Genomic DNA, 69,509 nt, shown 5'->3' with positions numbered 1-69,509 from the left:
GGAAGTCCTAGTGTACATTTCTTTATGAGAATGATTTAAAGGTCCCTCTCATGTGTTTAAGACTCAGTTGATTTTATTTTCTGTAATGATTCCTCTTGCTTGAAAATTTCTTTCTACTGACTTGTGGGCCCTTCTCTTATTGATTTTTAGAAAGTCTTTATGTATTAGGAAAATTGTGACATGTCTTGCAAAAACTTTTCCCCGGTTCCTAGATTTTCTGTTAATTTTGCTGATGGAGCGATGTTGTCAGCTCTGAGTGCAGGGTGAGCCGTGAGACCTTTATGTTCACTTGGGGACAGGAGATCTGAGAACAGGACCTGCATGTGTGGAAGGCAGGATTCAGGGATGAGGAGCCTGGGGCAGAGGCGCTGGGGAGGGAGGGGAAGGAGGCAGCAGAGAGGGGCCCCAGGACCGCAGAGGAAGAGAGCAGGAGAGTGTGTGGTGGGGGTCCTGCAGCTCCATGAGAGGAGGGGAGGGTGGTGACAAATGGAGACGTGAGTGCATTAGAGGTGCAGCTGCACAGAGTGGGGGACCATTTGCTTAGATACTGTTTGCAAAAAGCAATTAGTGGCTCATTTATGTGCAGCGAAGTAGCAGTTTGCACTTTTTTTCCGGAACAGTTTCTTTGCCTCTGTGCACAAACTCAACGTGCTGCCATTGGCCTTAGACAGCAGGGCGTGGCAGTTTTTTATTTTCGGTTCTTCTCTTGGTTTCCTGTGCTACAAAAATTTTCTTTTAAAAAAGGAAGTGCCAAATTAAGGGTGGAAGTTCTCCAAACTTGCCCTCCCTGCATGGGTCCCTTTACCCCCTTTACCCCCACTGCCCCCCCACCCCAGCCAGATTTTCTCCAACTGGAGACTGTTTCCACATTCTGTCTGTGGCCACAGACTTGTAACAATAGTGAGTGGGGACGTCTGGCCCGTGGGTGGGAGACCCACCCCACCCCAGGGACCAAACAGGGTCTGCTCTGTGCATGGAAAGGCCCCTCTGTTCCCTGAAGGCTTCCCTCCACCCTGTACAAACCGTTTTCTGGACCTCTTAAAAAAATCGATGCCTGTATGTAAATGCAGCCTTCTCACCTGGGCAGTGATTGGCCACACTTGCACACCCGTCTCCCCACCTTGGGTCAGGCTCAGTGACCAAGGGTCTGCCTAAAGCAGGGTCAATGGCTGTGAGATCTTGGTTCAAAGAGACAGGGCCTGTCCTGTGGTCCAGTGACCCTGGGAGGGGTATGGAGCACCCGTGCCCAGTCTGTACCCAATAACCCCAGTCAGGCATGGCCCGCCCTCCCCACTCTTACTGGAGATTGAAGTTAAGTCTCAGCCAAAGCTTTAGCCTTCTCTTTGTAGAAGAGAAAAAATTGCACTGGACACTTTAAAAAATGGCAAGGGAGACTTTATTCAAGACTGTTGCAACAGGAGAGAGAAACTGGGCTCAACTCTGAATACACAGGGACAGGTGGGCAGGGTGAGGGAATGGATGGAAAATTACCAAGCGGGACGTGGGAGGTATCAAGGGTGGGGCAAGAGGAGATTGGCTGGGTATCAGAGGTGGGGGATTCTTTCTTTTTTTTAAAAAAATAAATTTATTTATTTATTTTTATTTTTGGCTGTGTTGGGTTTTTGTTGCTGCGTGCGCTTTCTCTAGTTGTGGCGAGTGGGGGCTACTCTTCATTGTGGTGCGCGGCCTTCTCATTGTGGCGGCTTCTCTTGTTGCGGAGCACGGGCTCTAGGCACACAGGCTTCAGTAGCTGTGGTGCGTGGGCTCAGTAGTTGTGGCCCACGGGCTCTACAGCGCAGGCTCAGTAGTTGTGGCCCATGGGCTTAGTTGCTCCGCGGCATGTGGGATTTTCCCAGACCAGAGATCCAACCTGTGTCCCTTGCATTGGCAGGTGGATTCTTAACCACCAGGGAAGTCCCAGTGATGAGGGGTTCTTGGTCAACTGGACTCAGCAGGCCAAGGACGAGGCTCATTTGCGAAGAGGGTTCAGAGGAGACTGAAGTTTGGTCACGAGGGGCCCTTGTCACCCCCAAGGGTTGTGGCAAACGGTGCAGCAGGTGCATCATGGGGAGGCACCACTGCTAAGGTGAACTCACCGTCGGGCATCACCCAGTTTCTGGGAGATGTGAACCTCCACGAGGCCAAATGGCAACAGAGTTAATGGAGCCGGCAGGGCAGACCTGAGTAGGATTGGGATCCTGAGAAATGAGACAGGCAGGTGTTTCAGAGAAACCATGAGAGGCCTGGGATTTAAAAGGTCATTAGGAGGACGTCCCTGGTGGCGCCGTGGTTAAGAATCCACTTGCCAATGCAGGAGACACAGGTTCGAGCTCTGGTCCAGGAAGATCCCACATGCCACGGAGCAACTAAGCTCGCAAGCCGCAACTACTGAGCCTGTGCTCTAGTGCCCGTGAGCCACAGCTACTGAGCCCATGTGCTACAACTACTGAAGCGTACGCAACTAGAGCCTGTGCTCCGCAAAAAGAGAAGCCATCACAATGAGAAGCCCACGCACCACAACAAAGAGTAGCCCCCGCTCACTGCAACTAGAGGAAGCCTTCGCGCAGCGACAAAGACCCAGGGCAGCCAATAAGTAAATAATTAAATAAAGTCATTAGGAACAAACCAAAGGTGTGTCTGTGGATGAGCTGAGTGGAGACTGGAGGTGCTGTGGCAGAGGCAGTGGGCTGGGAGAGGGGCCGAGGGTTCTACTAGAATGGGGGCAAAGGGACAGTCAGGACAGAATCGGGACGCACGGGATAAGCTGAGACGTGGAGGGCAGGTCTGGAAGCCCCTGTACCCATCTGCAAGGATTCCAGGAGACAATCAGGGGAAGGCGGGGGTGGGCACTTTTCCAGAGGTAAACTGACCTCACCAAAAGAGACCACCAGGTGCTAAGCAGGACAAATACAAACAGAAACCCCCAAACTGGCTTCTGGACACATCAAAGTGCAATGCGGATCGTTGATGAGACAGAGGAAAACTCCTGAAGGCTTCCAGGTTGTGGGGGGGATGTGGAGGAGGAGGTAGGGGACTTTACTGAAAAAGAACAGGGACCAGATTGACACCTGTCTTCTCAGTGTTGGAAACAACACGACAGCAAAATCTTCCCAGTTCTGAGGCAAACCCCTGGATAATTCGTTATTTATGTGTGAATAAAAAAGACATTTAGGGGGCTTTCCTGGTGACGCAGTGGTTGAGAGTCCGCCTGCCAATGCAGGGGACGCGGGTTTGTGCCCCGGTCTGGGAAGATCCCACATGCCGTGGAGCGGCTGGGCCCGTGGGCCATGGCTGCTGAGCCTGTGCGTCCTGAGCCTGTGCTCCGCCACGGGAGAGGCCACAACAGTGAGAGGCCCGTGTACCGCAAAAAAAAACACACAAAAAACCAAAAAACCATTTAGGGACTTCCCTGGCCGTCCAGTGCTTACAACGCCACGCTTCCAATGCAGGGGGTACGGGTTCGATCCCTGGTCGAGGAACCAAGATCCCGCATGCTGCGTGGTACGGCCAAAAAAAAAAAAAAAAAAAAAAGGCATCTAGCTCCCACAGTCCACCACTCTCTGAAAGAATTGCTAGAAGATGTGTTTTAGCAAGAAGAAAGGGGACCCAGGTGCTGCTGGCGATGGTTATTGTTATTGTTAGCTCTCTGCTAAGTGCTGCACGCGGATTACCTAAGTTAGTCCTCACAGCAATGCTATGGGTCAGGTGCTGCTATTCACATTTCACAGGTGAGGATGGAGGTGTGAAAATGCTAGCACACTGTGAACTTCAAATAGGTATTGACTATAAAAAACGTTAGCAATCTGAAACTAAAAGTCCATGTGGGATCAACAGGGAAGGTTCGGGGTGATGTGAGGCGTGGAGAGAAGTAAAATTATGCTATGGGCCTTGCCTTGGTTTGAGGTATTTAGGCTTGGACCACTGCCAGAAAAATGTAAGCTGAAATCTATAGGCAATCAAGAGAGGATTGGAAATAGAATGTAAATATTTCAAAGCCAGTTGAGGAAAAAATGGAATAAGAGAAAACTTTTCTCTAAAATAAGGTAAGACAGGGGAAAAACAAATAAAATACAAAATATAAAGTAAGATTTTATTTTACCACAAATCACAATAAATGTCAATGGGTTAAACAAACGTGTTAAAAGATAGAGACTCTCAGATGGAATAGAAACAAATAACAAAAAAGGCTGAAAAAAAACTATCAAAAGTGCCAACAAAAGGTAAGTAATCCTAGCAATACTTACATCATACAAAACAAAATTCAGGGCAAAATATTTAAAAGGTGCTGAGGAGGGTATTTCTAATTGGCAAATAGAAAAACTCATAAAGAATACATGAGAGCCATCAACTGCAATATGATGAAACATAGGCAAAGCAAAAAGGAATTTATAAATCCAGAATCCTGGTGGAAGATCTTGCCCTTCCAGCTCTGTGTCCTCCAGATGTGGTGGTGGTGTCTGATGGGGGTGTTCCTTCCAGAGTCTTCCATTTACAATTCTCCCACTTTAAAGATCTCTCAGGTGTGCCTTGACCCTGTATGAATTTCTTGACTCTCCCACCCAGGCCCCACCCAGCTCTCCTGGATATTTCTGGACCCCAGTCAGATCAACGGCTTCCTCTGGCCCAGCATGGCCTATGGCTTGGGCACCTACAGTACCTACGCCTCATTTAGTTAGAAGTCTGTCCCCCCGTCCTCTGGTCTGGGAGCCCTGGAGGGGGGACCAGTGCTTGGCTCAGGGCCTTAATGGAGCAGGTGCCCAGGAATGGTCCATGTAGGGGAGGGAGGGACCCCTAAGTCAATGTCATCCTGAGAACAGCTCTGGGTAGTGGCCCTGCCCCTGCGCACACCTGGCCTGGGGTGGGGAGGTATTGCCCCAGTTTGCAGATGAAGATGCAAAGTCTGCAGGCCTGGGATGAGGCTGGAGGGAGGCTGGGCTTGCCTTCTCCACGCCACTCTCCTGACCAGAGGCAGTGCACAGGCTCTGCCTTGAGGACGCTGGTGGGAGCTGGCGCCCGTTGTCAGGCCCTGAATGAAGCCACTGCATTTAACTCCGGGGCGACTGCCTTGAACTCCCGCGGTGTTCCTTCAGTCGCCAGTAGCATGAGATACCTGTGGGCCAAAGCGGGACAGACGGATGTGAACATGGGCAGCCGGCGGTCTGTGTACTCCCTGGGGGACAGTGGGCTGGTCTGCAGCCTCTCCCTCTGGGTGCACACAGCTCACACGTGTACCCAACACATAGCCAGACATCTTAGGTACAAAAATGCATAACACTGTACACATTACTTTGCAACTGGCTTTTAAAAAAAAATTTATTATTTAAAAAATATTTATTTTTGAATGTGTTGGGTCTTTGTTGCTGCATGCAGGCTTTCTCTAGCTGCGGCGAGTGGGGGCTACTCTTCGTCGCGGTGCACGGGCTTCTCATTGCAGTGGCTTCTCTTGTTGTGGAGCACAGGCTCTAGGCGTGCAGGCTTTGGGAGTTGTGGCACATGGGCTTCGGCAGTTGTGGCTCACGGGCTCTAGAGCGCAGGCTCAGTAGTTGTGGTGCACGGGTTTTGTTGCTCCGTGGCATGTGAGATCTTCCCAGACCAGGGCTTGAGCCCGTGTCCCCTGCATTGGCAGGCAGACTCTTAAACACTGTGCCACCAGGGAAGGCCCCTACAATTGGCTTTTTTTTTTTGCAATTAAAAAAAAATTTAACTCTGTGACAGTTAATCCTTCAAGCCGAAGCCCACAGCCCTGACTCCTTCTGTCTCATGGTGTGTAGTTTCCCATCACAAGGGGGCACTGGAATGTGTTCTGCCTCTCCCTGGTTTGCAAACATTCTGCTTGTTTCCGTGTTTGGCCGACACAGAGCGTTGTAATAAACATTCATGTACGTATGTCCTCATAAGAGGAAGAGCCGGGGGCTGGGGCAGGGTGGTGAGAAGACGGCTCAGATGGTGGCTTCTCAGCTTTGCCCCCCGAGACCAGCAGCTCCCTGTCCCCATCCGCTTCCAGGCTTGGACACGCCAGCATCCCACAGCACGCACCCCGCCACCCAAACCAACACGATTGATCTTTTACTGTTTTGGTATTTGATTTTTTTTTCACTTTAAGCAAAGTCTTTATTTTTAAGGAAAAGCTACATTTTCTCATTTTCTGTCCTTGGCATAAATTTTAATTATTTCCAGTGGAACCAAAACTTTTCGGTGTCATCTAAAACTTGAACTTCCTCTATTTCTGGGTAAAAAATCCATTCACAAATGAGCTGTGTAATCGGTCCCCCTTTTGACTTCAGACTTCTCCTTGCCAGAATTATGTTGGTGTGCAACACCAACATTTCCTCTATCATCTTCATCTACGACAGCAGCTCCTACGTCGGTGAAGTGTTTTGAGGCCAAGCCAGAACACGGAGCTACCCTCGCACAGCACCCAGAAGCAAGAGCTATCTGGATGTCTGTTTTCACAGGGGCTTTCTCCATAAGTGGTACTGGGTAATCACAGGCACTGTACAGGTCTTATAGCCCGTGGCGCGCGGACCCCGTGGTCGGCAAGGTCGCGCGCTCCGAGTGCCGGGCAAAGCAGGGTCGCACCGCCGCCCTCCTCCGCAGGCCGGGCCGCTTGCAGGAGGAGATTGAGAGCAGGGCATGGCAGGGCAGAGCGGGAGCACAGGAGGGGGCAGGGGGAAAAGAGGGTGGTGTTTGATTTTTGTTTTGATTTGCATCTCCTCACTATTAGAGAGCGCGGGCGTCTTTTTGTATCCACGCTTACGTTTCCACTTCTGTGAGCCCTCGGCTCATCCCTCGTGTCTTTGGTTTGTGGGAGCTCTTGGTACAGGTGAGGAATCAAACCGCCTGTTTACGTGGGCTGCACGTGTTTTCTGCTGCAATCGGAAAGACAGCTCTGAAAGCTACAGGTCCTGGCGTTTGTCTTTTGACTCAATACTATATATTTAAAATATACGAATGTAATATTTTTCTATTTAATATGTATAGAAAATAGAAAAATATTAAAAAATATTAAATAGAAATATTAAATATTAAGTAGAAAAATATTTTAAAAATACTAATATGTTTTATTTTGCCATAGAAGATTTAAAATTTTTATATGGTTGAATCTTTCTGGCTTCGCTTTTCTTGTTGTTGGACTTACCTGTCTTGCTTGGAAGTGTCACCCTCACCTGAAATTATGCAAATAGAGTCTTACATTTTTTTTCCTTTCTGTCTTTCTTTTTTTTTTGGCCATGCCCTATGGCATGTGGAATCTTAGTGTCCCCACCAGGGATTGAGCTCACGCCCCCTGCATTGGAAGCAGGGAGTCTTAACCACCGGACCACCAGGGAAGTCCCCCGTTTGTTTTCCTACTAGATGTTTCTTCTTTGTTTTGCATTTTGGTCCTTTAAAGCATTCTGCGTTGGTTTTCGTATTGGTGTGAGGGAGGGGTTAAGTGCGTCCTCCTTCCTGTGTCTGGTCGGCTGTGACAACATTGCTGTGAAGTGAGCCCTCCCCTCTCCCAACCCCATTTCCTCTACCAGCTTCCCATGTACTTGAATTGGTTTCTGGTCCCTCTTGTCCGTTTCCCTGGTTATGTCCTACACAGCACCTGTTTGTCTGTAGGTTAGCACAGCTTCATGCAAACCTGAACATTCTGCAGAAAGTTCTGGCAATCACTGCATATTCATTCTTTATCATTAAACTTCAAAGTAAAAAATAGGAGTTGGGTAGGAGTGGTGATATCTCTGCAGGTTTGTCTGGGAAGGAATGGCCTTCAGGTGCGGAAAGACAGCACGTCCCGAAGCCTGGTGTTTCCCTCGCGCCTCCAGCCTTGTTTCCTGCCCCTTAGTGACGTGGATGGCCCTTCCTCTAGACCACGTGCCCCTCCGGTCCAGTCTTCTCTAGGTCAGGGCTTTCGCAGCCGGTGTCAGCGGGTCACTGGTTCCCGGGATGCTGGGATGAGCCACATGGAGGCCCCGCAGGACCAGGGTGCCTGCTCCCCCACCAGCTGCCGCCCCCTCGGACAGTTTGAGGGCAGTTGAAGACGGAGGCCACCTCCTCCGAGGTTTCAATGCCTCCTGGGAAGGGCCCAGGTCCAGTGACTGGCCGATTCGGGCGTCCAAAGGCCCAGCCCCTGGCCCTGATTTGGGCCACTTCTGGAGGGCCACCGCCGTGGGGTTGGCTAGTTCTCTGTTGCATCTGCGTTGCTGAGCAGCTTCTCCAGGCCCAGTCCTGCTGCGCTTGGTCACTCACAGGTGTTTTCCCAGGAGGCCCCTCCCCGGTCCCCCACGTCCTCCTGCCTACAGACCCGGCAGCTTGAACATCAGGCGTTTGTTCTCTCGCAGTTCTGCAGGCTGGGAGTCCGAGGTCAAGGTGCGGGCAGGGCTGGTCCTTCTCAGGCCGTGCGGGAGAATGCACACCGTGTCTCTCTCCTAGGCCTGGGGTTGCTGCTGTCGCTGGCCTTTTTGGCTCGTAGAAGCGTCACTCTGACCTCGGCCCCTGCCTTCACAGGTCTCTCCCTGTGCGCGTGTCTGTCTCCAAATGTCCCCTTTTAATAAGGACACAGTCATAGTGGATCAGGGCCACCCTGGTGACCTCATTTTAACTTGATCACCTCTGTAAAGGTCCCACCTCTAAGTAAGGTCACGTTCCGAGGCCCCGGGAGGGAGGGTTAGGACCCTGACATATCTTTCTGGGGCTCAATCTCCAACACTTTGCTTGATGATGCAGCAGTCTCTGCCTCGCAAGAAAACCCACGGCCCTCTCTGGAGGGGTCTGCCTTGTCCCCACACCCCCCAACCCCGCACTGCCCATGGGACAATGACATGTTAAGTCACAGTATTAGCTGCTGCTGGGGGAAGTGAGCCTGCCCCAGAGGACCCGCAGGACCTAAGAACATGCCTCTGCACGAGGCAGGGAGCATGTGCGGGGCTGCGCCAGGGTGCTGGGCGAGGCGGGGGGAGCAGAGTGTGAAGTTGGGTATGAAGGAGTTTATAGAAAAGGGAGGATGCTCCCGGAAAACAGGATTTATCTCTGGGCAGGGCCCTTGGGAGGCGTGCTAACTTGTTCCTCGAAGGTGTCCGTGCCCAGTCCCTGCATCCTGTGAACGGGCGCCCTTCCATGGAAGGACCTGGAGCTGGGGACATGATCCCGGGTTGTCCAGGTGGCTCCGTGCCATCACGGAGAAGCTTTCCTGGCCGCGGAGCACCAGAGAGACGGCAGTGTGGGCAGGACTTGCCTGCCTTTGCTGGCTCTGAGGATGGAGCTGGGAGGCTGTGGACCGAGGACTGTGGGGAACCTCCAGAACCCCAGAAAGGCAAGGAAAGGGCTTGAGTGGAAACGCTCCCTGAGGCTGGAACGCCCACCAGAGGCCCGTGTTCTAAGGGCTCGGCTGCACTGAACCCTCCAGTTACCAGAGCAGCAGGGCCAGGCTGGGAAGGGGCCCCAGCATTGCTGAGAAGCTCAGGGGGGCCTCCTCTGTAGGCCCTGGATGGCGGTAGCAGTTGCTGTCACAGGACCATCTCCCTGATGGCAGTGGGGCTGACAGGGTCCCCAAGTAAGACAGACCAGGTGGCAGTACCTGCTTGTCAGAGGCAGGGTTGGCTCAGGTACACAACCAGCAGCAAAGCCACAGTGGGAGCCGGGCATCCTGATGGCAGAGAGGAAGGGAGGTGGATGATCCCCTCAACGTCCGCGGGGGACCGACTATGTCATTCACTCTACACTCCAGACCATCGTAAAGAGTGAATAGGGGGCGTTCCTGAGAGCAGCCCCTCCCCACAGGAGATGCCATGACCCCCCGCCCTGTTTCCAGACCTGAGCTGGGTTTCAGCACCAACAGCCCCAGCTGGAGGATGGGCAGGGGGCCGAGGGGAGGACCGGCCACGCCGAGACTCGTGTTTGGTGTGCTGCCCCGCCCTTCCCGGGGGTCTCAGCCAGTTATTCAGGTAAGTTCAGTGGTGAGGGAGGCAGCCCTACATCTCCGGGCACAGGGTCGGAGCTGAGATTAATCTGCAGGGTTGGGGAGACAGATTTGTCTTGGCCTTCTTGTTAGAGCAGAGGCCCAGCTAACAAGTGGTGTTTGGGGCTCACAGTGAGATCTCAAACGTGTAAAAGGCTGGAATGGATAAACATTGTTGGGAGAAGCTACTCTTTGGTCCCTTGGAGGGAAAGGCAATTCAGAGCCTCTGGAAGTGACCCCCAACCCCCAAGACAAATCTCAGATCCTGGGAGGACCAGCAGAGATGAGAACCACCCTTGAAGCCCTGAAGGATGCGGGCTGGGGTCCCCACCATCCCCATGGAAATCCCCCTGAGTAAGCAGATGGGTTCTGGAGGATGACAGCGAACTTCCACAAATGAAGCCACGTGGAAATCTGAACCACAGCCCCATCTGGGTGTGGCGTCTCTGCCGGAGCAGAGTAAGGTGCCCCCGGTACAGGGCATCCGGCCACTGATCTGGTGAATATATTCCTTTCCATCCCCACCAGAGATGGTTTGCATTCAAGTGGGAGGAACAGCAGCGTTCATCACAGTCTTGCCCAGGGCTGCGTTAACTCTCCTGTCTTCTGTCATCACGTAGCCGAAGGGCCTGAGCCATCTGGACAAACTGCACACTCTCGCGAGGCCCACTGTGTTAGTGGCCACGCTCTCTGTGGGAAGGAGCAGGCAGTGGCACATGTGCTGGAGGCCTCGGGAAGACGCCTGAGCTGTGCAGGACTCAGGGGCCTGCCGCACCAGTATCCTTCTAGGGCTTCAGTGGCCTCCTGCATGCTGGAGCATCCTCTGTGAAACAAAGGACAGACCACTGCATCCGGCACCTGCCACCACTGAGGAGGAGGAGGGACAATGCTCAGAGGTCTCTTTGGGTCTGAAGCTCACATATCCCACACTTGGGGGCCCTGCTCTGACTCATTTCCTGAGTCACATGGAAGGCTACCACCTTTGATTGGGTCCCGGAGCAGGAAAGACACTGTAGAAATTCTAAGCTGGACACAAGTGGCCCCTGTGCTTGGGCCGTACAAATGGGCAGGTCTCATGCCTATAGTATTAGAGGTATTTATGGGGGGAAAGGATGCTATGTGGAGTTTATAAGCCCCGGTAGGTTCATCGATGTAGACCCTGAGGTTCTGGAGCAAGGGCCCGCCATCCACACGGGAGAACTGAATACCATTTATGCAACAGCTCCTGACTTGCCACTGGCCCTGGTGGAGACAGAGGACCTAACCACGGGGCATCAGCCGACCACACAGCCAGGACTGACTAGCATGAGCTGGATTCTGTCTGACCCACTATATCACAAGGTCATGCCCACCCAGCGGCAGCCCACCAGAACATGGAAACTGGTATATTTCAATCAGGAGCAGTCACGGTGAGAGTCACAGGTGAGATGCACAGGCCGGATTCTGTTGGCAGCTACCTGGGAACTCACAACAGGAAGGTCTGTGGGACAAACTACAGCTCTACCTCTGAGTCTGGCCCTGAAGGAGAGGTGAGGGGAAACCTTCAGGTGAGCAGAGCTTTAGAGAAGCTCGGGATCTATACATAGCACGTAGGGCTGGGCTGCTCAAGGTGTGGACTGCGGTGAATGCTGTGGTCCGGGGCTCACACCCACTTCAGGACAGACGGACCTGCTAATGGACCACAATTGTGACTCTCTCTAGAAATTGCTCTCTGTCGTGGGAGGCTGCCTCACCCAAGACAATTCATCCCTGCCAGGGCCGCATCCCTTGGCTTGGTCTCCATGGCTCAGCTTGGGACACGTCCACCAACGCTCAGAGCTTCCTGTGGGATCGGCTGAGGCCTCCGTTACAGCTGCATCACAGGCCGACGCCCCCTTCGCCCAGGTCTGCTGTCTTGCTTCTTCACACCATGTGTTGCTACATGTAGATTTCAGAGTCTCAGAGTCTGTTTCCCAGGGAACTGACCTAAGATACTAGTTTAGAGAACAGCTACTGAATTTTGTATGTTTATCTTGTGTCCAATTATCGTATAAAATTCTCTTGTAAATTCTAGTAATTTTTTAAATAGAGTATCTTGAGTGTCCTGGGTATATAATCATATTATCCTCCAACAAATATAATTTTGCCTCTTTGTTTCCATAGATATACCACTTATTTTATTCTCTTGACTTGTTTCATTAGGTAGAATTGCCAAACAAATCATCATAATAGTTGTGACAATGAGAATTCCCATCTTGTTTCTGATTTGAGTGGGTGCGGATTTTCAATGTTTATAGGCAGTTTAAAAAAATCATATTCAGGTACATTTCTTCTTATTTTACATAGACTTAAAAAAAACAATGGATATTTAATTGTGTGAATGACTTTTAGGTATCTCTTGACAAAAAAACCTCGTGGTTTTCTTCTTTATTTGTTGGTGTAATAAACTATTGATAAATTTCCTAAAGCTAAGCTGTTCTCACATTTTTAATAAATTCTGCTTGTTTGTATTTTCTTGTTTTCTGAATACATTGGGTTGTATTAATACACCAATATTTTCTTTGAAAAATTTTACATCAATATGTGTAAATGAAATTCCTTGTTACTTTCTTTCCTTCACTATTCTAATAGGATTTTAGCATTAGTGTAATGCTGACTTTTACAACATGAATTTTGGAGTTTTCCAGATTTTCTATAGATTGAAATTATTTTAAGGACAAGGGACTTCCACGACTTTTGAAGGGTAGGTAGAATTCACCTCTAAAAATGCTGGTGTCTTGTGCCTTTTAAAACGGTAGATATTTAGGGGGGTGGAGTCAGGACGGCTGTGTGGCCAGATGCAGAGTTAGCATTTCCCCACAACACGAGCGCCTGCCGGCAGTTGCTGGGGGACTCTGACCCCCAAGGAGACGGGAAGAACCCCAGAGTGAACCGGTAGTATGGACGTTGGGGGACCGAGAGGGGAGGAGAAGTGGAGGCCAGACAGGATCGGCACCCCTGAGGCAGGGGAGATCAGGAGAGGCAGGCGGGAGGGGCTCTCCGGGAAGAGGAAGAACAGGAGAGGAGCAGAGGGCGATCGCCTGGCGCACTCGGCCGGGGAGCCTGCTGAGCTCCCGGGTGAGGTCCCCTGCCCTCCAAAGCCCCTTCCAGGCCGCGTGGGTCCGGGGGGCATAGGAAGGAGGCTGGGGAGATCAGAAGTGGCAGGCAGGAGGGGCCATCCAGGAGGAGCGGGAGAGGAGAGGAGGGTGATTGCCCTGCCCACTCGGGCCCAGGAAACCTACTGGGCTCCCAGGCGAGGTCCCTGCCCTCTGAGACCATGGCTGGGGGGCACACCTGGGCCCCTTCTGTTCCTTGACCCTAAGCCCCACCTCCCACAGCCCCCAGGGCCTTTTTACTTTGTTATTGTTCTCTCTCTTTTTTTTTTTTTTTGCCACCCCACATGGCTTGCGGGGAGCCTGGGGTCAGGCGGAAGCTCCTGTGGTGGGAGCTCCGAGTCTGAACCACTGGACTAACAGAGAACCTCTGACCCCAGGGAATATTCATCGGAGTGAGGTCTCACAGAGTTCCTCATCTCAACACCAAGACCCAGCTCTATCCAATAGCCTACAAATTCCAGTGTTGGAAGCCTCAGGCCAAACAACCAGTAAAACAGGAACACAATCCCACTAAAAAAAAAAAAAAAAAAAAAAAAATGAGAGGGAAAAAAAATATGTCACAGATGAAGGAGCAAGGTAAAAACCTACAAGACCAAATAAATGAAGAGGAAATAGGCAATCTACCTGAAAAAGAATTCAGAGTAATGATAGTAAAGATGATCCAGAATCTCAGAAATAGAATGGAAGCACGGATTGAGAAAATACAAGGAATGTTTAACAAAGATCTAGAAGAACTAAAGAACAAGCAGAGATGAACAACACAATAACTGAAATGAAAAATACACTAGAAGGAATCAATAACAGAATAACTGAGGCAGAAGAATGAATAAGTGAGCTGGAAGACAAAATGGTGGAAATAACTGCCAAGGAGCAGAATAAAGAAAAAAGAATGAAAAGAATTGAAGACAATCTTAGAGACCTCTGGGACAACACTAAATGCACCAACATTCGAATTATAGGGGTCCCAGAAGAAGAGAAAAAGAAAGGGTCTGAGAAAATATTTGAAGAGATTATAGTTGAAAACTTCCTTAACATGGGGAAGGAAATAGTCACCTAAGTCCAAGAAGCACAGAGAATCCCATACAGGACAAACCCTAGGAAAAACACACCAAGACACATATTAATCAAACTAACAAAAATTAAATTCAAAGAAAAAATATTAAAAGCAGCAAGGGAAAAACAAAAAATAATGTACAAAGGAATCCCCATAAGGTTATCAGTTGATTTTTTAGTGGAAACTCTGCAGGTCAGAAGGGAGTGGCAGGATATACTTAAAGTGATGAAAGAGAAAAACCTACAACCAAGGTTACTCTACCCAGCAAGGATCTCATTCAGATTCGATGGAGAAGTCAAAAGCTTTTCAGACAAACAAAAGCTAAGAGAATTCAGCAGCACCAAACCAGCTTTACAACAAATGCTAAAGAAACTTCTCTAAGCAGGAAACACAAGTGAAGAAAAAGGCCCACAAAGACAAACCCAAAACAATTAAGAAAATGGTAATAGGAACATATATATCGATAATAACCTTGAATGTAAATGGATTAAGTGCCTCAACCAAAACACACAGACTGGCTGAATGGATACAGAAACCAGACCCATATATATGCTGTCTGCAAGAGACCCACTTCAGACCTAGGGAAACTTACAGACTGAAAGTGAAAGGATGGAAAAAGATATTTAATGCAAATGGAAATCAGAAGAAAGCTGGAGTAGCGATACTCGTATCAGATAAAATAGACTTTAAAATAAAGACTGTTACAAGAGATAAGGAGGGACACTACATAATGATCAAAGGATCAATCCAAGAAAAAGATATAACAATTGTAAATGTTTATGCACCCAACATAGGAGCACCTCAATACATAAGGCAAATGCTAACAACCATGACAGGAGAAATTGACAGTCACACAATAATAGTAGGGGACTTTAACACCCCACTTACACCAATGGACAGATCATCCAAACGGAAAATAAATAAGGAAACACAAGCTTTAAGTGACACAATAGACCAGATAGATCTAATTGATATTTATAGAACATTCCACCCAAAAGTGGCAGAATACACTTTCTTCTCAAGTGCACATGGAACATTCTCCAGGATAGACCACATCTTGGGTCACAAATCAAGCCTCGGAAAATTTAAGAAAATTGAAATCATATCAAGCATCTTTTCTGACCACAATGCTACGAGACTGGAAATCAATTACAGGAAAAAAACCTGTAAAAAACACAAATACATGGAGGCTAAACAGTGCACTTCTAAATAACGAAGAGATCATTGAAGAAATCAAAGAAGAAATAAAAACATACATAGAAACAAATGACAATGAAAACACGACGACCCAAAACGTATGGGATACAGCAAAAGCAGTTCTAAGAGGGAAGTTTATAGCAATACAATCTCACCTCAAGAAACAAGAAAAAACTCAAATAAACAATCTAATCCGACGCTTAAAACAACTAGAGAAAGAAGAACAAAGAAAACCCAAAGTCAATAGAAGGAAAGAAATCATAAAAATCAGAGCAGAAATAAATGAAGTAGAAATGAAGAAAACAATAGCAAAGATCAATAAGACTAAAAGCTGGTTCTTTGAGAAGATAAACAAAATTGATAAACCCTTAGCCAGACTCATCAAGAAAAAAAGGGAGAGGATGCAAATCAATAAAATTAGAAATGAAAAAGGAGAAATCACAACTGACACTGCAGAAATACAAAGGATTATAAGAGACTACTACAAACAACTATATGCCAATAAAATGGACCACCATGAAGAAATGGACAAATTCTTGGAAAGCTACAATTTTCCAAGACTGAACCAGGAAGAATTAGAAAATATAAACAGACTTTTCACAAGTGATGAAATTGAAACCATAATTAAAAATCTTCCAACAAACAAAAGTCCAGGACCAGACAGCTTCACAGGTGAATTCTATCAAACATTTAGAGAAGGGCTAACACTGATCTTTCTCAAACTCTTCCAAAAAATTGAAGAGGGAGAAACACTCCCAAATTCATTCTATGAAGCCACCATCACCTGATACCAAAACCAGAAAAAGATATCACAAAAAAAGAAAATTATAGACCAATATCACTGATGAACATGGTTGCAAAAATATTGAACAAAATACTAGCAAACAGAATCCAATAGCACTTAAAAGGCTCATACACCATGATCAAGTGGGATTTATCCCAGGGATGCAAGGATTCTTCAATATATGCAAATCAATCAATGTGATACACCATATTAACAGATTGAAGAATAAAAACCATACGATCATCTCAATAGATGCAGAAAAAGCTTTTGACAAAATTCAACACTCATTTATGATAAAAACTCTCCAGAAAGTGGGCATAGAGGGAAACTACCTCAACATAATAAAGGCCATATATGACAAACCCACAGCAAACATCATTCTCAATGGTGAAAAACTGAAAGCATTTCCTCTAAGATCAGGAACAAGACAAGGATGTCCACTCCCACCACTATTATTCAACATAGTTTTGGAAGTCCTAGCCACAGTAATCAGAGAAGAAAAAGAAATACAAATTGGAAAAGAAGAAGTAAAACGGTCACTATTTGCAGATGACATGATACTATATATAAAAAATCCTAAAGATGCCACCAGAAAACTACTAGCGCTAATCAATGAATTTGGTAAGGTTGCAGGATACAAAATTAATGCACAGAAATCTCTGGCATTCCTATACACCAACAGTTAAAAATCAGAAAGAGAAATTAAGGAAGTACTCCCATTTACCATCGCAACAAAAAGAATAAAATACCTAGGAATAAAGCTGCCTAAGGAGGCAAAAGACCTGTACTCAGAAAACTATAAGGCACTGATGAAAGAAATCAAAGATGACATAAACAGATGGAGAAATACACTATGATCTTGGATTGGAAGAATCAATATTGTGAAAACGATTATACTACCCAAAGCAATCTACAGATTCAGTGCAATCCCTATCAAACTACCGTATGCATATGGCTGATTCTCTTTGTTGTGCAACAGAAACTAACACGGTATTGTGAAGCAATTATAGTCCAATAAAGATCTCTTAAAAAATGGTAGATATTTAATAATCTTTCCAATTTATTCTGTAGTTCTCCCTTTGGGCCACTTACCTCTCAATTGTCATGGTCTCTTTTGTTTTGGCCTAACCCTTAAAGTGTAAGACCCCCAGATGTGTTCAAATTAGTCAGTCCACTGGATAATGATTGGATGGGATTTCAACTCTTTTCCAAGTTGCGGGGGGGCACTGAATTTCCTGAGCAGGCTCCCTTTGGTTGAATCGGGGAACTCAACAGTAGCAGAAACCCCATGTGTATTCTCCAAGGGAAGGGTTGCTGTCCCAGACCCACGGCTGGTCTTCAATGTGTGCTTTAAAGTGACTGCAAAGTGAATGTGCAATGCACAGAAGACAAATTACAAATAGTACCAGCATAGAAGAAGATGCTCAACCTTACAATGATAAGGGAAACCCAAGGTTACACATCAATGAAGACTGATAGAATGTAAATACAACTGATTTTCTCAGTTTTGGAGAGGGTGTCTGCAGCATGGATAAGAAGGTAAGTTGGTACAACATTTTAAGAGACCAGTTTGGCAATTTCTGTCAACTCTTAAAATGTGCATACCCCATGACCCAGCAGTTCCTCTCCTAAGAATTTCTCTTTAGGAAGTACCTGTACAAGTGCACAAGCATGTGTGTACAAGGAAGCTCACTCAACAGTATTTGAACTAGCAAAAATGGAAGACATTAACCAGCTACCCAAAGAGGGATAGTTATGCAAATTGTGGAATCTTCATGATTATGGACTTTTACACAGTTATTAAGAAGAATGAAGTAGATCTCTATGTGTGGGCAGGTAATAATGTCCATGACATACTGCTGAATGAAGGAATCAACCTGCAGAATGGTGTGTATAGTATGAAGCACTCGTGTAAATTGTGGGTGTGGGTGTTTACGTGCTTAGCAAAATGTCTAGAAAAGTAGAAGTCAGACTGTGAAGAGTGGTCACCCCAGTCATGTGACCGGATGGGGGTGGGGAGGGCAAGAAGGAGACATTGTCTTTTTATTTTATACATATCTATGTGGCTTGACTCTTAAAATGAGCATATATTACTTTGGCAATAAAACAAAAAGGTTTTTTTTAGCGCTTGCAACAAAAAAGCTGATGTAATGTTAAACCACTTGGCAGTTTCTTTTAGAAGGAGGCTTCCTCACTCTGGGAATTGGACTAAATGTGACTTATTCTTAAAGGGCACTAGAAAAGGCATTAATTCCATTAATTAATGCATCAGCAGATTCCATCTCGGGAAAGGCTGTCTTAATGAGGTGCCTGGGGCATCCATTATTTATCTTACAAATACCAACTCAGGGCCCTGCTTGTGTCAGGCAGTGTGAGAGATGCCCCTTCTGAGGGCGCCGTGCTGGAGAAGCACAAACAGCGGACAGACCCGCTCGGTCCTCTCGGCGCCCATCTCTCCGTGGACGACCCCCTGTGCCATTTCCTCGACCCCAGACCCTCCCCTCTCCGGCCCATTTCCCGTATACTTGGTGCACTCCAGGACCCCCGAAAAAGAGTCATTCCAGTCCGGACTGCAAACCTCACCACCACCCCTCATTATGGGCATCTTGGATCCGTCCCTGTGAATCCCTCTCTCCTGGCCTCCTTTCCTTAACGCCAGTGGGGCAGCTGGGGACCTGGGAACCATCCTGTGTGAGGCCCGCACAGGTAGCTCCTGGTACCAGAGTCGGGTCTCGGTGAGCCGACATCGCCATCTTCCCATTCCCTCTCCTGGTTTCCATTCCGCTTCTGCGTCGGTGCACCCGTTCTCCAGCGTGGCCCACACCCACCCATTGTCCCCTTGGCCCCCTTTCCGCGCCGCAAGCCCGCCAGGAGCTGTCCGTGGTGCTGACCGCAGGCGCGGCCCGCGCTCGGCCGCTGCGCACGCGTCCCGGGCGGGGCGCGCAGGACCCCGCCGGCGCCGCCACTGCGCAGCCTCCCGCGCGGATCCGGCCTGGCCTGCGCGCGGCGCCGGGAGTCTCCCGCGGCCTCGTCTCCCGGCCTGCGCCCCTCGTCCCGCGTCGCCAGCCAGCCCCGCGGCCTCCTCCGGCCGCTTCCTCGGCCCGCCTGGCCCCGCCATGGCGCTCAACAATTTCCTCTTCGCGCAGTGCGTCTGCTACTTCCTGGCCTTTCTGTTCAGCTTCGTGGTGGTGGTGCCGCTGTCCGAGAACGGCCACGACTTCCGCGGCCGCTGCCTGCTCTTCACCGAGGGCATGTGGCTGAGCGCCAACCTGACGGTGCAGGAGCGCGAGCGCTTCACCGTGCAGGAGTGGGGCCCGCCGGCCGCCTGCCGCTTCAGCCTGCTGGCCAGCCTCCTCTCGCTGTTGCTCGCCGCGGCGCACGCCTGGCGCACGCTCTTCTTCCTCTGCAAGGGACACGAGGGGTAAGTGGGGGCCCCGCAGCCGCCCTGCACCGACAGACGCAGCCCTTCCCCCTGGCACGGCCCCCCTTCCGTGCCCACAGCGCCCCAGGCTCTCCCCTGACAAGGAGGAGGGTGAGTCCCTGCGTCTCCCCGCGGTCTCAGAGGCCCGAAAGTATCAACCGTCGGCCCTCACCACCTCCACGGAAACTGCCCTTTGTCTACACGCAGAACCGAGGGGCCATGGTGTTCCTTGTACCAGGCCAGTGCTTCCCTCTCCAAGTGCATATCACCATCCACACCCCGGGGAGCAAATGTTGCATCGTCATCTCGGAGCCGATTTGGGCCTCCCTCTGGGGCCCAGTGGGGCCCACGCCCATCAGCACCGCGGACAGCTCCCAGCCGGGTTTGGGCCTGCTCCCAGCTCCCGGTGGATGGGGAGGGACCAGGCAGGCAGGGGGCCGACCAGGCTAACAGGGGATCCTCTCCCGTTCCCATCCTCCTGGGAAGGAAAGCTGGAGGGAAGCCCCTCGAGGCCTACCGCTATGGCACACACCTTGGCTGGGGGATGGGGGAGAGGGAGCAGCAGGCGTGTGGGGCCCTGCTAGCCTCCGCCCCGCCCCCCCCACCCCCCCGCCTCCATTTTTCTCTTCACCTTTTCCTGTCCTGGCTCTGTTTTGTGAGAGAGTGGGATGTGGGTCCCTGGGCTGGGGTTCTCAGCCAGTAACACTCCCTGGGCCTCTACCCCTGTGGGACCCTGTGTGGCCCGCCCCACCCACGCCCAGGCTGTGGATCCCTGCACCCTGGAGCGGCCAGGTCTCCTGCAGAGGTCCCGGGAGGCCACTCCTGCCTGTTGCCTGCCCTCACATCTACGGGGCGAGTCCACGCCTTCTCCCAAACCCTGTCCCCACCCTCACCCCCATCCATCATCGCTGGCAGTTTTTAGTGTCTTTTCACTTCTTTCGGGGAGGCGGGGCTCTGAGGCTGTGAGTGGGCAGGGACTCCTGAGAGCCCCCAGCTTGGCCTTGGCATGGAGAGAGGGGCTGGAGAGAGGAAGGGGGCTTGCAGGTTGAAGAGGAAAGGGAGGAGAGGGGTGAAATCCCAGCAACCCACGTGTATGAGTTTCCAGGGGCTGCTGGAACAAAGCACCACAAACTGGGGCTTAAGACAATTTATTCTCTTACAGTTCTGGAGGCCAGAAGCCCCAAATTAAGGTGTTGTCAGGGTTGGTTCCCTCTGGGGGGGTTACTATTTTCCAGGCCTCTTCCTAGCTCCTGGCGGCCGCTGCAACCCCTGATGTCCCTTGGCTTAGGCCTTTGTCACTCCAGTCTCTGTCTCCCTCTCCACATGGCCTCTTCTCTCTCTCTTTCCTTCTTCTTATAAGGACGCTAGTCATTGGATCTAGGGCCCACCCTAAATCCAGGATGACCGCATCCTGAGATCTTTAGCTTAGTGACACCCACAAAGACCCTATTTCCAAATAAGGTCACATTCACAGGTACTGGGGGTGCAGATGTGGGCATACGTCGTCAGGGGACGCGATTCAACCCAGCGCACGAGAGTTCTGCATTTGGGGTCTGCAGAAGCCATGTGTCAGCCCGGGGCGCCCTCCGGGCGCTGTGTGTGGGGCGGGAGCTCTTCCCAGGGTGAGCCCCGGCCAGTCCCAGGGGGGCGCCTGCCTTGCTTCTCCTTCCCTCCACCCGCACGGTGGCTGGTGTCCCGAGGAGGCTTTGAGACACATCTGCACCTGCGGTGCCAAGCCCATGTGGTGCCCGGTCGGAGTCTCCAGTGCAGGCTGAGGCTGGAGAAGCATCTCTGATTACAAGACAGGGTCTGAGGCAGAGGATGGGTGGTCAGCAGGCGGGGTACGTTGAGGTCCCTTCAGTCTGGGAAGCTGAGGGCAGTGGGCACAGGCCAGGTGGGGGCCACAGCTTGGTCATCAGCTCACGCCCATGGTTCCAGCTTCTCCCTACAAGACAGGTGACCTCAAGGCATTCAGGGTCTACCTGGCGAGGACATGTCAGCAGCTCTCTAGGTGGGGCCCAGCCCCCCGTGGTTCTGAGTGGTGGGAGGTTTCAGAGGCACCACCAGAGGCTGGGAGCTAAGAACCAGAGCCTGCAAGGAAGGAATCCTGGTCACGCAGGACCGCCTGTTTCACACAGGTTGGGCAGCAAACCTAGGAACCTAGGGACAGCTTCTGTCCTTTGTCATCTCCTAGAAGGTGTCCATCAGCTCTGTGAAACCATCCCCATCCCCATCTTAAAGACAGAAAACTGAGGCTTGGGAGTGTACGTGCCTCCCTGTGCTCCTTCACCTTGCCCGTCCCCTGAGGACAGAGGGGGCCTGTGCTCCCAAGGAGGTGGCCTGGTTGGAGGAACACTTAGGGCCCTCTGTCCCGTTGCATCAGTCCTAGGGGCTCGTCTGTCCTGCCGCCAGTGGCCTCGACCATGGCAGCCAAGGCTGGGCCAGGCTTGTCTTCTCCAGGGACATCTGTTGCAGAGTGTCCTCCTCAGCCATCAGGAATCCCGGCCCAAGGCCACATGGTTGTCCTGCTGCCTGCTCCCACCCTGTCCACCGCACAAGCCAGTTGGCAGTTGGTCAGCTGTGATGACATCTGTCACAAGTGTCATCCTTTCTTCTTAGTTCGGGTCGTAGGAGCAGGTCAAAGCTCTTGTGGATGTCCAGGCCACAGCTATGCACCTGAGGGGACCCCGGGCTGGCTGAACCCAAGGCGCACATGTACCTTGTTCACTTCTCTGTGCTCAGGGCTGAGCACGGGGCATGGTGCCCAGGAGTCACCAAGTTAGTGATTGTTGAGTGAATGACAGAAAGATTCCTGCCCCCTGAGGTCTGCTGCTTCTCAGCCACTCACGGGCCCTGATGCCTTTGCAGATTCAGTCTGACCAAGGGTTCAGCCCTCTGGGCTCGTGTGTCAGCCAGGTCTGGACCTGTGGGAAGGCTGGATCTGCCTCATGCAGCCACGGGCAGGACGGTCAGCTGAGGGCAACCAATTCCGGCACAGTTGTTGGTCAAGCTGCATAGACCAGGCGGGCAGGTGCTGGGTGGGTAAAGGGACTCGGGGCGGCCAGGAGGCCGGGAAGGGCAGGTAGAGAGAGCAGTGTGCTGGACGACGGCTCTCAGGGGTGTTGATGGCCACTGGACGTCCGGCCCATGAAGGACACCACTGCCCTCCTTAGACTTGGGTGTTTAGAGGGCCCTGCCTGCCTAGGGTCTAGTGTGCACCCTAATTCTCCTAAGAGTCCAACTTCAGACCGAGACGCAGGGTGGACCCCTACACTTTGATCTGTGTGAGGGGCTCACGGCCGGGTCTCGAGCTTGTGGTCAGACACGGTGTCCGTGGTGCCAGCTCCTTCCTCGTGCAGTGTGTCTCTGTGCAAACTGGGGACCCCTGACGGCTTGTGCCCAGGGGTGTGGAGGGTAAGGGGTCAGGGCAGCTTTTTGTACGGGGGGCGTCATCCTGGTTGCTGGCTGGGGGAAGAAGCGAGTGGATCAGTGGCACCTGTGGCTTCCTGGGGCATTGCTGTTTCAGGCACCTGGCTGAGCTGAGGGTGAGCCTTGGGCCTGGGGGCCGGGCAGCTTTGCCAGTCCAGGTGGCAGTGGTTTGTGATTGACGGCTGGGGAGCGCTGGGTTAAAACAACCCATCTGCCTGCCCACACGTGTCCCTCAGCCTGCAAATCGCTCCCAGGGCTTCCCAGGATAGCTGTCACCATGGAGATGGCACATCCAGGCAGGGCACCCTGAGAGGTAGCGGGAGAAAGATGAAGTTAACCCTGTGAGTGCTGGGCTCCCTTCCTGACCGCTGCCCCAGCCCGTCGTTGGGAGGAGGGGGTGGGAGTCGTGTCGTGAACGCTGGGGGGCCGGGGCCAAGTGAGGCTCTCACACACCCGACTCTTCAGAAATCTGTAAAGCCAGAGCAGATGCCAGGAAATGACCAGCAGCCGATGGGAAGGGCAAGAGGAGGCTGCTGGCTGGCAGGACCCCAGCACGGGCCCTGCCCTGTCTCGTGGGATGGAGACCCCCAAACTGTGCCCACTTAATAGGGATGTGGCTGGAGTGTCGGTGGTTCCTGGCTCTCAGAGACTGTGCTGTACATCGCCCTCCGAGGTGGGAAGGGGCGGCTTTCCGGCGGGTCGGCTGTGTCTCAGGCCCACTGTGCCGGGGTCCCATGAGGGCACTGCTGTGCACACAGGGCTGAGGAGCCCTCCTGGGCCTCTAGAAGCCGGTGCAGGACGGGGGTTGGGGCCGCTCCCCAGCAAGAAGGAGCAGGGTTTGACGCCGGCTGGTCGCCCGCTGGCCTGCCCTCTGCACCCTGGCCATCCCTCCTCCCACAAGCCCCGCTGCGGACAGGCTTCTTGGGGGGACGGCCGAGGGCTGTCGGCAGGCGGAGGGCACCTAGGGAGCCGGCCGTCCCAGTGGGCTGGACTTCTGTGCCAAGAACGGCCTGCTCCTTTGCTCTGCCTGTGGAAGCTCGTCCCTGGCCCCCCTGGGACCACCATGTTCTCCTTGGCTGGAGCCAAGGGTCCATCCAAGATGGAGATGCCAGGGGCGTAGGCTCTGGGTAACCTCTGCTTTCCTCGGAGCACCAGCTCCTGGGAAGGGGGGCTCCAGTGGGCTGGGCCTTCCCCAACCCCTGAGCCCCACCCAGCCCCACGCTGCCCCACGGGGGGCACAGCTGGCCGTGAGCCCGTCTCCAAATCTGGTTCCCAAGGGTGACTCAGCAGCTTCCCCATCCCTGCTTCCTGCACCCCATCTCCTGTGGCAACACAGACCCCAGCCCGAGGGCTCCAGGTGTGCCCCTGGCTAGGGGTCAGAGGGCAGTGAGCCCGACCCGGCCTGGATGATGGGCTGAGGTCTGTCCTGGGGGGGTGCGAGCTCATGAGTCGCCCCGCAGCTACGTGCCCTTCACCCACATAAGCTCCCTCAGTTCCCACCGGAACCCGATGTTACAGAGCAGAAATCGAGGCCCCCAGAGTGCCTTGCAGAGTGAAGGTCACACAGCTGGCAAAGGGCAGACCCGGCTTGATACCACCTCTGCTTGGTGACAGGTTTGGAGGGGGATGGGCCATAACGTTCCTCTCTTCATAACTATAGGCCCCTGACCCCTAATTGGAGCTCTCAGGGCCAGATGGATTTTGCAGTTTAGAATTGTGTCCATCAGGGTCCCAGGTGGAGACTGATGACCGCCCAAGTGAGGAAAACCTGAGGACTAAGTTGTGGGCCAGGTGTGGGACCCTGTCACCATGCCTGGACGAGGGGCTGGGCAGGGTTACGTGGATGATGCCGCCCAGAGGGACAGCCTTTGTTGGAGGGACACCACCAGCCTGAGGCTGCCCCCAGGAGGGACCTGGGGGTGAGCACCCCCACCCCCACTGTCATGTCCCCCCTGGGACCCCACTGGCTGGATGCAACCAGGTGCCAGGGAGATGGTGGGCCCCTCCGTTCGGCCCCCCAGGTGGAGGATGGACGGGACATGATCTGAAGAGCAGCGGCCCACGATGGTCCAGTTCGGGCAGGGATTATGGTGCCCCTCTCAAAGGGTGACACACAGCAGGGCATGGGCAGCTGGAGACTCAAGCACAGTAAACACACAACCTCGACACTGAGCTGGGCAAGGACCAGGGATGCCCAGTGAGGTCAGGCGAGCCTGCGCTGCCTGGACCAGCCTTTGGAGAACTGGGGATGGGGGGCTGTGGCAGGCGTGGAGCTTCCTGCGCACGGCTCTCACCTTCGTCCCCTTGGCCTGGATCCTGGGTGTGGAGGCCCCACGTGTATGCGGGAGTGTGAGTGCAAACAAACATGGGGCCAGACCGGCTGTCCCTGCCCTTTCAGGTGTGATTGTTGGGGTTTTAGGAACGTGCTTGCCCCTCCTCTGACGCTCTTGTCGGGGTGGCTCAAGCTCTCCCAGCCTTGGTACTCAGCAGGGCGGCCCTGGATTGGGCCTGTCGACAGCAGCCCTGTGGGATCTTTCCCTGGAGATGCGGACGGTCCCAGCTGTGACAAAGCAGCCCGGTCACTCGTGCTGTGAGTTGGGCACTGGTGACCTCGGTTTACCGTCTGCCCGCTCCTGGGCCGGGACTGCGGCATCCACGCTGCGTTGTCCTTGGGGCCCAGCACGGGGGGGAGGTGAAGGCCCAGAAAGCGTCCAGTGGGTGGATAAACGAAAGAAAGAAACAACAGACGCAGGAGCGGTGCGTCCATCGTCGCTTGGCCTCGGCTGATAGTCACCGCGTCCGGTGACAATAACTTTGATGTTTTCTTGGCTGAAACTCCAGCTGACACCTCATTTAGTGAATGTTCCCTGTGAAGCCAGATTTGGTCAATCGTTTCCCTCAGATTCAATGTACTGCAAGCCCTGATGTTCACATCAAACCTGCAGCAGGTTAGATGTAGGTCTAGGCTACTGTCCCACGTGAGGGCGTTCCCTCTGCCCACCCCACCCCTGCCGTGGGGCAGCCCTGCGCCCCCTGCCCCCTGCGGCATCAGCTCGGCCGCCCGCTCTCCTGCAGGACTCTGAATCTCCAGGGGGTGTTTTGGAGATGGTGGGACGGTGGATGCTTGCGGGCCGGCAGGAGAGTCTGGTGGGTGGGTGTTCCCACCACGTCCCTCCCCCCACCCGCCGTGCCATCAGAGGGCAAACATCGGCGCCCTCTGAAAGCACCCCAGTGGGGGCCATGCTCCCGTGGACCCTGGAGAGGCCCTGGCCCCAAGGGGCAGTGCAGCCTGGCCCTGAGCGAGCTCTGCCCTCTCGGCCCTGCCTCCTGGGTCCCCCAGGTGCCCGCTCTGGTCACCCCTTGGCCTTTCAGGTTTCAGTGGAGAAATCAGAGCAGGGTCACAGACCCCTATGCAGGTGCAGGCCAGCCGCATTGGTGACTGTGTGGGTAAATGGCCTTGGTGGGTGCCCGCGAGGGTGATCCACCTTGAAAGGCTGTCTGACCTTTTCAGCATGGGTGCTGGTTCTGATGCTTCGGAACCAGGCGGCCTTGGGTTTGAACGGTGGCCGTGACTCCGCTGTAAGATGGTCCCCACTCCCGGGCTTTGGGAGGACGGGCTGGGCAGCTCTGGCCGGCGCGTGGGCCTGTGGGGTGAGGAACGCTGCGGAGGGGAAGCGACCTCTGGTGGCCCCACTTGGCCCTACGCCGTCATCTGGGACCCAGACCCCAGCTGGGAACCCGCGGGTCGGGGGCTGCCTTCCTGCTGCCTGGCCCGCAGGGGTGCTGCGGAGACGGGGGTGGCGCGGTGACCGCCCCTCCCGCCCTCGCTGCAGCTCCTTCCTCTATGCCTTCCTGAACCTGCTGGTCAGCGCCTTCGTGGTCTTCCTGGTCTTCATCGCCAGCACCATCGTGAGCGTGGGCTTCACCATGTGGTGTGATGCGGTCACTGAGAAGGGCACTATGCCCCACAGGTGCGCCCTGGGCCCCGCCCGCCGCTCCTAGGGTGACGTCTTCCTGCACGAACCCCACCTGAGCCCGCAGCTTTGCTCATCCCACCTGTTCCCCGCCTGTGCACACCTGGGCACCCCTGCCCTGGGGCCCGTACCCCCTTCCCGGTTCAGGGAGCCCACAGCAGCTTCACACAAGAGCAGGGGCCCCACAAACCCTGGGGGTGGATCGGGGTATGGGGGGGATGGAGGCCCAGGAGGTCGGAGGTTCCGGCTTCCCCGTCATTGCTGGCACGTGGTTGGGTGACGGCACCCCCCAGGGTGGGCTCCAGGTCCCGGAAGGCCGTTGGGCGCAAAGGCCTGGGCCCAGGTGTGGTCATGAGGAGGGTGTGGAATATGAGGATGGAGGGGGCGGGGACGGTGAGGGACGGGGGTGGAAGTTTCTGGTCGGAGGGCGTCGGGGACAGAGGCCTTCGGGGCTGGGACGGATCCTCTGGGCCCTGAGCCAGGGGCCATCTCTGGCTTGGGGGCGGCCCAAGGTGGAGCATGGTGACTGCCTGATCCCCAGCAAAGGGCTGCCCACTGCCCAGCCCTAAGGGGCATTGTCCAGTGCCCCAGGCCATTCCCCTGGAAAGGCAGGGACCCTTGGGTTACCTCTTCCAGAGACTCCAGATTCTCTCTTTAAGAAAAATCAGATCTGGAACCTTAAAGTATAGAATGCACAAAAGATCCAAAGTGGGCGGGGGCAGGGGGCATCTACCTGCTGTCCTGCACCTTTACCTTGGGAGTCCCCGGGGTGCCTCTGTAGCAGCTTGGGGCACACAAGAGAGGAAAGTTCAAGCACCCTGGGTGGGTGGCTCTTTTGGGGTCCACACCAGAGCAGCCCTTCTGTGGGCTGGGGTCTTGCCCGTGCTGAGCTGTGCCCTGCCTGATGGGCCCCCGGCCACCTGCTTCCTCCCCACCGAGCCCTCGGAGCATGGGCAGGCCCCTGGGTATGGCCTTGGGCATGGCCTTGGGCTTCTCTAGAAAGAGTTTCTTTACCCTCACAAACTCCATTTCCAGCCCTTAAGCCCCATCCTCCAGCCCCTTCCAGGGCCTGCCTGGGCCTCCGGGCCTCCCTCTTCCAGGCATCATGCTCAACGTGTCCTGACATCTCAGGATGCTACGGGCCCCTGAGCCCAGGCCTCATTCACTCCAGGCTTCTGAGGCTGGCCTGGCCTAGCCTGTCTACAGACAAGGAGCTTGTGCAGGTCACCAGCACTTTGTAGTTTGCCCTGCTAGTCCCTGCTGGTTACATTGGCCTGTGCTGCCAGCCCCAGGAGGTGAAGGGTGCGCGGGTCATGTGGGTGGGGCTGCCCCCATGGATGCCCATGGCGCTTCAGCCGGGCTACTGTGTAGCTCAGTCCGGGGACCAAGGGGCTAGAAGCAGCAGCCCTGCACCCCTGTTCTGAGGCCCCTGGCTCTGCAGTGCTGTGGAGCTGCGGGGGCCAAGGCTGGAGTCTCCAGGAGAGTGACGGGCAGCGCCGGTGGTCCCCACTGTCCAGCGCCAGATGGGGGCCGGGTCTGCAGGTTCCCTGCCCCACCTTGGGGGCAGCCCCTCGCCGTTCGGGGGTGACGCTCTGCTTCCCGCCACGCTTGGCCTCCCAGCGGCCCCCATCCACCCTGCGTCTTGCCATTTTAGCTGCGAGGAGCTCCAGGACATCGACTTGGAATTGAACGTGGACAACTCCGCCTTCTATGATCAGTTCGCCATCGCCCAGGTGGGTGGAGCTGCCCAGGCAGAAGGGAGGCGCGCGTGGTGGGGCAGGGGGCCGTTCACTGCAGAACGTTCAGAGTGCACAGCCCAGCCGGGGCAGGAAACACACTCGTAGCCAAGGACGGTGCCAGGCAGAGGACATAGAGCCGGTGAGCACCGTGCTGGGGGTGCAGTCGGGAAGGCTTCCCAGCGGACGGCTGGATCTTGGAGACTGAGAGGATGTTTGCAGGGGGTGGGGAGGGGTGGGCTGTGGGGCGTCCTAGGAGGAGGGAACAGCTAGCTTCTGAGCTCACTGCAGACGTGGGGGGGCCTGGGGAGTGAGGGGATGGCCCTGTGCCGGGTGGTGCTGGGAGGGAAGCCGGGCGTCATCCTAGGTCTGCAGTGCCGGGGCCGGGAGTCTGGATTCTGGCCCTGGCACCAAGTGGGCCCTCAGATCGACGCTTGAGGGCTCACATTGAGTCCCCAGAGAGGGATGCCGAGGCAGTGTCTGAGGAAGGGTGTCCCAGGAGGGGATCCGCCCCTGCATTTGGAGGAGCCCCCCAGCCGCTGTCGGGAAGACCCTTCTCCTCCAGCCCTGCCCTTGTATCAGCTTCATCCCCTGCCCTGCAGGAGACCACGGGGCAACTCTGGGGACCCTGTCTGCTGGAACACAGGCACGTCGGGACACGTGGTCAGAGAGGGCCTGTCCCTCAAAATCTGCATCTGACCCTGACGATGACCCCGATGGCAGGGATGGCGGGGCCCCCCGGGCAGGGGGTGGGTCCTCTCAGCACAGGGCAGGGCTCACCAGCCTGCAGGTCCACCTCTGGAGCCGCATTGGCCAGTGGCTGGTCTGAGGGCTCTTTCTGTCGTGAGGAGCCCTGTGGAGGCGCTGGACGTCGTGTGGGTCCAGCTGAGATGGGCTGAGTCTTCCAGGGACACCGTCACGCAAATTTAGTGGGAAATGCTCCAGCCCGAATTTATGGAATTTATACCGATCAGATCAAGGAAGGTACCGGCTAAGTCTGATGACAAACACCCTCAATTGAGTCAGTTTAATTGCAGCTCGAGGCTGGTTCTGATTAAACTGTTTCCCCTTCAACTGTTTGGAAACAGCAGATAAAGGTCAATTTGTTCCGGCGATTGGAAGAGGCTCCATTACGGATGAGACGAGCTCCCCTGGAGCCGAGTGGCCCCAGCTCCTCGTGGGCCCTGTCAGGGTGCAAACGTGGGCAGAGTTCCCAAGGCGTTTGCACAGCTTGGGGGCTGGGAGGGCCGCCAGATGCCGGGGGTGACGTCCCTGTCCTGTCCTGTCCCCGCAGCACCTCGTTCCTTCCCTAGTGGGTCCGTCCTTTTCCCGGGGGGGGGGGTGGCCACTGGGTCTGGCTGGCCCCTCACCGTGCCCTCTGCCCCCCACAGTTCGGCCTCTGGGCCTCGTGGCTGGCCTGGCTGGCCATCACCATCCTGGCCTTCCTGAAAGTGTACCACAACTACCGCCAGGAGGACCTGCTGGACAAGCTGGTCCACGAGAAGGAGCTGCTGCTGGCCAGGCCGGCCCCCCATGCTGCCTTCCAGGGCGAGAAGAGCGCCGTCATCTAGGCCTGGCCCCGGACGCCCTGTCCAGGGCACATGGCCTGCCCTGGGGCCGCGGCCGGGGCTCTGCCCGGCCCCCCGCGACTTGCATGCCTCCCCTCGGCACTGCGTGTACTGAGCGACCCCCTCACCAGGCGCCCCGTTCCCAGCCTGAGCGGCGTGGCAGCCAACGGGGGTGGGAGGGCCTCCCCCAGGTGCCATGTGGGGGCAACGGGCCTGTCCCCATGTCAGCCTGGAGGGACGCCCTCCGGCCAGCGGGCTGGCTGTGGTCCCCCCACTCCCTGGGCCTCGGCTGGATGCCGTTTGCGTGGTTTCCTGCAAGGTTCCATGGCAGCAGCCTGAGTCCCCAGCGTAACCCCACCGGCCCACGATGGTCACACGTCATTCTTGTCACTTGCTCCTGAGCCGCGTGTGGACAAGAATCCCACCACCCGTGAGAAAGAGCCGAGTGTGGGATGGAGCTGCCCTCTGGCCCCGGGTGGTCCCCACCCAGGGCTGAGTCCACTCTGCTGTGGCTCCAGAGCCCCTGGGTCCAGACTAGTCTTAGCACAAGAAGCACAGGGACGGGGGGCTGGGCCTGGGGTCAGGTGGTGGCTTCGTGGGCGTCCTGGGGAGGCCCGGGGGCCCCCGTGTGGGCTGGGCCTGTGCTTGGGGGGCGGAGACATGGACTCCAGATGTGGAGGTGCCATTTTGCAGGGGAGCGGGGGCCAGGTGCCACTGCGGGTGTTTGTCTGTGTGCATGTGAGGCACAAGAGGGTGTGCGTGTGTGTGTGATGTGGGTGCACATGTGGTCAGAGTGTGTGCGTGTGTGTGCACACATGGGCCTGCATGGTGAGGTGTGAGCGTGTGTGAATGTGGGTGTGAGTGTGCAGGTGAGCGTGCCCGTGCACAGGTGTGTGGGAGCGTGCAGGTGTGGGTGGAGACCAGAGCGGGCACCTGTCTGCAACCCCGTTCCCGGGTGCCCCCAGGGCCCCTTGCACCCCAGAGGAGGGGGCTGCCTTCCCAACTCAGGAGGCCCCGAGGGCACAGTCCTGCCCCCTCGGCAGCAGGTGGAGGAGCTGGGAGGGGAACTGGGGCCCTGGGGCTCGGGGACAAGCCACCAGGGGGCTGCTTGGCTGTGGCCCCCCCTCCTCTCGGGGCTCCCCGGCTTCCACACCCTGTCCTCCGTGTCCTGTCCTGGATTGGGGTGCCCGAGGTGTAAGCACGCCCCGCCCCTCCCCTGAGCTTAGTAAATAGTTTCCTGGTCTGGCCCACGTGCTGGTTTGCCCCCCACCCTCCCAGGGGAAGGTGAGCCCCCAGCTCCCCATGTCCATGGCTCTCACCACCAGTGGATGGTTCAGTCTCCCAAACAGCGGGGCAACGGGGCGTCCAGAGGCCACGGATCTGGGCCTGGGTCAAGGTGCCAGGTGTGGCGGGCAGCCTGGGCCTGGGAAGCGAGGCTGCAGATCACTTGTCATGACGCCGCTCAGCTGGCAGCGTTGGGAGTGGGGGCTCGGGGCCAGGGTGACTGAGGCTCCTGGCATCTCAGATGCTCTGGCCCCGGGCCTGGCCGAGAGTTCTGGGAAGAGCAGCAGGGTCTTTGGGGAGGTGTTTTGACAGAACCTGAGGGCCCCGAGGGGATGCGCCCGCCCTAGTCCACCGGCCGTGGGGACCCTGTCTGGCCCTGGAGAGTTCCTGGTCTCCAGCAGAAGGTGGGGTGGCTCTGCCTTGTCCCCCATCAGGTAGCAGCCGTCTGGGCCCTGGAGGGAGGAGCAGGGCCAGGAGGTGGGCTCCTGGAGCCCGAGGGTCTGCTGCGGATTTGACACTTGTGGATGGCCTGGAGCTGGTCTGAGCAGCACCTTGGTCAGGCTAGCAGAGACCTGCGTGCACTTACAGGGCCACCTGCAGAGCAGGACTGTCGCTGACACACTGGCTGGCTGCACCGGCACCCCCAGACATCCCCACCCCGGGGGCTTCTGGGAAAGGCACAGCTGGCCCCAGGGAGGGGGTACTGGGAAAGGAGCCGCACGCCCTTGCAGTGGGCAGGGGACGGACCCTCCGGGGCTGGACAGGAGAGGTGGCCGTGCCTCTGAGGCTCCTGAGGTGGGTCCACCTGATCGCTTCCATGATGCCTTGCTTCTCCCCGCTGCTGTTTGATAATGGACATCCTGTTTTACTTCTACTTCTGGCTTAACTGAAAGTAAAGATTCTTAAACTTAAACGTATCCATCTATTTCTCAAGTCAAAATAGAAACAAAAATACCTGAGCCTCTAAAGTGGACAAGGAGGAATCTCTTTGCCCGTCTTTTCTCCATCTCCAGTTTGCCTTTTTTCTATTGTTCTATCTGCTTTCGATTTAAGACTTAAAGCGCTGCACTCCGTGTTTGCTCCTGGAGTTCCCGAAACTTACTAGGAACTGGGAGTTGGTCCCCCTCCCCCACGGTGGCTGTACCCTCACATGCGCACATTTTCTCATGGGTTCCGTCACTGCTTCCCCTCGAGACTTCACGGGTGTGAGGACGGATTTCAAAGTTTGGAATTCTTGGGGTTGTCGTGTACACCTTGGGCAATATTTTTCCGAAAACAATGGGGGTCATGGTCTCTCGGACCCTCCAGGGCTGAGCATGTCTTTGCAATGAACGAACAGCCCTTAGCTGAGCGCACTGGGCCATGAGGAGGGGAGTGCCGCAGCCCAGTCCCTTCTGGGCGGCTCCCCCCCACCCCCCACCCCCGCCTGGGGCTCTGGCACTTGACTTAACCTCCTTGTCCGCTTCAGGGGGCAGAGTGAGATGAGGCTGGGGGTGGGGTGGGCTGGGGGGGATGTGATGCTGGAGGGTCCCAGAAGGCCAGGGCCCGGAGCCCGCCGTGGTTCCCCCTGGGCCACCGCTCCTGGAGGTGGGCCCCCCTCGGCTGGGCTCCCCACTCGGGGCTCCCCAAGTCCTGAAGCCCGAAGGGACCCCAGAGGCTACCGCCCCGGTCCCTGAGGCCAGAGGGGACGGCTTGCCCATCTCTGCTCGAGCCGCTGGAGTGACTCCCACGGCGAATCAGTCCCCATTTCCCTCCTTTGGGTAAATGTCCCCAGACTGAAAGAGGTGGCAGTGTGTTTTAATAGAGAATCAGTGTCTCCCCACGTAAGCCGTGGGAACGGACGCTTAGAGAAGGCCCGCGGGAGAGGCAGCACGGCGCCCACGGCTGCGTAGACACTCGTCTGAAGGTTATGGGGGTGCAGCTGCTCCCCTAGCGGTGCCTCCTGGTGTCTGACCCCGGGCCTCCCTGCTTTGTTCAGGGCCCCGCTCCATGCAGCGTCTGAGGGGACCCTGGGGTCTGTCATCACGTGGCCTCCTTGGCCTGGCAGTGGGGACGAAGACTCGGCGTCTACACAGTCACGGACTCCCAGGCCGCGCGGCGCCGGCTGGGACCCGGGCGCAGACGGCTGTGTCCTGAGGGTGGTGGGGTCCTCTTGGCCCCCCGATATCCTCTTTGCGCCGGCCACACCCCCAGGCCGACGGCTAGGGAGGAGCCGGGGCAAGGGGATCCCCAGGCCTTGGGCCCAGTGCAGGCGTCAGACGAGCTGGGGGCTCCGAGGCCCCGCCCTGCACGTGACTGCAGGAGGGAGTACCCCCGCCCCGCAGCCAGAGCCTCTCCCAGAGGGGTTTCGGGGTCTGGGCTGCAGGCCCCAAGCAGCGAAAGCCCGCTTTTACCTCCTCCTAGGACTCCCACAGACATAGGGAGGGTGTCCCCATCCTCAAGGGGCTACGCACGGCCACATCCGGGCTGGGCCCAAAGTCACCGAGAGTTCCCGCTGGGGCGAGGGAGGGGCCCAAGGGGTAGCCTGGGGGCTGGAACCTGTGGGTCCCTGAGTTTCAGTGGTGGAATTCTTGTTCTCCTAAAACCTCACAGGGCACTCCAACATGTGAAATAGGAGGGGCTGCCTGCTTGGAGCTGGGGGGCCGCCTGCTGCATCCAAGGCTGTAGCACCCCATGTCTGATCTCAAGCCGTGGGCCCCCGTTTCCCAGTCACCCTGCCTGCAGCAGCCCCTCTGAGTCCAGGGCTCAGGGCTGTCTGGAAGCCCCCAGCTCTGACCTGGGGCTCTCCCTCTGCGGTGCTGCCCCCGGGCCCGGGGGAGGTGAGCGCCGGCCATCAGAGCTGCAGGAGGTGGCGCCAGCAGGCCAGGACCGCGAGCCGCAGACGCAGGCGGAGGGCCAGGAGCCGGGCCCGGAGGTCCTCCAGGGCCAGTGCCACGGGCTCAGCCCGGCTGCAGCACAGCCCCAGCGCCAGCACCAGCAGGACGCACGCCGTCAGCCGCAGGATCAGGGTGCCGTCGCGGGGCCTGCGCCGGCTGGGCACTGGGGCCGAGGGGGACTGGTGAGCCCGGCCCGCGGGCCTGAGCCCCGGCCCCAGTGAGGACCCTTGGGCGCCCGCCTCCCTGCAGGGCTGGTGGGGAGGCTGCAGTGGGCAGGCATGGCTCACCCGGAGGCTGGCACCTCGGTGCTGCCCGTCGGGTGGGCCCCTGTGGCGAGGGTCTCCCCGTCCCTATCTGGGCCTGCGATCTCCTTGCAACAGGGCCTCCCGTAGGCGCTGCCCTCGCACCCTCCCTGGGGAAGGAGTGGGGGGGGCAGACGGTACCCCACGGGTGCTGCCACCGACCCGTGACTGTCAGGGACCCCATGGCCCTGCCAGGGTGGGGAGCCCGGCTGGAGCACCTGGGGGTCTGGCGGTGGCCTGGAGCTGGGGCTGTGCTGGGCAAGCGTGTGGGCTGGGGCGTTGAGGGATGAGGGCCGAGGGCTCAGAACTTACCCCTGGCCGTGGCGGAGGGCTCCCTGCAGGCGATGTCTGGGGAGGAGAGAGAGACTGGTTTCTGGCGGAGCGGGGGGGCGCCCCACTCGGAAAGCATGCTGCCTCCGCCAGCCAGGAGCCCCCGGGGCCCCTCATCTCACCCGCCCACCCTAAGGACCCCAAGACGGGCTGGGTCAGCTAGAGCTACCCCGCTTTACAGATGGAGACTCAGGCCCCTGCAGGTCCTGACCCAGCTGCCTGTCCATACCCCCCGGCCGGCCAGGCTGCCCGGCACCACCCAGGGGTCTGCCGCAGCCCCACTGATTCAGATTCTAGCTTCCAGATGCTGGCACTGCTCTCAGAGCCTTCCGGGGGCCCTGCGGGAGTGTGGGGTGTGGAGCCCCTGCAGCAGCCTAGGAGGAGGAGACTGCAGGGGTCCTGGGGGACAGCAGGGGCTGGCACTTTGGAGAGGTAGGCAGGACCCCCCCACCTCCTGTCCATTCCACTTAGCTCACTGGGGGACCCCAGACCAGCCCCGGACTGTCTGGGCCCTGACTCCCCACCTGAGAGTCTCTGCTTCTGGGGCTGCTGGGAAGCTCCGGAGTTGGGTGCTGAGCTGTGCTCTGGGGGTTGGGGGCTGGACCGGGGAGGGTGGGGCGGGTGAGGACCCGACGTTTACGATGGGCCTTCAAGGGAGACACTGACACATGTCGGGGGAGCGAGTTTTATCTGCAGCTCGGCAGGACTCAGGGAGCACCTCCCTTGCGGGCCTGTGGGAGCAGAATCTAAGATGCTCCCATGATCCGCCCAGGTCCTCACCTTTGTGTGGTCCCCTCTGCTTAGTGTGGGGGGCTTGTGACTTGCTTCTACCAACAGAACATGGCAAAGGGGCAGGGGTTCTGCAGCTGTGATGGAAATCCCCACAACGGACTGAGTCAATCAAAGGGAGATTGTCTTGGGTGGGCCTGACCTCATCAGGCGAGCTCTTTATAAAAGAGGGTCATATAAAACAGCTGCAAGGACACGAATTCTGCAAATAACCCTGTGAGTTTGGAATGGGGTCCCGAGCCTCAGGCGAGGCCCAGCCTTGGATGACACCCTGATGCCTGCCTTGTGCCACCCGGAGCAGAGGACCAGCTTGGCTGCGCCCAGAGCCCTGACCCACGGGACCACTGAGATCATCAGCGTGGGTTGCTTGAAGCAGCTATGTTTGTGGCGATTTGTTACGAGGCATAGCTAGCTGATACAAGGGCAGTGTCCCACGGGAAGGGCTGGAGAAGGAGTGAGGTAGACTGGGATGGAGAGGGGGCTCTGGGGGCAGCACCAGGACCCTAGGGCGGGGGGTGTTGGGGAGAATTTGGGAGGTGGGCAGTGAAGGCTGAGGGGGTGGGAGGAGCTGAGGGGCAGTGGGAGACTTCAGAGCGCTGGAAGGAAGAGTGGGTGGGCTCTGGGAGCGCCTGCCCACTGGCCTTTCTTCGGGAGGACAGGAGTGCCTTGGGCGGCTCTGCTTATATTTTTCCTGCCAGCTGCTGTTTCCTTGACCATCACTCTGTTCAGACCGACCCCATGGCCCTGGGTTTTATTGGGGTTTTTACACCTGTGAGGACAGGGCAGTGACTGTGGTCCCTGCGGACGGCCCTCAGTGAGATCCTGGGTGGTATCCCCCCACCCCACCTGGCCCGCTCGCCTCTTACAGTGGACGGCCACCTCCAGGGGCTCGCGGAACCGCACGCGCCTCGTGGTCCTCCGTGGCTCGGCCTCATGGCTGCGGCGCTCCTGCGGGCTTCGTCTCAGGATAGAGGGGGGGCCCTTCCTGTCGTCCTCCTGGGGGGTGGGAAGCAGAGGGAGGCAGGCAGGGTGAGCCCCTCCCGCCCGGCCCCCCCGAGGCTGCAGACAGGCAGCCCCTGCGCGTCCCTGCCGTCTCCTCTGGGTTTATGCAGCAGGGACCAGACAGGGGCGTGGAGACCCTCTGCGGACCTTCCCCGGCCCCAGCCTGGCCGTCTGACCCCCTAGGGCTGCTGCCAAGTGGCGAGGGCTGGGACAAAGCCACCGGGACTGGTCACGACCGCATGGCCGTGTTAGTGGGGACGGGTGCGGTCCGTGGTCACGCAGGCCTGTGTCTCCTGCCCCACCCATCCCGACGGGGTCCGGCATCACTTCTCCATGTCAGTAACGGTGACGGCGGTTGCGGCTGGCATCCCCCGAGGACTGACTGCCTTCACGTCTGAGCTGTACACACGGCACCTCCCTGCGCCCAGGGGGCTCTGCCCGGTGGCCTCCTCTGTCTAGGGGAGGCCCTGCCCGAGCTCAGCGCCCTGTGACTGCCTAGCAGCACCACCCAGAGCCCGCCGTGGGACAGCCCTCGCCTCACACTGGGCCTCGGTCACTTACCTGTGGACGAGGGGAGGGGTCTGAGCAGGAGGCCACTGGCCCAGGGCAGGGGGCAGAGCCTGGACACAGCCCACCCAGGGGCCGCCCTCCCGCCCACTGTGTGTTTGGAAGGTGGAGCCCGGAGTCAGCAGCCTGCTCCGGCCTCAGTGTTCCCATCTATCGAATGGTGACAGCAGGCTGTCCTGCGCGGACGCCCTGTGGTCCGGGGCTTGTGAGAAGGGCCCCTGCTGGGGGGCCCCCGGCTGTGTGAGCCCGCTGCTGGCCTTCGGGGCTGAGGGGGTCCTGCTGGGGCGGGAGATCCACCCGGTCCCGGGGTCTGGCCCAGCTCACGGCTGTCCCGTTCCCTCGGCTGGGACACCGATGTTTGTGGCCTGCTCTGGCCAGCAGCGAGCTCGGAGGCTAGATCAGGACTCAGGGCCTGAAGTCGGGGCCCCACCTGCTCCTTGGGGAGACCCCCTTACACTCCCTCCCTCTCCTGCGGCTGCCAGCTCTCCCTCGTCCTGGACCCGGGCCTGACCTGGCTGCGTCCTGTCACCTCGTGGTCCTGCTGTCCCCACCCTCCCCCACTGCAACACCCGCCTCCCTGTGCCGCCAGGAGAAGCACCAGACTTGCTGCCGCCCTGCTCCCGAGCCCTCCATGGCTCCCACCTCCTCCGCCTCTGCCTGCCCTTCCCAGCCCCTGGGACTCTCTGCTCTGACCCATCCTCCAGGCCCCTTGTGAGCTCTACCCCCACTTTCAGCCCTGGTCAGACGCTGTGCACTCCTGGTCATTCTGTGCCCCAGCCTGGGGGCCTCTAACCCTCTCTGCCAGCCCCCCTCCAGCCCCCCAACCCAGCAATTTCCCTCCCGGGGATCCTGGGGCTGCGGACAGCTCGGGGAAAGGGCAGGGACCACATTTCCTTCTTCTCTCCCTCCCTGCCTCCAGCTGAGGCCCCCGCCACCAGACCAGCGCCCACCCAGGGCCCTGCCGCACCCTCCCCGCCCTGAGCATGGGTGAGCCTGGAGCCGCCTCCTCATTCTTTCTGGTCTGATGCCGCGTCTCTGGCAGGGAGTCGGGGCTCAGGGCGTGTGCTGCCGTCTTCATTTACTGGAACATGGTCCTAAGATAAGCAAAGACATTATTTAGTGCACACGGAACACTCCTTATGGGACTAAAATAAAAGGAGGAGAGGTTCTTCCCAGGAAGCCGGGCTGGCTTCCCTCTCCCCATCAGCCTGGCCCACAGGCAGACACCGCTTTCCTTTGAGGTGCTCCGGATGCAGAGGAAGCCTGCCTGCTCAAAACCCAGGTCCTCAGCAGCTTCCCCTGCTGCCAGTCTTCCTAATTATCAGCTTTAATGGCCGCGTAATATTCCACAGGGCTGATTCCATAATTTACAACCACCCTCCTCCTTCGGGAGGTTTGCATTTTATTATTGTCACTTGCAGTTTCTTTAGGTCACTTGCAATTTTCTGAGGCCGTAGATAAGACTGCAATATACATCACTGCTTGCTTCCTTCTCGGGATGCTCCAGGCGTGAATGATGGGGTCCAGGGCTGGGCTTCAGGGCTGGGCTTTGTCAGGGCTTCGTGGGGGCTAGGAAAGGCTTCTCCAGGGGTTCGTGGGGGCTGGAGCTGGTGGGCCTGCCCCTCAGTCCTGCCCAGACTCTCTCTGTCTATCCCTCCCCCTCTCTCTCCCGGACTTCGGATTGCTCATGTACTAGGTGTAAGGTGGTACCTGTCCCCTCTCATCAGTGAGCCTCTGATTGCAGTGTTTCCCATCTCTCCTCACTAACTGCAGCCCTTCTGGTGTGAATTTTCTTTCACATCCTTTGAATGGTCCTTGACTTTTGAGACCTCCCCCTGTCCTGCTCCCCCCGGGCCTGTGCAGGTGAAGCCCAGCAGGCATTTAGCCTCAGTCCTTTGAGGGCCCTGTGGGGTGATGGCCCCCCACCCCCCGCCTCCTTGTACATGTGGGGTAACGTAGACACCAGGGGCTGTTGCCAGGTCCTCTCTGCCCCCCTCCCACTGGACGATGAGACGGGGTGGGGTGGCACAGGAACCATCTCCCCTCCTATCCCCAGCCCCAGGCTCTGCCAGGGGTCTCTGGTCTGGGTCCTTGGCAGCCATTACTGCTCCCTTCCTGTGCGGTCAAATGTTTGCACTTTATGAGGAGTATTCTGGCTTCCATCCACCCTCCAAGGACCCTGCCCCCAGGGGCTGAGATGGAGCTGAGTAAGGGGCACCTCAGATGAGCTCCTTCAGGGCCTCCCCAAAGGGGAGCTGCCAGGTTGGGGAGGGCTGCAAGGGGGGCCGGTTTGGGAAAGGGCTTTCTCCGCCTGGGAGATAACAGGCCAGCCATTCAGTTATTTAAAAAAGGAGCAATTTTCTCCTTTCTCAGCATCAGGCTTTTTATTGCAAATAGGGTCATGAGGGAGCCGGCCAGCCTGGGGAGGAGGGGCTGGGAGGGAGGCCTTATCTGAAGGACTGGGTCTCACAAAGGGTGGCCTGGGGGCCCAGCTTCTGCCAGGGGGCCCAGCTGTCGAGCCCCTACTGTGCCCAGGGCCCTCCCCCCAGGCCAGGGGTGGTGGGACAGTGTGTGAGTGTGTGTACAGCTGTGTGAGCACTTGTGTTTGTGAGTGTGCACGTGTGGGTGTCCATAGATGTACGTGTGTGCATGCTGTGTGTACACACATGTGCGAGTGTGTATGTGAGTGTGTGTGAATGTGCCTGTATGCATGTGTGTGCCTGCAACTGGGTGTGCACGTGTGTGTGGTGTGGTCCCTGGCAGCTCTGTGCTTCCAGGGCAGGCAGCCTCACTCGGCTCCATCCTGTGCCTCCTGTGACCTTGTGTGACCTTGGCAAGTGTCTTAACCTCCCGGTGCCTCAGTTTGCTCGGCTGAAAATGGAAACAGCAGTAGCAGCTTCCCCCGTGGCTCCCGTGGGGGTGAGTGAGGCAGCTCATGTCAGGGCTCAGAGGCGACCTGGGGACCCGCCTGTGCTCACGGCCATCAGCCGTGGTCATCACTCAGGGAGAGGGCGTGACCACCTGGCACGGAGCCTGCGTACACGGTGAGAGCCTCCTGTGGGATGTCCCCTCTCCCGCGCCTCTCAGGAGCCCTGGGCCCTCTCCGGCCTGTGCCTTTGCCTGGGCCTTTCTCTGCTCCCAGGTGGTCCCCCGAGCCCACCGTCCTCACCCCGCCCGGCAGCCTTGCTAAGGCTCCAGCTTCCCGTTAAAGTGTTATCCCTGCTACCCCCCTCCCCAGAGGAAGTGGGGCCTCTGCAGACCCCCAGGACTGGCCTGAGTCCTGGGTTCTGCCTTTTTGTCTCAGGAGCCTTGGTCAAGCGGAGGGCCTGCCCCAGGCCTCAGTTTCTCCATCAGGAAAATGGAGGAGGAGTGTGCAGCTCTGGTTGGCTCAGCAGGTAAAGGCCACTCCGGGTACCACCTCTCGCTTGCCCCTCAGGCCTCCTCCAACGCCAGCAGGGCCCCCTCCACCCCGGGCTGGATGGTGAGGACAGGGCCCCATGTGGGAGCAGGAGGCCTTGGGCTCTGGCGGGGACAGTGTGTCATACATGTAATATGAGCGCCCTGGCTCTCAGGCTGCCTTGTGACAGATGGGTGATAAAGGGTGGAAAATAGCTCTGGGCCTGGGCCTGCGGAGTGTCACCCCCCCTTCCCCGCCCCTGCCTGGGGAGGGCACGCCCCCAGAGGGTGGGGCTTCTCAGAACACTGCCTGGAGAGGAGGGGGCACTGCACTCCCTGGGGTGGGGACCTGCCCTGGGCTTCCCCAGAGCTCCTGTTCCAGTCCTGCTCGGGCCCTGCAGGACCGAGCGGGGGTCCTCAGGCTTCCGCCCGCGTTCCAGGAAAAGGGGCCCTGGCCAGGACTACACGCCCACAGGACCCCCACCCCTGACGGTCCGTGCGGTTTGGGCGAGCACCCTCCCTCCCGCCCTGCCTTGATGCGACGCCTTTGGGAGACAGCGATCACACCCACCGGGGTCCCTCCAGCCGAGCTCTCCACCCCTGTCCCCCCACCCTGCCTGCTCCCCCGGCCTCCAAGGGGTTGCTGGCTGGGCTGGGCCCGCTCCACTTGGCCCACCGCCTCGAGCAATGCTGAGTCCTCAGTCCCGGCCACCTGTCCTGCTGCCCGCACCTGCCCCACCACTTGTGACACCACTCACTGGCCTTCGGCCTCCTGTGGGCCAGGCTGTCGGTGCCCCGGGTCCGTCCCCCGCTCCCTCCACCGCGGCCTCTGCTGGCCCGTGTCTGTCCTCATTGGGGACCTCTGAGACCCCCGGCGCGGTGCCGGCCCTGCACAGGGAGGGCCCTTCCTTGGCTCTGACCCCACACCTGCTCCATCACCCCTCGAACCCTCCTTGTGCCTGTGCGCCTGTGGGGACCCCAGGGCTCAGGGGACAGACGAGCTTGCTGAGTCCCGCAGCCCCCAGGAGACCCGGGCTTGGGCCAGCAGCGCCACGGCTGGGCCCCCCACCCCGTTGTCCTGTTGCAGCGGATGCCTGCCCCGGGGCTGGAGAACCCGCCGGGACCTCGCCGGGGAGGCTGAGCTCCTGCGCAGCAACTCACACACCATATACACACAACCCCCCCCACACACAACACATGCCACACATGTACACATACACCCCCCCACACACAGCCACACACACTCATACGCACACACCATACACACATCTCACACACACAACCCACATGTACACACATCACATACAAACACACACACTCGTACACATCTGCACATCCCACACACACGTTTCTCACACACACACACACACGCACACGCACACTGCTCGGCCCACCTGGGTTCCTGCAGCTGTCGCAACCCTGTGTGAGCTCGCCCACCTGACGGCCTATAATCCGCTGGCGATTAGAGCCTCCAGCAGTGGGAACCGGAGCTGCGCCGGCTCACAGGCCAGCCGAGAAGTTTCCATTACAGCCACGGGGCAATGGCCTCAGCGGCCCTCTGCGCTGTCCTGGCCTGAGGCGTTCTGGTGGCAGTTTGACCCCCTGCCCAGAGCAATTTGGCTGAATTAAGGGGCCTGAGGCCACGAGCTGCGCGTTTCCTCAGCTGGGAAACGGGGACGGGAGGCTGTGGACACCCCCATGCTGGCCTTCCCTCTGGAGGGTGGGGAACAGAGTGAGGGCTGGCTGGCTACTGGCTGCTCCCAGCCCAGAGCTCACAGCCTGGCAGCTTCCCAGGTCACACCATTTCTGAATTAAGCCAGGGGAGGACTGCCAGGGAGGCCCTGTGGGGCTGGCCTTGCTCACTAGGCCTGCCCGGCGCCCGCTGGCCCTGCCCGGCGCGGGGATCCAGAGAGTGGGAACTGGCCCGGAGGCCCCTTCCATGCTGAGATGCGAGGCCCACACCGTTCTAGGGCGCACTCGGGACGTGGGGTGGCAGCGGGACCGGGTGATGGCTGTGTGCCTGCTGGGTGTATGGGGATAGCCAGCCTCGGCCTCGGGAGCCCCAGGTGATAGGGCAGGTGGACCCCCACCCAGACACTGGCCACATCAGCCCAAGGTCCAGCCCCCAGGTTCTGCCCACTGTCCAGAGTGCTGTCAAGATGGAGAGCTAAGCCTCCCGGGGTACCTGCACACAGCAAGTGCCAAATAAATGCGTCCTAAGCCCCACGTGCACGGTGGGCCAGGATATGGGTTCCCTCTGATTGAGTCAGCTCAGAAAAGAGCCGTGTCTCTGGGGATGCCCAAAAGCCATGGCCTGGGCTCAAGTGACCCCAGTAACGCATCTGTTCCCTCTGGGCTCGGCCCACAGCAGGGCCCCCGAGGTGTCAGTGCCTGACCCTGCAGCCTGTGCCGTGGCCCGTGCAAGATGCCCAGAGCCCAAGAACCTTGGCTCCCGTGCCTCGGAAGTCTTGGGTCCTCGCATGGTGGAGCGTGGAGGGACCCACGGTCCAGCTTCGCCTGCACATGGCCGCAGGCAGGAGCGTGGATGAAGGGCCGGTGGGTCCCTCATGTCAGGCCTGGCCGTGGAGGAGGGGCTCAGAGCACCAGTGGCCTGGGACATGTCTGAGTGCGCTGGCCACCCACCCTGTACCCACCAAACACGAGGTTCAGAGGGGCCAGGGCTTCTGACGTCACCCACTGCCTGGTTTGCCTGGGACTGTACTCGAATGAGGGCTGAAAGCGCACGGCCTGGGCGGGTGGGATGGGCGGCCCCCCAGCCCCCGTGCAGGGCCGCAGGGCGCGTTGCCCGGCCTCAGTCCACTGCCCGCGCGCCCGCCTGCAGCAGGGTTTCCACCCACATCCATTGCGGGGAATCTCTCCGCTCCGGCAGCCTCATTCCCAGATGGGGAGTGAGCATCACCTGTGCCCCTGAGTGGCTCTCACCTGGCTCCCTCCTGGGTCTGTGAGGGGTAGTGCCAGCTGGGCTCTGTGGCGTCCCCCAGTGGGCACCGTGCAGCATAGCCCTGGCCTGGTCTCGCTGGCGGTGCCCCTCCTGTGCTCTGGAGAGGCGGGTGCTGGGCTGCTCAGGTGAACGGGACTGCGACTGCCCAGCCTCCTGCTGCCCTGGTCTGGAGCTGCTGCCTGCTTGCCTGTGGAGCCAGTCTGTGGCCAGCCTGTGTCCCCGCCCCAGGCCCCTCTGCCAGGTTGCAGAGCTCGGCCAGCTGGCAGAGGCTGAGCTATAATTACCTCTCCTCTTTGGCAGAAATAGCAGCGACCCCGAGGACAGGCCACTGGCCCCAGAGCGGGAGAGGAGGTGGCCGTTTCCCAGGCCCTGAGAACACAGGCCAGGCCTGCAGAAAAGATGAGGAGGCAGTGCCCACTCCCTGCCCTCCAGACCCACATGTGTCTTCCCAGGCCGGTTCTGGAGACGTGCAGCTCTTGGAAAATCCAAGGGCCGGCATCAGAGGCAGAGTGTTGGGTGGGGGGGGAGGCAGAGGGTGGGGTGATGTGGGGGCCTGGCGGGATGCAGGCTGTAGGAGGGTGGGGTGACAACAGAGTCCAGCCCCCGACTGACCCTGCCCCAGGGTGGAGCCCCGAAACAGAGAGGGGCCGGCCCTGACCCCCACTCCTGCACCCCCATGCGTCCTGCCTTGGGGTCCCAGGAGGAAAAGGCAAAGCACAGATCGCAGGCTGCCGATTAAGGGCACAACGGCTGAGTCCTGACATTGCCCCAGAGCTAGTAAATTACCCGAGCAAACTGCTACGCGGGCACCCACCGTTCCCTCCTCTCAGGTCGGCAAGAGGGGACACAAACGTCTGCCCTCAAGCCCCAGCCTGAGCAGTGCAGCACCTCCTGCTGTGGGACAGGCCCCAGCCCCCTGTGGACAGGAAGCTGACAGAGGTTGCCTCCCGGCAAGGGCTCAGTGGGAGGGGCTCTCGTGTGACTCTAGGACCCTCTGCCCAGCCCGCCTCCAGAAAACGGCTCAGAAACTCCATCCCTCGGCCGCCCTGCCCACCCCCAGTTTTTGTAAATAAAAGTGAGTAGGGCTTTACTGGAACACAGCCATGCAACCTTGGTCTCTGTCTACGGCTGCCTTCACCCTATGAGGGCAAAGTTGAGTGCGGCCACGGAGCCTAAAGCATCTTCCATCTGGCCTGTTACTAGGAGAGTGTGCTGCCCGGCCCCAGTGTGGACATGGCGGCGGGGGGAGCGCCAGCCCCAGACCCCCTCGCCAGCTTCTGCACAGAACATGCACAACCGGCGGGGTCCAGGCCACTGTGGCCACGTGCAGCCCTCAGGGGACCCTGGGACACTGAGGGGCAGTCACCCTCTGTCCCACTGTCCCTCTCAGCCCCGGTCCACCCCAGGCACACGGCGGGGCGGTTCCTATGGCTGTACCTCCTCCACGCCCAGCAGAGAGGCAGAGGGGTCAGGGCTCTCTCCAAGCCCCTCGGGCAGCCCCCTTGATTGGTGGACACCGTACAAACCCATCAGGGATCTGCGCGCACCCACCGGGCCCGCAGCCACCAGCACCAGCCTCTCTCAGACCTGGTTCCATCAGGGCTGCCACATGTGCCAGGACATCAGGAGCTGGCTGGAGGACAATGGGGGCACCGAGACTGGGCCAGGCCCACCCCTCATGGCTGTGTGAGTTTGGGCAAGTTACCTCCCCTCTGTGAGGTGCACTTGCTCATCTACAAGTCTGGGCAGCTCGGCACCTGCCAGGCGATAGGACTCAGTAGAGAGCTGAATGCCCCCGGCTCCCAGCGCAGGACAGACCCTGGGAAATGCTGCCCCCTCTGCCCCGCCTGCTGGGGCAAGGTCGGGACTCAGCCGTTGTGCCCTTAATCGGCAGCCTGCGATCTGTGCTTTGCCTTTTCCTCCTGGGACCCCAAGGAAGGACGCATGGGGGTGCAGGAGTGGGGGTCAGGGCCGGCCCCTCTCTGTTTCAGGGCTCCACCTTGGGGCAGGGTCAGTCGGGGGCTGGACTCTGTTGTCACCCCACCCTCCTACAGCCTGCACCCCGCCAGGCCCCCACATCACCCCACCCTCTGCCTCCCCCCAACCCAACACTCTGCCTCTGATGCCGGCCCTTGGGTTTTCCAAGAGCTGCACTGGCTCTGAGGCTCAGCCGCACTAGCTCAGCTCAGGTGGGCACCATCCCGCCCTCCCTCCCCCTCTCCCCTCCCTCCTTCCCTCCCTCCCTCCCCCTCCCTTCCTCCCTCCCTCCTCCTGCCCCGCCCCACCCCCCCCACAGGTCTGCATGGCACACCTGCCCTGTGCCAGGCCCTGGGGCCGTGTGCCCTAGTAGCACAGCCATTGCTCAGCAGGAGGTGGAAGACATCCCAGTGGCTCTGTGGTCCCAACAGCAGCTGTGAAACCCAAGAAGAGAGAGGGCAGGGGGGAGGGCTGTATTAGTCGGGGATCTCCAGAGAAACGGGCCAACAGGACATGTATAGAAAGAGTCACTGTAGGGTTTGGCTCTCATGGTTGGTTACGGAGGCTGAGAGGTGCCACGATCTGCGGGCAGCAAGCTGGGGACTAGGAAAGCCAGCGCTGGTTCCAGTCCACGTCCAAAGGCAGGAGACCGCTGTCCGAGCTGGAGACCCTCGGGCCAGGAGAGCGGATTCTGCGTCACTCACTTCTGTTCTGTTGAGGCCTCCAGGACTGGACGAGGCCCACCCGCAAGGGGAGGGCACCTGCTTGACTCAGGCCACCCGTTCAGATGTTCCTCTCAAGCAGAGACCCCAGAAGAAAGTTCCACCAAACACCTGGGCGCCCGTGGCCCAGCCAAGCTGACACGCAAAACGAGGCTTCCCAGGCCTGGTCTCTGCGCAGAGGTCGGAGGTCGGGGAGGGTAACTCGCGAGCATCACGGTGACCCTCCACGTTGTCTTCACCCCACTCGCCTCCCAGTACTGGCCCCGACGACCAGGCCCCCCTCCGGGGACTGAGGTCTTGCCTGAATGCAGAAAGCCCTGCAGGGCCAGGCGGGAACAGGGGTGGGAGAGCCCAGATGGCGCCCCTCCTGCACCTGCAACAGAACTTCAGGGACGGTGCGAGCTGCTGGGACCAGGGGCGCAGACCACGTCCTTGCCCATCGGGGCCAGCCCTGGGCCCCTCTGGCTGGGCGGGGCCGCGCCTTCCCGACTGCCCTCTCAGCGGCGGACGGTCAGCTGCTCCACGCCTTCTGGAAGACGCCGGGGGGTGCTTGGTGGAGGGTCCCCAGGCAGGTGAGGAGCGGCGGGAAGTCAGGCGGGGAGGCTCCTGCAGAGCCCTGTGGGTCACTGCACGGGCCTGGGCACCCACGGGATGGGGCAGAGGATGGATGTGACCTGCAGGGTTTAACTGGGCCCTTTGGTTGCCTTCCCCTGGGGAAGGACTGGGGGAGGGTGGGGCGGCTGGGTGTGGGACTCACGGAGAGCTCAGGTGTGGGTGTGTGAGGGTCAAGGGTGCTGTGAGGCTGCTGGCCTGGGGAAGACGGTGTAGGTGTCGCCAGTGGCCGCTGTCACAAATGACTGCAAACGGTGACTTTACACAATCCACATGTACTCTCGGCAGTGCTGGAGGCCAGGAGTGGGAAGTGCGCTGAGCTCAGGGTGTGGGCAGGGCTGGCCCGTCTGGAGGCGCCAGGGACCATCGTTTCCTTGGCTTTTTCTGCCTCTGGAGGCCCCACATTCCCCAGCCCGTGGTCCCTGCCTCGGGCTTCAGAGCCAGCGCTGTCTGGTCCAGTCACCTCACCTCACATCACTCCAACCTCCTCCCCCCCGACCTTCAACCAATAAGGACCCTGTGACTACATTGTCCCACCCCCTCAATCCAGGATCATCTCTCCATTTTAAAGTCATGCGACTTTAATTCTATCTGCAACCTAATTCCCCTTGGCCACGTGACCTAACGTAGTCACAGATTTGGGGGTTCATATGTGGACATCTTTTGGGGGCATTCTGCCCACCACAGATGGCGGGTTGCAGGTTTTGGGGGTACCATGGGGATTAAATATGAGAGCCAGTTAATCTGAGATGCGTGGGGGGCTTCCGAGTCGGGGCGGGGGGAGTTGGATGTACGTGTCTGGTTCCAGGTGGCTCCAGATGGGAGATGTGAATTTGGGGTCACCCTCTTGCTAGCTAGAAAAATGGTTCCCCAAGACATGTCCACATCACATTTCTGGAACCTGTGGATGTTAACTTACTTGGTGCCATCACACGTGTTCCCATAACAGGGAGATCTGACACAGAAGAGGAAGCAGTGATGTGACCACAGATGCAGAGCTTGGAGGGATGGGGCCACAAGGCACAGAACACTGGCAGCCATCAGAGGCTGAGAGAGGCTGGAGGGACACTCCCCTTGAGCCCCTGGAGGCAGCGCCATCCTGCCAACGCCCTGATTTGGGATCCCTCAGAACGCCGAGAGAATAAGTTTCTGTTGTTTTCTGTTGCTTAAGTCATAGGGTGTATGGCTCTTTGTTATGGCAGCTATGGGAAATGAACCAGCCATCTTAGGGATGGCATAGAAAGCCTTGGGCCTGAAGGAGCGACCCAGGGGTGCCCAGGGACAGAGGCGCATCGTGAGGTCCGAGCATGAGCCCTGGACCCTGCAGTGTGATGAGGTCAGGCTGGCATGGTGGGGAGAAGCCAGGCAGGGGGGTAGAGCAGGGGGCCTGTGGGGTCGCACAGCCCAGGGTGGCGGGGGGCAGGGAGGAAGGGGGTGCTCTCAGGGCCACCGCCAGGCCAGGGACGAGGAGAGGAAATTCACCGCTGGGCCTGGCTGTGAGGAGGTCACAGGTGGACTTGGTGGGCTTGAGGGTGGGGGACTCAGGAGAGAGGGAGCGAGGGGAAGGGGGGAAAGGAGAGTGCAGACTTTGGGTCGGAGGGGCCGATGTACCATCTGGGTGGATCCAGGACAGGAGACTGGGGTGGGGTCCACAGGTGCAGGCCGCCCTTCTTGGGGGAAAGAAGAGCTGGGGAGAATTTCCACCAGTTGTCAGGTAGTGAGCCCTCCATCCTCGGAGGCAAGAAAAGATGATTGCTGACATCGGGGCCTCTCAAGGGCTCCACACAACCCAGGATCATGTGTGCCGTGGGGGCGTGCAGAGGGAAGGAGAGCCCAGCTGTTGAGCAGGCTGGGGTCCGGCCCTGCGAGCGCCAGGAGAGGCGCTTCTCTTCTGGTTGGGATGCAGGTTGAGGGTCCGGCCTGAGGTCACGGCCCCGGGCGTGCAGCATCAATGCCCTTAACTGGGGAGCCCACAGCTTGTCATTCTCAGCCTGAAGCACGGACCCTCTGGCAGTTAGGGCCGTGTCTGCTCACCCTGCCACCCAACCAAGGCCCCGCTTCACAAGACGGGGGGGGGGGCCTGGGCAGCGTCCCTGCAGAGCCTGGCGGGGCCCTGGGTCACTGTGTGGCTGGGCCGCTCCTGTCAGAAGCACCGGACGTGGGCCCCCTGGTCTTCAGCAGCCGCGGTAACGGGAACCGCTGGGCCCCATAGTGCACTAATAGGAGCGGCTCCTTTTCCCTTCTCCTAAATTATTCACGACCGCCAGGAAGCCGTAAAAGTCCTCAGCTCTCTACAGGAGCCACAATTATAATGATAAATTTTATTTGTAAAGCCGGTCCCTCCTGAGAGCCAGCTGCCTGGGGGGCCGTACATAAGCCATAACTGAGACAGGGGCCGTGGGAAGCTGCCCATCACAGCTGTTTTTCCAGCAGGGCCTGGGTGGCTGGAGCAGCGGTGAGGGTTGCGGGAATGGGGGTAGCTCAGCCTGCTGGCCTGACCTGCTGAGGGGGTCTGTTTGGCCTTTAATGGGGGGATCAGGTGACCCCGGCTTGGGCTTCCTGGTTAGAGCCGTCCGTGGTGGCCAATCTCCCGTTTTGTGGGTGTCACTCCCATTCTTGGTCTCGGGGACCTGCCTCTGGCCGGCCCCAGGGCTGAGTGTTCATACCCATCACACACACCCCAGGTTCACACTCCGGGATTGTGCATCCATGTGCACGCATGCACGCACGCGCGCACACACACACGTGGGCACATGCTCTGTCCACAAAAGTGAGGTGTGTTCGTTGGGCCAGGATGTGTGCCAGACCCTTGCATGGCTCAGAGCCTCTCAGACCCCCCCATGGATGGAGCCCCATGGATGGGCCCTCCTGTTGGCCCGACCAGAACACAGATTTTGGGGGGAAGTGCCCACACAAGGCCCCGAGGAGGTAGCTCACAGAGTCGGGGTTTGAACCAGGGCCACTGGGGCTATCCTGGCACCTGTATCACGTGGTCACCTAGACCTGTAGGTACAGAACGTTAGAAAGAGCTTGGCCCTGGAGGCGGAAGGCAGGGCCCCCCAGCTCCCCCATCCCTGACTACATGACTTTGGGCCAGTGCCTGCCCAGCTGAGAGCCGCTGACGCCTCTCCTGTAGGAATCCTCACCCTGGGGCTGCTGCAGGCTCTGGAGGTTCTGAGCGCCACACTCTGAAAATAGCAGGCAGGCACGTGGTGCTGGTCCACACTGGGGCAGACCCAGCAGCGGCTCAGCAGCCCAGGACCTGGATGCCCACAGGTCTGCATGGCCCAGGTGTGCTTGTCATGGGGTGTTGTCTGCCCTGGGCTGTGCCTGAAGCCTTCAGGCTCGGAGGGGGAATGCTTATCCTTCGGACCCTCTGCCTTATGCAGAGAGAAGCCTCCCCAAGTTGGCTGGCCCGAAGAGGCAGGAAGAGTCAGTCTCTAGGTCTCTAGAGAAACCATGTGCTGGAAGGAGACATAGCCAGACCTTTAGAGGGCTGATGGATAAAGGGTCTGGGCTGGCATCGATATCAGGGGACCCAGGCACCATCAGGATTCGAGTGCAAGCTTATGGAGGCCAGGAGACAGATGAACCAGCTCGAGCCCACCTCACAGTGGGTCCCGTGATCTGTAGACCAGGCTTGCTGCCTTCGCCCCGGCCCCTGCTCACGCTTGGGCTGTGTGCTCTCAGCAGCTGCAGAGCCCTCTCACTGCTCCCCTGACCTGTGGGGTAAGAGCCATGATGATAACAAAAACCAAACCCAACTAACCAACCAACCAACCAAAGAAACAACTGGAAGCTTCTGAACCCACCCACCCTGCCCAGGAGAGTCATTGCACGCATCCTGAGTGTGTGACGGAAATCGAAACCATCCCTGAAGACTCCAAGGATACACGGTTGGTGGTCCCACCATGTCCCCCTCAGCTCACCCGTGTGGCCCCAGCAAAAACCAAGTAGATGATGGTAGGAAATGGTGGGTCACCCCAAACCCGACCCTGCGGCAGCCCAAGCGGAAGCTGCTCTGCCTGAGGCAGTCCCTGGAACAGCACAGGTCACCCACCTCTGGAGGGGCTGCACCAGCTGGTCTGGATACCTTGTCCTTGTTCCCCATCCGTGAAGAGGATGGTCTTTCCCTGCACAGGACGGCAGTACATGCAGCTTTGTGTCCGGGCTTCGTCCACCTCTGGCTCTCCTGTTTCGATCAGTCTGCTGGGACTCCCTCCCCGTCCTCAGTCTGCAGAAAATCATGTGGCTCCACCATGCCCAAGGTGTCGTGCTGACTAGACCTGGTGGGCAGGACGGTCCACACCGACATCATGCTTTCAACCCACACCGGGGGCCTCCGGAGGCGGGGGCCTTCTGTGTGATTCGCTAACGATGGAGGAAAACTCCAGCCGTGGTCCCAGGAGCTGACTGCGTTTGCCAGTGTGATACGAAGGGACTTCCCTGGTGGCACAGTGGTTGAGAATCCGCCTGCTAATGCAGGGGACATGGTTTCGATTCCTGGTCCGGGAAGATCCCACATGTCTCAGAGCAGCTAAGCCCGTGCGCCACAACTACTGAGCCTGTGCTCTAGAGCCCACGAGCCACAACTACTGAGCCCGTGCGCAACAACTACTGAGCCTGTGCTCTGGAGCCCGTGTGCCACAACTACTGAAGCCCGCGCACCTGGAGTCTGTGCTCTGCAACAAGAGAAGCCACTGCACTGAGGAGCCCGCGCACCCCAAAAAAGAGTAACCCCTGCTCGCTGCAACTAGAGAAAGCCCACGCACAGCAACGAAGACCCAACACGGCCAAAAATAATGAATGAATGAATGAATGAATAAATAAAAAGAAAAATCATCGTTTTTTAAAAAAAAAGTGTGGTGCGAAAACTAACGGCTGATGTGGTGAGGGAGGGGTAAATGACAGGGCTGGGGAACGTTCCAGTGACCAGGGCTGTGAGCACTGCCCCCGTGTTCCCTGTGTGGGGAGAGGTGGCCAGAGGCGCCTGTTGATGGAAATGACGGTCCTGACCCACAGAGCTGTGTGGGGTGTGGTCCAGCAGCCCAGGAGCCCTTCTGACACTGTGCCCCCCGTACGGATAGCCTCCTCCCCCCCGCCCCATGAGCGAAGACTGCTGCCTGTCCTACCTGCCGTCTGCTGTACCCACTGGGGTGTCGCTCCAGGACCTTTGTCTCTGATGTGTAAGTTTCCCTGCCCAAAAAGTCACTGGGGTCTCTGTCCTGACTCTGGGCTCTTTCTTCAGTCTCGAGGCTGGTGTAGAGGGTTACAGGAATGCAGGGTGTGGCCCTAGAGGCCGCTGAGCATGGTGGGGTCCCCAGAGCAGAGGACTTGGCCTCCCGCGGACAGCGAGCATCCCGGCTCCTTCGGCGACACCCCCGCGGTGGCCCACTCGCTGGGTCTCCCATCACCCGAGCACCCCACGGCTGCGGAGTTTCCTGACTCCAAAGTGGGGTGCCAGAGGTTGACTGCAGCCACGCGCCGGACATCACGGTGTCGTCGGATTACTGAGCGCCCCTGGCTCGGCTGCGAGTGTCCACACACGCTCGGGTAACGCAAGCATCGCTTCAGGAAGGTCCAGGCCGCGGCGACTGAACCGGGGAGGGGTGTACGCTCACACTGCAGAATAGCTGTCCACCCTCTGGGTCCCCGGAACAAAAGCGGGGTGGCCTAGGGTGCCCGCCGCCACCTCCTGGGAGCCTCCTCATGCTGCGACGTTGACCGACTCAGCCCAGAGCACAGGGAGGTTTCCAGTCCTGGGTGAGCACACCACAGCCGTGCTCAACCGCGGCACGTGCGTGTTCGTGCCCACAGCACCTAGGGTGTCCTCGGAGGTGGTTTCTCCCCCTCCTGCCCTTCGGGCCCTGTTGTTCTTTCGGCCTGACTCCTGCCCAGCTGCCTCCACCCCATGAGCAATGTCACCTCGCCGGGGAGATGTGTGTGAGTGTGTGCCTGTGTCCGGCAGGAGTGTGGGTGGGCGTGTGTGCACGTGTGTGTGTACAGCCAGGTGGAGCAGAAAGGGTGTGTTTGAGCCGCAGGAGCCTTGCCTAGTCCCACATGGAGCAGACAGGCTTTGGTCTCCAATTTACAAACAAGTTTGTTTCTGGGATCCCTGGACAGCGGCCATGCGCAGTTGTTCAGGTGGTGCATGCAACAAGGAGCCAGCTTATATTTACTGGGGGAGGGGCAGAGGGGCCCCAGGGGCCAGTGCCGGCCCTGCCCATCCTCCTGGATATGGAGGACATGAGAGATTTGGGCAGCCAAAGGCCACACGGGCTCTCAGAGGGCCTGTGCTCTCCCTACTCGGCTCACACACGGCCCTCCCACCTCGCCCCACCCTGTACCCTCTGTAGCCCTCCCTCGTATGGCCCACTGCTCCCCTCACACAGACCTGTCCCTGCTACTCCCGCTGTCCCTGACCTCAGCTGCCCTCCATCCACACGTGTCTGAGGAGACCCAGCACGTGCTTGGGGACCACACAGGATGGGGCAGAGACGGGCCCTGTGTCTACCTCTGTGGGACAGACACATGGTGGCCTCTGGGTCTGTTCTTTTAAGACTCGGCTTTATCTCCACGGCCCTGTGGCGTCCCCGTCCCCCAGACGTCACTCTCCCTCTGTTCTGGGCCCATTGTCAGCACATCTGCCCTCCTCCCGTGGCCCTGCCCTGTGAGAGGCCCCCGTAGTCACTCCTCTGTATTCCCGCACCTCCCCCGATGCCTAGAACAGGGCCAGCTGGCCGTTATGGGTCTGGAAAACGATGGCAGGAAGTGCCCTCCTCAGCGGGGCTGTCCCCTGCTGTCCCTTGGCGCCCACTGGGTGGTTGGTCATTCCCGTGCTTGCTGGCTCACCCATGGGGGTCGTGCTCACACACGTACACATGCAGAGCACATGCACACATGCACGTGCACATGCACACATGTACACAGGCACACACACACACAGGCACGCACACACACAGGCACACACACATGCATACTCACAGGCGCACACCCACACGAACGCACGTACACGTGCACACACACACACGACACGGTCTCAGGTGTGGCTGGAACAAGACCTCTGGGAGGCGGGGCCCTCGGTCCCCCGGGGGCAGGGGCCAGGCAGCTGGCCTGGGGACATGGCCACTGACTCTTGGCTGGCAGGGGACAGGGAGCCCCGCTGAGCCCTGAGCTCTGCCTCTGGGCCCTGCGGGGTTCGTGCTCTGTACCTGGGGGCGCGGGTGGCTCACCTGCGCGCCATCTGAGCCGCAGACACACGCCCGCCCTGCGGCGGACCGAGCACCGAGGAGCTGAGGGAGGTGAATTAAGTGCTGGACTTTCCATTGCCCGACGCTGGATATGCCATAAAATCACGCTAAAGGGGACCGAGCGCTCTGGCTGTACAGGGTTGGCTATAAGCACTGGGGGCCCTGCCCACGCGGCGGGCGAGCCAGGCTGCAAAGTCGGGGAGGGGGAGTTTATTGCACACTGTCTGATGGAATAATGGAGTCATCACAATAAAATACCTTTTCAGAGTATTAGAATCAGAGGTGAATTGATTCCACCGTAAAACAATCTTATTTTCCTTTCTGGGGCTTATTTAGAGCTCGTGGGCCGCCTCCCCCGTAGAACAGTGTTCGCGAAGCCGCACTGCTTCAGGTGCCGCCCTGCCCCACCCCCGGCAGGCAGGGGTGGCTGGCGTGGGCGCGGGACGCCCCTCAGGCCCGCGGGCACCTTCCTGCTGGACGTGTTGGAGGGGCTGAGGGCTGGAGGGTGCGCGGGGGCCGGTGGTGCGGCTGTCTGCTTGTCCACTCGGCACATTTGTGCCCGGGCTGACCCCGTGCCAGGCCCCGGGCGAGCAGCGAGCAGAGGCCAGGCAGGGTCCAGGTAGCTGAGGTGTGGGCTGGGAGACAATAGGGACCCCCTGCCCAGGTGGGCCCAGGGGGTGGCAGGAGGGCGGGTCAGGGGTCCTGGGAGCCGATGGCGGTAGTTGGGACTGAGTTTCTGAAGTCGGAAGAGGCTGGTGCTGGGGGGGCGGGAGCTCGGACAAGCCTTAGGACAGAGCCAGCCTGTGGTGGGAGGGCCCACGGGCCGGAGCACCTGGGCAGGAAGGGCTGGAGGGACTCTGGGCTGGGGGCCGAGGACCTGGGAGAGGCAGCAGGAAGGCTTCTCCCATCGCGGGACCCCGGCCCGTGACCGCCCGAGTGGCCCATGGAGGCTGTGCCTCAGTGCCTCCCCCAGCAGTGGCCCAGCTCCCCGCTTCCAAGAAACAGTGTACCCCATTCCATTAGCCGGGGACATCCAGACTGAAGGCAGAGGAGGCCTCCTGTGGCCTCATGCAGCCCGGCCATCTGGCTGGGAATCTCGGGAAAGCAGGGCTCTGATTCCGGAGGTCTGGGCAGCCCAGAGTCTGCACTGCCAGAACGTACGTGGTGGTGCTGGTGGTGCCGGATCAGACAGTGGAATGGAATGCTCTGGCCAAGGCAGCTGGCTGAGCCGCTGACCCCTAGGGCTGCCGGTGGGGGGACCTGGGTGGCTGTAGTGCCCCCTCCCCCAGAGCCACCTGCCATGGCCCTGGGATGCAGGGTCACCAGGTCCCTTCCATACCTGGCGTGTGAAGCTTGGCGAGCCCAGACTCTGGCCGACCCTCCTCCTGCAGACGAGGACATCACGCCCAGTTGGGTCAAGGCCCTGGGGACACAGTGAGACAGGGCCTCCAAGTGCATGTTAGGGGCCGGGATCCGTGGGGGCTGGGGCGGGTGGTCTAGGGTGTCAGCATGGGTGCTTCTCGGCGTTTACCTGGGGGAAATCTGAGCTCTGCCCGCTGAGTTATGCTTCCATTTTGGCTCTGAGGGAGACCAGCCGTGCAGGCCCCGGCATCAGAGGATCAGGCATTTTCTTTTTTTTTTTTTTTTTTTTGTGGTACGCGGACCTCTCACTGTTGTGGTCTCTCCCGTTGCGGAGCACAGGCTCCGGACGCGCAGGCTCAGCGACCATGGCTCACGGGCCCAGCCACTCTGTGGCATGTGGGATCCTCCCGGACCGGGGAACGAACCCGTGTCCCCTGTATCGGCAGGCGGACTCTCAACCACTGCGCCATCAGGGAAGCCCAGAGGATCATGCATTTTAATCTGGGCCGTGTCCCGGGAGGGCGCGAGGATTTAGGAGCCGGTGTGATGGATTTCTCGCATCGTATCAGCAAGCCCTCTCGCCTCTTCCAACGGGGTGTTCCTCAGCCCCACATCCTGCCACCCCGCCATCCCAGGGGGATTTTAAAAGTGGGAATATTTGGACTCCAGGCAACTTGGGGAGAATGCAGGAAACAGAACCAGGGAGGTGGAGTGAGCGCTGTGTGCCCCTCCCTGGAGTTGGGGGCGCTGGCCTCCCCTGACCAACCATCCCCTGTTCCCTCCTCAGGCCCAGAGGCCCCTCCCTGCCCTGCAGCCTGCGTCAGGGGGGCCCGCTTGTGTACCCTAGGCCCAGGTGCCCTGGCTGCTCACCACCGATCCCACCTCGGGGCCTTTCGCTCCTCCTCCTGGCCCAGGCCCCCACCCCCCAGCTCCTGCCCAAAGTTTCCTCGGTGGGACCCCTGGGGGGGGTTCTGGCCCTGCCACGTCCCCTGCGTCCCTGCAGACCCCTCTCTGGAGCTTGCATCTTGATGAGTCTTGCTTGGCAGGTGCTCCAGGGGCCAAGGCCCTCGGCCCATTGCTGTCCACCCTGGCCCCACAGCCCTGGCTCCGAGGAGGGTCTGCGGTGCGTGTGGGCTGCTGGAGGGCTGTGTGGATAAATGACTTTGTGTGGGAGCCCATCTGCCTGCAGTTGGAGTGAAAGAAAAGGAACGGAGGAGGGGGAGGCCCTCACAACGCAATTAGTTCACTGTTTCTCCCTGTGAACAATCACTGGCCCCCATGCAGCCCGGCCGCAGACTTTCCAAGGGGCACAGAAGAAGCCGAGACGGACCCCTCAATAAGAAAGGTGGGCTTAGGGTCACCCCGGGTCATCCTCTGCCCCCTGACTTGGAAGCCCGGCCCCTCCCCGAAACCCACCGCCAGCCCGTCCTGAACAGAGAGGCAGGCCGGCCTCTTTCGGATCCTAGGTGGACGAGCGGGTTCCGAGAGATGGCCGTTTGGACGGATCTCCTTCTGCCGAGGTCAGGGGTTCACAGGCGACTCAGAGGGAGAGAATGTGGCTGTTCTCTCCACTGGGAATCCCTGGAGCCCGAGGCCTCCCAGGCAGTGCTCACCTGAGCACACCTGCTTTCACACCCCTCCCACACCTGCCATGATGCCTGGCCCAAGTGTCACTGTCCCTGTCACACGGATCCCTGTGAGGGTGGGTGGCCCCGGGCCCAGGGAGGGAAGGCTGCAAATTCTGTGCTGTGGAACAGCCAGCGGGGCCTGATGTGGGCTGGGGTGTGTGCCTGGGTGCCCTGCCTGCCTGGCCTCCCCTCTCACCTGTAGGACGGGCAGCAAAGAGCATCTCTGCCTCCCCTGGGGAAGGAGAGGGTGGTGCTTCTGCTAGCTGTGGTGGAGCCTGAGGGGCACCCTGCTGGGCCTTCATGCTTGTCCCTGTCCTCAGGGCTGGCCTCCCACCCTCTGGAGAAGCTGCTGAAGGACGTCTGTGTGGGCACTGGGCAGCCTGAGTAGGGAAGGGGCGGAAAGGCAAGCGTCCCCCTGGGAGATCGACATGGCCAGCGTTTCCCAGGCCTCCGGCCAGGAGGGACACACGGGGGCCAGGTCCCCTGTGCCCTGCATTGTGTGGTGACACACCCTCCCGTCTCTCCCCAGGCTGAGCGGCACCTCCCGGGGACAGGCTTCCGCTGACCTGTGGGGTGAGAGGTGGCTTGGCGGCCCCCACCAGGGGACCCCACAGCCACGGGGAGCTGGACCCCCTTGGATGTGACTAGGAAGCTCTGGTGACTGTGGGCGCCTCACCCAAGCCCAGGGACTGCCCCCAGCCTGGCAGATGCAGCTTCAGCTGGTGGGCCTGGGGCTCCAGGGACAAGCAAACACTCAGGTCACACTCAGGCGAGTTGTCGAGCTGGACTCCAACCCAGAGAGCCTGGCCACTCCAGGGCCCCAGACGGGGAGCCCGGGGCCTGAGACGGGGGGACCCGTAGGGCCCACTGAGTGAGGAGCTGGTCTAGGTCTCGAGCTCTGCACGCTCCCTGTGGCCCTGGCCTGAGGAATTGCGCAGTGTCCTGGGTGCACGGTGGTCGCACGGGCTCTCAGGGTGGGACCTGCAGCAGGACCTGGCAACCAGCTGCTGGGGGCCTCAGACGCCCGGTCCTGCTAAAGGGTCTGCCCGACTTTGCCCTGTGCTGGCCGGGCAGGCGCAGTTGCGAGTTATCCAGGTAAAGCTGAAGGGGATGGTGGAGCGGGGGCCACTTGGGCCTGGACACCGTCGTGCACGCCAACGACACGGTCCCCAGCCTCCCAGGCGCTCACCCTCGCTGCCCCCGGGATTGTGTGGAAAATACTGAGTGTTAATAAATAACTTTGGGGTCACAAAACACCGTCTTTATCACTATGATGGGCAACAAAAGCAGTGGGGCGGAGGGGCCGGCCGCCGGGTGTGAAATGGCTCGTAAACGGCCCTCCCGACGTGCAGCGCTGGGCGCCAGACGCCGAGGTTTAAGACCCGCGCTGATTAGAATTTTTTATAAGTTTTTTTTACACGAGTAATAACAGCTCTTTCGAGACAATAACTCGGCACAGGAAGGATTTTAAAGATCCTCAGGAATGGGAATCTGATTAGCAATCAGGACGGGCCCCCTCCGCCTGGGGCAGCTCTCATTTCATGCATTTATGTTCTTTTCATTGTCTTTCCCACGGGAGACAGAGCTCCCTCCGGTGAGCGAACCCCCTTTTCCAGGCCAAGGGCATCCGTCCCCAGCCAGGACCGGGGCTGGAGCTGCCTGGACGCCGGGCTGTGCGCGGGGAGCCCGGGCCAGGACAGCTGGCCGGCGCAGGCGAGGCGGAGGAGGGGCAGGCTGGCGGGTGGCCGCGGGGGGTGGGCCGACCGGCCACCAGGTGGCGGTGGAGGACGGACCAGGAGGGCGGACCGGGAGGCCGGGCTCGTCCCAGCTGGTCATGGGGGTGAGGCGGGGCTTAGCAGGACTGGGCCCCGCCCGGAGGGGCACTTCCACGCCCCCGTAAGGCCCAGCCGACTAGATACCCGGGGAACCAATGAGGGCAGTGCATTTCCCCAAGGCAGGGCCCGCCAGGGGTGCACTTCCCAGCTGGGTGAGGACAGCCCGCACTCACAGGCCACGACAGTGTGAGTCACAGCCTGGGTGGGGGGCACGCCCTTCTCAGGACCACCGTGCTCCTCGGCTGGCCCAGCTCGGCGGACCCCAGGAGCCCTCTGCTCGCATCTGAATAGCCTGACCCGGCCGTGCCGGAGGGAACGGGGTGCACGCAGGGGCCCCACGGGCCAGGGCAGGGGGCTCCCAGCCTGTGGGGGCCTGGCCATTGGCTCTCAGGGATCACATCCACGCACACCTCTCTTTGCCGTGTGGGGAGCCAGACTGCATCCTGGGAGAGGGTCTGGGCTCCGTCCTCACAGTCACACCCTGGGCAGCACGGTGGGTGCTGGGTCATGGGGTCGCCGACCGCCCTGGGACCCCTGTCCAGCCCTCCCGAGAGCGTTGGGGATGGGTGGGAAGCGTTGGGTTCTCCCGTTTCCCCTGCCTGAACAGGAAGAATAGGAAGGTGGTGAGTGGCCCGGGGGGCCCCTCTGAGAATAGGCTCGGGGCCGGGGGGCGGCAGCGGGGCTCTGGGGGTCTGCGCTGAGCGAGTGGGTGAGGGCGGCAGAGGTGGGGCGGGCGTGGAGGGGCTCCTGTCTCCCCTGCTGGGGTGGGGGCAGTCTGGGAAAATGTCCCAAGGGGGTGTTTAATTCTCTCTTGCTCCTGCAGGCCGTGGCGTGAGGAGACGCCCCGGAGGCAGCTCCTCTGTGGCCCCTTCTGTGCTCGGGGCCTGAGCCCGCCATCAGCACTTGATCCCCTTGGGGAAAGCAGACCTGGAGGGAGGAAACCATCCGTCCAGACCCCGTAGGAGGGCCCGTGCTGCTAGGCTGCAAGCCAGTGGCGTCTGGGCTGGGCGGCGGCCTCAGCGCAGCGGGGAGGTCCTGACCGGCCGGCCGGGCTCCGGCAGCTTGCCTCCCTCTATGCGCTGCCCCGGGTGACGGGCCGCCGCGCCCCCGTACCTGCCTCAGTTCACTTTCTCGCACCGCACCCGTGATCCTGCACGACCACGCTCGCTGCGCGTGAGTGTGGGGAATTCTGAAAACTTGCCTGCCACCAGCGCTTATTTAAATCCCGGGGTGATTTATGAGTGTGGACAGTTTCAAGGCCACCGCCGAGCAGGTGGTTAGCCAGACTGCTGAACTGACGGTTTCCGAAGTGAGTGCAAAGGCCGGCCAGGCCGCCCAGCTCCGGGGGGCGTGCTCTCTGCGCCGCCCAGTGCCTCGCCCAGGGGACCCTTACCGTGTCTTTGGCAGCCCTTGCAGAGAAAGCCCGGGGTGTCCTGCCCGACCGCAGGCTGCTCTGGGAGGGCATGGGAGGCTAGTGGGCCTCAGGGGTGCGTGGCCGGCGCAGGGTGGGCCGCAGGCGCCCCAGGAAGGGTAGGGAGCCGAGGAGTGACCCTAAGGTCCCTGTCAGGCTGGAGGGCTGGGGTGGGTGGGGAGGAAGGGGGCTGGGGTGAAGAGGTGCCCCAGGGAAGATGGGAGCGGAGTCTTCTCCACCTGCCTTTGGGTGTGGCCCAGGACAGGGCTAGGGACAGGTGGCTGGGTGGGGCGGGGGGAGGGCTGCAGGTCCAGAGTCAGGCCCCCACACCCAGGACTAGGCACGTCCTGAGCCCCGGGAAGGAGGTGAGGTAGGGGCTGGAGGCCTCACCCAGCCACAGGGAGCAGCGGCCCTGCACCTGGGAACAGCCCTGCCGCCCTCCCTGCGCTCCTGCTTCTCCACGAGGCCGGAAGTTGGGACATGGATATGGAATCTCCTGCCTTTTAACCCATCGGTGCCCGGTTAAGACATGGCAGACCTCCCCGTGGGCCACAGTGCACCCAGCACACAAGCTCGGGGGCTGGGCCACAGCACAGGGAGGGAAGAGAGGTGTGCGGGTTTGGGTCCTACTACGGTGAAGACAGGCTGTGGGCTGCTGGGTGGGGGACGCGGGGCCGGGGAGGGGCCGCCCTGCACCCCTGCACCCCTGCGCCCCTGCACCCCTGTGCCTGCATGAACCAGCCTCGCTTGCCCGGCCCAGCTCGTCCTTGTACCAGCCCTGAGGGCAGCCCTGTGCAGCCTGGCCGCCAGCTCGTGGGGACACCCTGATCGAGTCCCCCTTCCTCTCTTGGCCACAGGTCCTCCATGGGGAGTGGACCCCGCGGGTTGGGTCCCTGCCCTGGAGCCACGAGGTGGTGCCATGGCCGGGGCTTCCAGGGCTTCTTTGTGGCCGCGTGCACGAGTGAGTGTGCACACGTGTGTGTGCGCACGCACGCTCCTGTGTACACGGTGTGCCTGCATGTGTAGGCATGTGTACACGTGTGTCAGGGGTGTGTGCGCACATGTGCGTGGGCATGTACGCACACGTGTGCGTGTGCGCTGGCGAGCAGGGCCCACTTTCAGAGCTCCCCAGGTCCAGGGGGAAGCGTGGGGTCCAGCGGTCGACGGCAGCTGCCCTGTCCTTTTTGGTCCCCTTCATGTGGGCTTTGTTGGGTGGAACATTTGTGAGAGACGTTGGGAGCTGCTGTCCAGAGCTGTCTACACCACGGGAGCTCACGGGCCGGGCAGCGGGGGCAGAGCAGGGGCTTGAGGGACCGGGCCGGGGGCGGCCTGCGTCCTGGAGCAGGTGGCCCAGGTGCCTTGGTGCCTGGCGGGTCCTTTCTGCCCCAGGTCTCTGCCTCGCCTCCCATCAAGGGCAGGCTGGGCTGGCGGCAGCTGAGGCGCCTCCAGCTCTGAGGTTCGGTGATTCTGAGATTTTCGAGTGAGGGCACTGGACTGGAGACCCCACCCCAGCAAAGGAGGGTGCTCCCTCCGAGACCTGTCCGGCTGCCTGAGCTCCGGCCTGGTTGTGCGTCCCTTACGCCCGGTCACTTGGTGTCATCTGCTCCGAGGCACCAGCCCACACCAACCCGGCACCGCACAGGCCGAGTGTCCCCTCTGGGTTGGATGCCTGGGCTCAGGGGCTGAGGGATGAGAGCCTGTGCGGGGACTGGTGAGGCTGGAGCCTGGTCAGTGTGAGGGAAGGGAGGAATCAGTGGATGCTGGGCAGCCAGGAGGGAAAAGGGGGCAGCCGGGGTGGCTGACGGTGGGCCCCAGGGGATGGCTTGCACTGGCTGTCACCGGCAATACCGAACACCCCAGGCGGCTGAGTCTGGGACAGGAGGAGGGTGCAGGGTCTGCCCCCGTGCAGGCACTGCCCCTGCCCAGTGTGACCCGGGGACATGCAGGGACCCTGGGAGAAAGACCGGATGTGACAGGTCCGTGGTCAGTCAGGTGGGGGCACCTGCCGGGGGCTGAGGGGGGAACTTGCACGGTGGTCCCCCCGAGGTGCTTGGGTGCTGGGACAGCAGGGGGCACAAATGCTGGCCCCCCCCAGCGCAGAGTGAGGCTGTGGTTCACGAGTGCAAACCTGCAGCTACTGAATATTTAACGAGGCCTAACAAAAGCGCATGCATAATTAACCAGGCAGGCACGAGGAGCCAGAGTAATTTGTCTTCTTAAAGGGGGTTTGGTAATTTGTTAAGCTGTTTTGAAATCTGCAGTCTAGCTGCGGGAGCCGTTCTGATTTCTAAATTAATTTGCGTGATTTAGAAAGTGGGAGCATCACGCCCGCCTCCCGGTTCTACAGGGGCCCTGGCATGGGGGGGGCTCCACTGGCGCTGGTTCCGAGGTTTGTTCTGTGTTTCTCAGTTGATCAGTTGATCAACTTCTTCATTCATGGAGCCTCCGCTACCTCTGGGTTTTGATGTGCAGGACCCAGAGGCCCTCGCCCACATCCCCTGCTCCCAGGTGAGGTACGTGATGTGATCTAGTTGGCTTTGGAGGCTCAGTTGAATCCGTGTCCTCAGAGGCCGGTCCTAACACTGGCTCAGCACCCTCGGGGTCTGGTGGTGGGTGAGCCTGTCTGGGAGGCCTGGAGGCACTGGGCCGCCACTGGCACTGTCCTTGGCCAGACTCTGAGGTCAGCTGACCACCTGCAGTTCAAGGACCGGACTCCCAGGGTGACTTAGGGGTCCCCTGGGTAACCATGGTTCCTCCACGGTTTCCAGCCCTGGGTCCCTGGACCACTGTGAATCCTGGAGGACCCCCCCTGACCCCACAGGGTGTGACCACCCTGCTGGCGCTGAGCCCCGTCTTTGGAGGCGTGTCACTGTCCCATCAGGTGGCTGCAGGATCGGGGACGACCAGGCTCAGTCCGTGCGTTCCTGCACCTCGTTGGCTGGGCGGGAGGTCTTCGGTCAGCAGCAGAGCTGTGTGGGCGGCCAGGTGGTGGGTAGAGACAGTGGTTTGCGCAGAAGCCTGGGGGCCAGGGAAGGCCAGTTGGTGTCTGTGTTGTCTCTTCCCGTTAGGGCTGCAGGTTGGACAGGGCGGGACAGGCACCTCAGGGCTCTGAGACGAGAGCCCTGGTCCTCTCCTCCCCCAAAGCCCTCAACGTCCCCAAAGCTCTGCCCTCCTTGTCACCCCACCTACCCCCTAGGCCAGATCACACCCACCAGTGACACCCCGGGGGTTCCCAGCTGCTGCAGCCTTTGGCTCTCTTTCCACCCGATGGTGCATTTTTCAAGCTCTGAGCTGGTCTGAAGCCGCCTGGTGGGTCCTGGAGGGGGAGGTGAGAGGAAGGCCTGAGCTTGGGCCGGACCCGCCTGGCCGAGGCAGGCCCACGACCGTGCCACCAGCCAGGTTTGGGTCGAATTTAAGGCAGAGCTGTGATTTCAGGGAAGACAGTAGGTGCTCAATAAATGTTGCTCCCCAGGACGGGAGCTGAGGCTGTGGCGGGTCACGCTGTGTGACGTCCCTCCCCTGGGCCTTGAGGGGCATCCTGCCCTTGCTGTACAGGTGGGCAATGGAGGCTCAGGCCTGCAAGGCCGCATCCTGGTCCCTGTCTCAAGCAGGGCCTCATGCCCCTCTGATCTGGGGGGAAATCCCCACCTGGCGACCTCCCCCCACCAGCCCTGGCAAGCCCCGGGGGTCTCCGCCCCACCCTGAGGCGGGGGCACTTCACCAAGGCCACCATGCCTCTGGCTCGTCTTTGTCCCACCAGTGAGGCCTCAGCAGCTCTCTCCACGGCTGGGCGAGTCCTGAAATTCTCTTTCCATTAAAAATAAATGCCCCATTTTATCTGCCTGAAGTGAATCTGCTGTCATTGCCCTTTCCGTGCCGCTGTATATGGAGAACTATAAAATCATAATCCAACGATTAATCCCCTGTATCTGCTTGTACCTAATTTTTATTAAAAGTATCCTGTGCTCCAGCTGCCTTGTAAATTAGAGTGAGGTTGAGAAGACCCCAGCTGGATCAGCTGGGAAGGAGAGCGTCTTGAGATGGGGAGAGGTCGTCGCTGGCCGGCCGGCTGGGTGCACGGGCAGCCCGAGAGGAACCTTGTTCTGCTGCGTGGCCATCTCCTGCCGGTGCGGCCTTCCTGGCCCGGGACGGACTCAGGCGGGCCTCAGGCAGGCCAGGGTCCCTGGACATCTCGGTGCCCGGCTCACCTGCCCACAGGTGCCAGCACTGGGGCGAGCTGCTCTGCAGAGACTTTCCCCCCTTTTTTTTTTTTTTTTTTTGCTGTACGCGGGCCTCTCACTGCTGTGGCTTCTCCCGCTGCGGAGCACAGGCTCTGGTCGCGCAGGCTCAGTGGCCATGCCTCACGGGCTTAGTTGCTCTGCGGCATGTGGGATCTTCCCGGACTGAGGCACGAACCTGTGTCCCCTGCATCGGCAGGACTCTCAACCACTGCGCCACCAGGGAAGCCTGCCTTTTCCCCTTTGGAGGAAGGAGCTGGCGGCGGGGAGCCCAGCCCTCACGGCACGTGGGGCAGGCCTGGGGCTCCCACCCTGGCAGACGCAGGCTGAGTCCAGCCCCGGCGGGCTCGCTCACCTGGATTGGGGGCAGGTGGGGGCAGACCCAGAGCTGCCAGGGGACCCCGCCCCCACCTCCCACCATCCAGACGCTCAGGGTCGCTCTCCCCTCCCCTTGAGAGGCAGCGGCCACCACTCTGCGGGCCCCTGGGTCGGTGGCACCCCCGACAGAGCCCTCCTGAAGCTGCGGCAGGGACAGGCCCCCGAGGGGCACTGCCTGCCCTGAGGCGCTGGCAGTGTGGGGACAGAATTCCTGGGGAGAGTCCCGCCTGGACTGTCGTAGAGGGACAGGAGGCGCCCTGGTGGCTGGGATCCACCCCCAGTCACAGCCGTGCAGGAACGAGGTCCCAGGGGCTGAGGGCCTTGGCCTGCAGGGTGGGCTGGGGGCAGGGAGGCCTTCGGGGCTGGGCTGGGAGCTCAGCATCAAGGTCCGGCTCTGAGCCGGGGCTGCTGGTCCCCGCAGAGGCCTTTAGGAGGGAGGAAGGCGGGAGGCTGGCTGACGAAGCCTGCAGGTGGGGAGGCACGGAAGCGGCGCAGGGGCAGCCACGTGCAGGCCCTGGGGCTCCCGGAGGAGCAGGGCAGAGGAGGCCCCTCCTCTGGGGTCTCCCCTCACCGCAGAGGGGGCAACAGCCAAGGGCAAAGGCGCTGCAGTGGGAGGGCATTCGGGGCTGGGGAATCCACCCGCCTCCAGACTCAGGGACCCCAGGTTGCTCCGGCTCCCAGCAGGGCCCCCACCTGCCCCTCTGTTCTGCCTTCATCTCCAGCTGGCTGACCGGGGGACCTTGGGGGCTGCCATGACTTCCCCCGGCCCAGCTGTGGCCCACCGTCCGGGAGGCTGGGGCTTCTCCTGCCCCGGGGAGTGTCCAGCCCACAGGAGTGGGGCCCTGGGGTGAGGACAGGAGGGGCTGTGACGAGGGAGGGTGCCCTTGCAGGGCGGCGGGCCTGCTCCCAGCAGCGCCCAGGGCGGCAGGGACTGTCTGCAGGCCCGTGCCTGAGCATGCCGAGCAAACGCACCCAGAGCAGGGCAGCCCGAGCAGCGGACACTCGCGCGCTCCCTGCCTCACGGGCCTCGCCCCTCCAGGCTTGTCTCTCACGACCTGCGCCCCCGTCTCCACACCTGCAAATCCCAGGTGCCTCTGTAAGCGTCTCTCAACAATACGGACTCTTCAAAGAAGAACCACAATATCTGAGCCGTCCCTGCTGCCCCCAAACCACAGGGATGTATCGGTTATGTGCGGCTGCGTAACAGACTACCCGACGCCGAACAGCTGAAAGCCACACTCAGCACCTCACAGCGTGTGCGAGTCAGGAATCCAGGTGTGGCTTAGCCCGGTGCCTCCGGTTCAGGTCTCCCAGGTGCAGCCTGGGGCTGCCGTTGCCTGAGGCTCCACTGGGGAAGGACCCACCTGGGCTCCCTCACCGGCTGTTGGCAGGAGGCCTCCGCTCCTTGTCACCTGGGCCTCTCCACGGGGCTGCCCTGTGACACGGCAGCTGGCCCCCCAGGGAGGTAGGGGTGGGGGACAGCAGGGGAGGCCACAGGACGGAAGCCAGTCTTGTCTTAACCTAATCTTAGAAGCGACACCCCATCTCTTCTGCAGTATTTTAGTCCCTGAAAGTGTGAGAATTAGTCCAGCCCAACGCAAGGGGGCAACCACACGGGACCGTAGTGACCAGGAGCCCCTGGCGGCTGGGGGAGCCTCTCGCGGCTGCCTAAGGCCTGTCCAGGCGCTCATGCCCACCGCCCCACCGCCATCGAGTGGTGGAGCCCGCCTCCCTCCCTGGCACAGGGCGGGTCTCGTTGGGTCTCCCCAGCTGACCAGATGTGGGGGACGTGACCCTGTGTGACTTGCCAGGCTCAGCTGTAAAGGTGTAGCAGCTTCACCTGGCTCTCTGGGGCAGCCCCTGGGAACGTGGCCGCCGCGCCTTGACAAAGCCCGGGCCACACGGGAGGCCTCGTGTAGAGCCCTGGCCACGTGAGGGAGGGAGCCTTGACATCTCCAGCCTCAGGCGCCGTCTACGCAGCTGCCCCAGTGACCCCTTACGCCTCATGCCAGGACCGCCTCTCCCGTGCCTGGGGCTCCTCCCCACACCTAGTGCCGTCAGACCCCCCCTCCGAGTCCAGACTCCTCGGGAAATTAGCCTCCAGACACAGGAACTGGCCACAGACCCGCTTCTCCGCCCACTCGGCCACCTGTACTAGGGCCAGTGGCTCCATTGAGGCTCCTGTAAAGTGGATGCTTGAGTTCGCCTCATTGCACAACTTGAGGTTACGTAGCCTGGGGTAAGTGGAGAAGCGTTTGGGGGAGAACCCCTCTGCCCCTCTTTACCGCTTGCCTCCCGCCCCAGCCTGCTCTTTGGACCCTGTCCTGCTGGTGGACCCTCACGCTGGTGCCCACAGTGGCCGGTCCCCACGGCTCCCGTTTAGGGCCGAGGGCGGGGGGAGCAGAGGCATTTGGGGTCCCTCTAAACTGCAGCTTCATGGGGCCCCCTGCCCCTGTGAACCCCCGAGGTCCCACACCCCCTGCCGAGCCCAGCCGGATAGTGAGTGGAGAGGTCCCTGCGTCTTCAAGACAGGCAGTGACATAAAAACTGATTCCCCGCGGAAACGCAGCCTTTAACCGACAGTTCACTTTTATGAACAGTTTTATTCCAGAGTAGATTTCCCACCGCAGTTCCGTCAGCTGACCTCTCGAAGGCTCCATCTGGCTCCTGCGCGGCCCTGCTCGTCAGCGTGGGGACTGCTAATTGGAGGGGATGTAGGGGGTCAGCCCCTTCCCCATTGCCCTGTCTAGTGTCTCAAGGGCTCCCTTCCCCCGCGCTGACTGGCTGGGCAGTGACAGGCCTAGTAACACCTGCCGGGGCCTCACAGGGGGGCTACAGCCGGGCCTTCCTCTGGGCTGGGCTGGCCTGGACAACCTCAGAGGCTCTGCTGGCCCGAGCATCCTCGAGAGCCATTCAGGCTCATCCCCAGGGGAGCATCCACTCCGTGTGGCTTCAAAGACACCGCTGGGCGCAGAGCCCCTGATGTGAGTGGGGAAGGGGCTGGGGCCTCGTATGTGTCAGAGGGAAGCAGGGGTGTCTGGCAGCCCTCCAGACTCTGAATCACCCACCTTCAGACTCGTCTGGGAGGTTCCACCTGGCGCTGGGAGAAGTGTCTCCCATCAGGTGGATGGACCTTCCCGATCCCCAAAGGGCACCCTGGGGACCCCTGCTGGACTCCCTGCTGGACGGGGAGGGCAGGGGTGTGACGATTTCTTCTGAGGAAAGGAGGGGCTGTGGGATGGGCATTCATTCTCACCATGAAAGGATGGCTGTAATTTTGACCCTGACCCTGACTGGGGGAAACCAGCTGCAGTCTGGAGTGAAGCTCCCTACTCTTCTGGCACTGCCCCCCACACTCCACCATGGCCTCGGGAAGGAACCTCCTGGAGTAACAGGCTGAGGACCCCAGGGCCTTGACATCTACAAGAGAGGATGGGTACCTGAGCCTTGACCAGTCCTCAAAGTCGACAGATTGCAAACTCTGATTTAGGGTCTCCGTGGTGATGCAAGGACTCAACTCTTTCTGTTCGGCCATCCTTAATGTGGCTTTTGTCCTTCGGCTAATAGCCTCACGGTCACAATATGGCTGCTCCACCTCCAGTATCACATCTGTGTTCCAGCAGGAAGCGGGGGCAGGACAGAATACAAAAGAGAGTGAAAAACGAAGGCAAACCTGATGACTGAGTCTTTCCCCTTTTGTATTACTTTCTGGGAAACCCACCCAGTACTTCTACTGACATCACGTTGGTCCAAACTGTGCTGCCGGGCCCTCTCCAGCTATAAGGGGAACCAAGAAACATTCATGTAGAGGGGGGTGCATTGCTACCTTGGATGGGAAAAGGGCTGTGGGTCATGACTTCAGAAGGCCAGGTGGATAATGGGAAGGTGATCTTTAGTGTCTATCCCCTGGGTCAGGAGGACATCCTGTACATCATCTTTATTTATTTATTTATCTTTATTTTTTATTTTTTTTGCGGTACGCGGGCCTCTCACTGTTGTGGCCTCTCCCATTGCGGAGCACAGGCTCCGGACGCGCAGGTTCAGCGGCCATGGCTCACGGGCCCAGCCGCTCCGCGGCATGTGGGATCCTCCCGGACTGGGGCATGAACCCACGTCCCCTGCATCAGCAGGCGGACTCTCAACCACTGCGCCACCAGGGAAGCCCCATCACCTTTATTTTTAAGGTGCGGAAAGCCCTACTCTTCCTTTTAATTCACTCCTTTTAACATAAAAGAACCCCCCACCCCACCCCGTGACAGTCAGCTCCCACCCGCCAGCCTCTATGTAATTAATGCCGAGCCTGAGATGCTGGGGAGTCTGGCTGATTAGTTTTTTTTATTAAAATAATGAC

General features: G+C 59.4%; 2 protein-coding genes across 2 annotated transcripts; one reads left to right on the top strand and one right to left on the bottom strand.

Moving 5' to 3' along the window:
- Positions 1-19,225: 19,225 nt before the first annotated feature.
- TMEM179 (transmembrane protein 179) lies at positions 19,226-30,240 on the top strand (the record flags this gene model as incomplete). The annotated part of the gene is made up of 4 exons (XM_081230383.1): positions 19,226-19,530; positions 26,793-26,930; positions 28,588-28,666; positions 30,061-30,240. 4 exons carry the CDS (start codon positions 19,226-19,228, stop codon positions 30,238-30,240), a joined length of 702 nt encoding a protein of 233 aa, XP_081086509.1.
- Positions 30,241-34,354: 4,114 nt separating this feature from the next.
- LOC308614641 (nutritionally-regulated adipose and cardiac-enriched protein homolog) lies at positions 34,355-38,465 on the bottom strand (the record flags this gene model as incomplete). Its single annotated transcript, XM_081229166.1, has 4 exons — positions 34,355-34,560; positions 35,012-35,047; positions 36,685-36,811; positions 38,355-38,465. The coding sequence occupies 4 exons, from the start codon at positions 38,463-38,465 to the stop codon at positions 34,355-34,357; spliced, it is 480 nt and encodes a 159-aa protein (XP_081085292.1).
- Positions 38,466-69,509: the final 31,044 nt, after the last annotated feature.

Source organism: Mesoplodon bidens (assembly GCF_964165515.1).
Source record: "Mesoplodon bidens genome assembly, chromosome: 3".
Taxonomy (NCBI): domain Eukaryota; kingdom Metazoa; phylum Chordata; class Mammalia; order Artiodactyla; family Ziphiidae; genus Mesoplodon; species Mesoplodon bidens.
The sequence above is the reverse complement of the archived record's forward strand: the minus strand, read 5'-3'. Positions and strand labels throughout refer to the sequence as shown.